Source organism: Natator depressus, chromosome 2 (assembly GCF_965152275.1).
Source record: "Natator depressus isolate rNatDep1 chromosome 2, rNatDep2.hap1, whole genome shotgun sequence".
Taxonomy (NCBI): Eukaryota; Metazoa; Chordata; order Testudines; family Cheloniidae; genus Natator; species Natator depressus.
In genome coordinates, this window is record NC_134235.1 from 251194805 (window position 1) to 251266893 (window position 72089).

At 44.0% G+C, this 72089-nt stretch overlaps 1 protein-coding gene across 1 annotated transcript; it reads right to left on the reverse strand.

The window, feature by feature from the left end:
- Positions 1-2543: 2543 nt before the first annotated feature.
- Positions 2544-22748, reverse strand: CSRNP1 (cysteine and serine rich nuclear protein 1). Its single transcript, XM_074946343.1, has 5 exons — positions 22500-22748; positions 13049-13247; positions 9966-10225; positions 8562-8858; positions 2544-6891 (listed from the first exon to the last, which is right to left on the reverse strand). Exons 2-5 carry the CDS (start codon positions 13221-13223, stop codon positions 5881-5883), a joined length of 1743 nt encoding a protein of 580 aa, XP_074802444.1. The 5' UTR covers positions 13224-13247; positions 22500-22748; the 3' UTR covers positions 2544-5880.
- Positions 22749-72089: the final 49341 nt, after the last annotated feature.

Here is a 72089-nt window from a genome sequence, read left to right on the forward strand (position 1 = left end):
CTAAGGTGCCACAAGAACTCCTTTTCTTTTTGCAAATACTATCTGGGGAGCTATCAGAGTCACAGTGCCTGATCTTCCTTATCACCCCTTGGGGAGCAGAGAGGTGGGTGGGAAAGCATGCAGGCTTTGGCCCATAGCCTAAAGGTACCATTAAGGCACCAAGGACATTTTCAAAGTCACCTCTCAGTTGCTGTCCGACTCCCTAGGTGCCTTAGGTTCTGCTGCTCAGCATTGACAAAGCCGCCTAAGCCCTGCCCTGCCCCTGCTGCTAATGAGCAGCTCAGAGCCCTCACGCAAGCTGATGTCCAGGGTATGTCTACATTGTAATCAAACACCCACGGCCTGGCTGTGTCAGCCTGCTCGGATTCAGGCTGTGGGGCTACAAAACTGAGGTGCAGATGTTCATGCTTGGGCTGGACCCTGAGCTCTGGCACCCCACAGGTGGGGGAGGGTCTCAGAGCTTGGGCTCCAGCTTGCACATCTACCCTGCAATTTGACAGCTCCACCCCCTGAGCCTGAATCAGCTGATATGGGCCAGCTGTGGGTGGGTGTGTGCGGTGCAGACATGTCCCCAAAGCAGGATTCCCAAATGACCTGGGAGGCGTGCCAAGCTCACCAGCAGAGTCTGATCCTGTAGGCATGCTCTGAGCGCACCCAATACCTGCCAGTCCCTGCAGCAGGTGGGACAGACACATGCCACCAATAGGGTGCAGGGGAGCACAGCACCCTGCACACAAGACAGCTGGGGGCACAGAGCAACGTAGGCCACATGTGCGCAAGAGACAGCGAGAGCCATCGTTCGGACGCTAGGGCACAGGCTGCCTGCCAGCAACCACTTTGGTGCCTACGCCCCTCCCCACTCCCGAGCCCGTTTCTGCAGCATTGCACTCCAAACGCATCTTGCTGGCTTCTGAAAAAATCCCTTCATTAGGCACCCACCTCCCCATGCACTGTAGGGGAGCCTGGGTACCTAACGCAGGGGTGTGAATTCCACTGGGCGGCAGGGCACCTGGGAGTTAGGTGTTGCACTGCTGAGTGGTGCAATGCCTAAGCACCTGGGGCCTTGAGAGCAGCCTATGAAGGACCCTGGGCTAGCACCTGCTCTGGAGCAGAAGCAAGGACATTTGCTTCTGGTAAACAGCTCTACGGAGGGGAGCCCCCATCGGTGGAATATAGGCTTGAGAGTGTCCATCAGGGACCATTCGTAAGAGAGAGGCATCTTCTGGGCCTTCCTCCTGAGCCTCTGCCTCCTAATGTTATTCTCGCTCTCGTTGCCTTGGGAGGTCTAAGAGTCACAGCTCGCGAAGGGGATCTAGGAGGAGCCACTCCTAGCGGGGCCTGGACCAGGGGGCCTACAATGGCAGGGCTAGAGCTAAAGGGATAGGATAGAGAAGGAGATGTCTAACAGGGATATCGGGGGTACTTCGGCATTCTGGAATGGATCTTAAGGAGGATCCCTAAAAGTCTGCTGGTGGTGATCAAGGGTGTGATCTGAGTTGCTCTCTCTGGGGGATCCCTGGGAGAAGGATGGGGATGGATGTCCGGAAGAGGGTACCTGCTAGATTCTGGAGAGAAAGTGTTGTGGGCAGAGGAGGAGGAGGAATAAGTCTGTTCTGGAGGTGATGCTGACAGACTCTCCTGCTGCTGAAAGTTTTAATTCTTTCTGGTGCCAGAGAAATTGGTGCAGGTGGCATTGGAACCAAGGCTGGTGTCCTGGTATGACTCCGGTACCCCTACAAAGCATGTGGGAGCTGGTGAGAAGTCTCTGCCAGCACTGGGCTTCAGTGCTGGAGTGGACTTAGTTCTGCTCACAGCAGGGTGACAAATAATTGGCCCTGCTAGCTTGCCCAGGCTGCTCAGGTCTCAGGGGAAGGGAGCTCTTCTGGTTTAGAAAAGTCAGAAGGCCCATGACTCAATTTCTTTGGTATCTACTGTTCAAAGGAAGAGGATCAGCACGAGTTTCTCTTAGAATAGTGCTAGCTCTGCCCTGCCTGAGTAACTTCAGTGGGAAGCTCCCAGCTGGTGCCAAATTTGCTGTGAAGGACCAAGTATGTCTGACTGACAGGGGTTGCAAGTCCCCTTCTTGATACCAGCAGTGAACCTTCACATTCCAGTCCCTTCTTACTACTACAGAACATTGTGGTTTACCCTGGAACGAATGTTTGGAGAGTTTCCAGAGTAGCCTTCATAAATGCCAATTAGCTCAAGCTAGTTAACACAATCAATTAGCTAGAGGTAAAAACTCTATCATGGACATACCCATAGGCCTTGTCTTCACTGGAAAAAACAAAGTGAGTTCTTAGTTAACACATGGTTTTAGCTAGTAGGTGGTAACACACACCAGATTAAGGCAAGGTAACTTGTAATTTTAACATGTGCTAGCAGGTCAAGGTAAACCTGGCTCCCGCCCGTCTTTTACATCAACCTACTCCATGTTAAAACTACAAACTTCCTGATCTCCACTAGGATTTTGCCTTGTGTTACCACATTTGCGAACATCAGTTAAGAATGCACCCTTTTTCCTAGTGAGGCTGTACCCGTATTGACACAAGGGTGTTATGAAGGCTAGTTAATATTTATACACTTCAAAGGACCTGCCATTATCTGCAAAGGTTTATCTAATTCTGGACTGTTTTAAGAAAGGTAAGAGACACTGTAGGCCTGGGATTGGCAGCTTTCGCTCACAAACCTTTTGACTGGAACGAGTTAACACATTTCAGCAAACACTTGTATTGAAATAGCCAGGAAAAAAGGCAGAGGCACGACCATATTCAAACAAAATTGTTTTATTGAGCATGTAAATGGAAATTTCTTCATATTGCTTTGATGAAATGACAGACAGCAGCTGTAGACAAATATGCTTTTTTTTTTTTTTAAACAAATGAAAATGGATAAGGTAAAAATAAAGCTTTTTTTACTTGTACCTTTAAGCAACATAATCACAATATATACACAAGGAAAGCTAAAATAAAGCTATGTTGAAACCAAAGCGTTTCAATCAATACATTAGATAATTACAGATTGTGTCAATAAATACCCAGTTTTTAAACTGTTTGATAGGCAACTTTTTACACAGATACGGAGAGGGGAAAAATATATATATTTACAGTACAGTGCCCTGAAGGAGGGGAAAAAAAGAACCACTCTCTCTCTCTTTTTTTTTTTTTTTGGCACCAACACAAATAAAATGAATAAATTATAGAAAAAAAATCCATGAAGGCAGGAATCTTTATCCCCATCATTCACTTCTAAAATGATAGATATGCAGAGAAACCTAGGAATGTTCTAAAACATAATCTTACATTAGTGCCAATAAATACAGAATGGTACCGGACACTTTTTGTCAGTATTTTTGATGCCGTTTGAAGAATAGAAACGACCACCAATTAGATAACTGAATGGGATTTTCAGAACAACAAAGAAAAATTCTTGAAATCCTCCATCTGCCAGTAGTTCACGTACAATGGCCCTCCTGCATGGCAGCCAAGTCCCATCCAGCAACTCTTGCTAGGTAAGACTTGTATGCAAAGTGTACCATTGCTCTGCACAGCACAGGGCAGGGTCCTCAGTCAGGGTTCCAGTGTGGAAGGAATGGTGGGGGCTCAGTCAGGGTAGCCGGGGCTCCGGGGCGAAGATGCAGGGTGTCCCACAGAGGCAAGTGGAGTCTGAAGAAGTTAAATCAGACAGCACCAATGGACTCCTGAGCACTGCAACCTGCAGCTATACTGAAACCCAGCTATGAGTCACAGCTGCAAAGGGTCACAGTTCAATTTGGTTTGTTATAATATGTCCCATTTAAAAGTTGACCAGCTCAGTACAAGAGAAGATCTACAACTGACAAAATAGCTCTCCTGGTATGTGAGAATTTCGTAATTGCCGATAGCTGTGAACAACTTGCCATGCCAATTAGAATACCAAATAATCATTTTATTAACGAGCAGGTACAAACCATTGTAATCTCTATAGTCTGCTATATTTATAGTTCAGCCTATGGAGCGTTTTGCCTCACCTTTTCATAAGGGTTTTTGTTTTAGCCTAAAATCAGTCAAACTGACACCATCTTTTCTTGCTTGGGAGTCTGCATATGCTGGCCTATTCAGCAAAGCAGACACCACGGGCTTACATTCAGAATACGGGGTTGCTATATGCACAGCTTTTGTTTAAAATAGCTGGAGCAGGACATTTAACTCAATGTACACCAGGCTTTAAAAAGAAAAATGTATTCCCTAGCCCCCCCTCTGGCTATTGCTCAAGTACAGGTGTCACTCTATCACGTACAAGAATTGAATCTTTTAAACCTATTTTTAAAGCTGGTAGATTTATACCATGATATTGGGATATACAAACTAGACCAACACACATTAGTACTGTTGGCATAGGCACTTAGTGTACTGCTAAAATACAGATTATGTCCAATTATACGTAATGGCCAGTGACCTGTTTTCAGACTGATTTAAACACACATGCCTAAGAAGGCCTCTAATACCCTTTAAAATGATACTATTTGATTTCTAATTTATTTCTTAAAAAGTTGTGCCAAGTTATTCAGCTTTAGTTTTTTATTTTAGGGTTTTCTAAAACATATAAAAGCAATAAATAATCCAATACCTTCATTTTCATCTAAATTTACTTGTATCAATTTATCTATAAAATGCATATAAATGGTCTGGCCCGCTGTGTTTCATAATCGTTAGACCCTTTACACTTCAGTGTCCTAAGGAGCACTTAAATCAGGAGCATGAGCAGTGTTGCTCTCATAAAGTTCTACCGGCTGGAAAGGTCCTCGTTACATCTGCTGCTGCTAATGGTTCCTCTGCATATTCAGGCACCATAATAGATCACTAAAGATCTCATGGCCAAATCCTTAGGAAATTAAATAAAATTATAAAATAATTTATGAAAAAAGTTTTTTTAAATATAGTTAGTTCATATTATTTCTTGAATAGTTTAGGGGGGTTGTTTTCCATAGCAGAATTATGGACCTCACACAACATTGTATAATCCCATCCATGAAAGGATTTTTAGCTACCAAGAGGATGTTTTTAATTATGAAAAAACCCCAACACCAACCCCCCCCTCCCCCCGCACAAACTTCACCTGGCTTAGGCTCTTTTAGAAATGTTATACAAAGACAGAAAAGGTATCTGACAATCTCTGAAGTTAACATCTTTCCGTCTCTTTTAAAAAACAGTGTTGTCGTCTTTAGGATCTGTGCTGCTAAAGACTTTATTGCACTTCCAGGTCATTAATAAACCACAGTGCTATTCATGTACTAAAAGGTAAAAAATAAATAAATACAGATATATTATGTAAAAAATATGATTGTACACATAATACATCTGAGGTATTACCAATTTAAATAAGGTTTCATACTAGTTCAAGCTTCGGTGGCTATTTAAATTCTGGAATTTGCAATAAATAGGTGAAAATGATTATGGATATAGTGTATGGATCTTTTCTGTAAACCTCTTCAGATTTAAACATAAGCACATGTCAGGCTCACTCTTATGCAAATCATTTTTCACAATAAATATGGATTCAAAAGTTGTTTTAAAAAGTTTCTGCAACACTGAATAGTTTCTAGAAGGGGCTGTTGTGTATGACTGGCAATGTTAACAAGGAGTATTTCTTAATAAGTCTTTTTGTACAAAACACAGGTAAATTCGTACTTGAAAGTCTTCTATTTTTTCCAAATTATGAAAGTTTATAAATTTTGCACAAACAGCAAGGGAACTGATTGTAGCTGCAGTATTTCAAAGTGTCCATGTTCTATAAAGACCAAAAATAATTTGTCTGCTTAGAAAGCTTTTTGTAGTATTTTCTCCTTCCAGTGAAAGTTTGCTTAGTACTTCAGTTTTAACTTCAGTTTTCCTTCTTTTTTTAAACTTTCACTGTTTCCATTAGCGATGACTTAATGGCATCTTCTAAAAGCTGATTGTCTGTGAAAGGGACTGGAGTTTCTGGGACAGATTCAGACAAGCCAATTAGAGACTCCAGGAAACAGGTGCTCTGGTCTCCTGCCTGGGGAAAGCCAGGAAAATTAGGCAATTGAAACTGCAATGCTGAAAAGTTATCAAGGTTCTCATATTCCTTTAACGAGTTATAAAGAGGTCCCAAGTTATAGTCGGAAAATGACTGAAAAAGATCCAAGGAGTCAGAGGAAAGGCTGAGATCTGTGTAGCTCTTTGAGCACTGCTCTGCAGAGGATGACATGCAGCACGAAAGCCCATCACAGTGTGTATCAGCAGTGTCGTCTAGAAAACAACCAGCGTCCTGATTGGCATTTTCATCCAGGCATTCGGAGATGTTTGACAAATGGCCAGAGTAGTTTCCAGTGCTGAGTTTTTCAGCAGTTGTACCACACTGGTCTTCAATGTTAGCACTAAAGAAGTCAGCAGGATGGAAACAGCTCAAGTTGTCTTGGCAATTATTACTGTTGTCTTCGATGTCAGAATCATTGAAATGGAGTATTCTTGCCAGACCATCGTCATCAATATCAGACTGAGACTTATCTGATGGGACACTCTCGTACTGTTCTTCCGAATCCTCGCTCTGAATGGATGAAATCGAAGAGTCTGTCATATCACTACTACAGCTATTCTCCCCAACTGTCTCCAGGTCCATGTTGAACTGAAATGCTGGAGTCAGTGGGACAGCTCTTTCCTCAAACACATTTTTCCCTGCCGAACAGCCAAATTGATGGAGTCTGTCCCGGAATGATGATTCGGGTTCTACATTCCTTTCACTGCTCTGCTGGTTCTTTTCCAGTTCCAATTTCATGATGGTGTGGATGAAGTGAGTTTGCACTCTAGCCTGGTTGAATTCTATTCTTCCTTCTGTATTTCCACAGCCATCTTTCGTGCAGCCACAAGGGAACGAAGTGTGATCCATCTGCCATGGAGCAAAGACGACAACAGTGTTAGACCTCTGAGATTCTACCTCTGCCTAGGTGCTGTTAGGCGCGGGACCCATAAACCCCTGCATAATGTGAAAGAAAGTGACTGCAAGCTCTGAAGAAACCCCAAACTTCAGTGATGCTGAGAAACCATCTTCATAACAGAGCATACCAGCTAGCGGGTAAAAACAAACACTCTTTAGAAGAAGGATGGATCTCGGTACAACTTAAGACCAAAGGAGCTGAAAAGGTCTAATGGGTAAAGCATATACCCTTTCAAAGGAAACGTGTGTGGAAAGTTTTGGACAAATAGTATAAATAGTGATATATTGATTATATCGTATGCACACGTAACAAGAGCTATCGTGATAGTCACTGGGGACTGCTCCCATGACCCAGGCTGGTAATAAGCAGAGTTTCTACTGTTTGAAGTAAAGGAGTAACTGCCATAACTGGCACCTGCGCTAGAGTCACCCTCTGAGGACCAGCTACTAGAGGGGGACGTGTAAAACGCTCTGGACAGTAGGTTGCACACACTTCACACACTTCCATCCCCACAGCCATGACATATAATGAATTAACATTTCAAAATCCATGGAATGCATCTTGCAGAACATATTTCAAGAGGCAAGCATCTACAAGGAAAACCTGAACACAAATTCCTAAACGGAATTACACCAAGAGGGTGATACAGGCCAACTCAGTCTGAAGTTACCTACAGGCAGAAACTTGAGGTTGGCATGCCAAACTCATCTCTTGGGGTGGGGGTGCTTAAAAATGGAGGAGGACTCTTTGAAGCTTGGGTGAAGCTATGCACGACATGACATGCTATAGACTGTCAGCCCGGCTTGTCATCACTTCAGCATTGGGATATGAACTAAGAAAAGCCAAGAAATCCAAAGGGACATGCTCAAGACCCAACATGAGACCTAGAAGCATTGTTTAAGTTTGTGGGCATGTGCCTCTGGTGTAGCCCTCTGCTCTACCTGCCTGCTCGGTTTTGGCAAGCCAGTGGAACATTAAATATGCATCAGTCCTGCTGTAAGTGATCAGTATGGGGGTACGGATTTCCACACGTGGTGGATTTGCAGAAACATGCAAAACAGAGGGGCACTGGGACATGGACATGACTGCAAAGAAATGCAGCACTCACTGGGCATCCCAAGGTGGGGGCTGTCCAGCAGAGATCATGGAACTTTATCTACACTGCTACCCTCATTTTATCTTGTGCTCTTGAGGAGTAAGAAGGGCCTAATTTTCTATGCTCTGAAATACAGATAAAATATATGTATACATATACCATTTTTAAGGCAGGAAGCCAGAGCTTAACCTGTCAATTTCAACAGTGTCCCTTTGACAGTTACAATTTTTTAAATGCAAGTTAGAATTAGCGCATTTTACAATCCGGCTTTGCTAGCAGGAGAATCTAGTCTAGCTAGTTTTGAGCAAGCGCAGTGTATAATCTTCCCCGTCTGCTTTTTTTTCTGCTTGCATCAAGACTGCAGACGCTGCCAAAAAGCCTGGCCATGTACATAGTTCCAATCTGTGCAAGGACCCTTCTGATATTAAGTTTCACCCTTGTCTCAGTCCCAGCCTCGCTCACATGTGTCCCGAATGGATGCAAGGCACAACGCACAGCCTGGGTGGCACAGTGAGCAGCACGTACCTGACATTTAATGCCTGCTAAGCTACAGCTGCAGGTCTCTGGATCGCAGAACTCCTGACAGTCACAGCCGCAGTCTTCACGGGACAGGCGGATGCTGTGCAGCTCCCGTTTCTCCTCTCTGTCGATCTTCTTCACCCCCATGGTTTTGAGCAGAGCACGTCTCTTTTTGGCAGGGTAGGGCTGTAGGAAGAAGCCGTCTTCCAGCTCCACATTGCTCACATCCACGTCATCGTCGGATATGTCCTCAGTAGTGAGCTGGCTGGCCTCCTCAGACTCCGCCGTGCCGTTCACGGTCAGCTGTGCCCAAAGAACAGAGGAAGACAGAGTCAGCGGACCACATACACTGAAGAACGCATCTCAACCTGCCAGCAGGTAGCTGTACCAGCAAACGCACACTTAGAACTAAGCCACAACAACAAATATCCTCCCCCCCCACCCCCGCATTACTGCACCTTGGCCTTTCCCAAATGGGTGTCTGCCATGTATCTTGGGTAGGGGTGAAGAGACGGCTGTGGGGAAGAATCAGAGAACAGTGACCTAAAACTGGTGACCATTAAGACCCAGAGGGGCAGAAGCTAAAGGGAGAGAAGGGGACAGGTCTAGTCCTGCTTCTGAAATGCAGCAGCTTCTTGGGTCATGAGGCAGACACCTGGTAAACTACTCAAGTGGGAAGAGGAACATTTTGGCCAAGGACACCGGGGCAAATCTTTACTCTTCTCAAGAGAGATATGAGACGGCCCCTCAGGAACAAGCAGACAGGAACAAGGTCTCCTCTAAACACTTGGTAAGTTATTAAATTCATGGAATTCAGTTTCTTCACCTTTGGAGAACAGAAAAGCTGAGCTGCTCATCTCTACATTTGAACACATACTTCTAGAGAATCTGGATATGTCAAAACTGATATTTAGACCTCTGAGATGCCCCGAATGGTAAAGCGGCCAGAAACTAATCATAAGCAAGGCTGTGACTTAGTCACGGAAGTCACCGATTCCATGACTTCCAAAGACTCCGTGATTTCAGCCAGCCCTGGCTGGGATCTGCAGGGTCAGACGAACCTACCACAACTCCTAGCCACCGCAAGTGAAAGGGGGGACCCCCGCTGCTCCTCGCAGCCCCAGAGACCACTGCACCTCTCCGCTTGAGGGGGGGGGAAGCAGGAAGGACCCCCAGAGCTCGGAGCCCCCAGCGGAGGGGGACCCTGGAGCTCCCAGCCCACCCGCAGCTGCTCAGGCTCTTCATTTCATGATGGGTATTTTTAGTAAAAGTCAGGGACAGGTCACGGCTTCCGTGAATTTTTCATTATTGCCCGTGACTTTTACTAAAAATATCCGTGACAAAACCTTAGCCTTAATCATAAGGACTTGCACCAGCTCATGACAAATGATGCCACATGTTACTACTCACCTTCCATTTCAATGCCTCCAGTTTCTCCTCTTTTAGCCGCTCCTTGAGTTTCTCCCGCCGAACGTTCTCCTGTTCCTTAGAAAAGTCTGCCAGTGTAAACTGCCTGGACGAACTGTGCTTGCTCATCATCCCCAGGGTACAGCCACCACGGCTAGGCACGCTGGTGAACCCCTGGCAGCGTGGAAAGTAAAACACAGTGACCTGGTCGAACTCCACATTGTTCTTCTTTAACCGCTTGGTTTTCTTCAGGATGGATGTAGCTAGAAAGGCAGAAATGAAAAAAGGCACATGACATACCTCTCCTATGAACAGATGTACGTTCATGTTAAACAGCTGCAAACCACTGTAAGACTTCCAGTTAGTCTACATAAATCAACCAGTTAGTATTAGGCCAGTATCTCAGCAGACAGATCCTCAAGTGCAGTGTGCAAACTCATTTCAAGGCAGGTGAAGGTGGTGCAAGAAATTATAGCCAATATTTTTCTGCTAGCAAGGAACATTGATCAGTCTTTCTAAGAAGAACCTGCCTATCTCCTCCTCACATGGATTTCCTCAAGGAAATTTACATTTACTTATTCTTCAAGTATAGCAGAGCATAACAAAATTGTGTGTGTGAGTGAGAGAGATTTTAAACACTTGGGTCCTCTCTATATGCTGTTAGCATCACAGCTTTTAGGGTACCTAGCGTTTATTCCTCAGATTCTTTTTTGCAGACCCCCAAATAGTATGCTTGTTGCAGCTTATATGGGAGAGCACACAATTACCAACAGCTGCTTTTATGGTACTTCCTTTTGCATCCACTGGGAGGAACTATGAATCTGTAGTTTATTCTCCGGAGACTAATTTGAGAGCAGCTGCAAAGATGTTAATCTTTGTACAGGTGATCCCAATATAAACATTGGCAACACTACACTGTGGTTTATCTGAAACTGCTATAACATGCTTTATGTATTGGGAAAGTTTAAAAATGTTATCTCTACAGAGATACCTAGTTTTACATTGTCTAGTGTGAATCTATATAACAGATCGGATTTACTAGTCTACAGGAATAATTCCAGAATCACTCTGTTGCCCTGCACCTATCAGGACATGTAAAATGGAAGGCAAAATTGTGGCAATATTGGTTTAAGGAACTACTTTTCCTGCAACAGGAACATGTTAGGAAGAAGAGGCAGCAAAAGACAAAATTAGCTTGTTTGCCCACATCTCTGCTAGATTCTCATAGAAGGTGGGGGAAGTCTTAGTCAGCACAAAGATAATCAAATTTTAGAGCCCAAACCATTGACAATTAATAAACAGACCTCACATGGCAGGTGGAAAGTCTCCAGTTACTGGGGGGGCCATGTCTTCCCAATGACAATGGCCTCCCATCTCACCCTCTCAGCTAAAACAGCAATTTAAAAACTTGCCTTGTCTGTATATGAAAAATTGCGCCAGATTTTATTCTACATCCCTCTAGCTATACTGGTACATGCCCTAGTGCAGACACACTTAAACTGGACTAACCCTTGTTTACACTGGTTTAGCTTAAATCAGTAGTTTACCAAACCCTACTGTGCTAGGAGAACTGTATACACACCGAGTAAGACAGTAAATGTCCTGAAGGAGCTTAGAATCTAACTCCACGAGACAGAAGAAGAATTATCATCATCCCTATTTTACAGATGGGAAACTGAGGCTGCAGTGACTTGATCTTGCAAAGGGAATCACTGGCAGACTGTTCTGAACTCAGATCTCTGGATCCCAAAGCTAGGTCTGAACCATCTCCTTCCTCTCCTGATTAGAGCTACTATGGATATGGAATTGTTATGACCAGCTATAAACTCAAAGGGTGTTTGCAGAGGTGGGGTGGGATCAAGTGCCCCTGAAGCTTAGAGAAATGCAGAACTGGAATTAGCTAGGCCCACTTTTAACAGTAAGCCTCATTTACCAGCATATAAACAAACATTTCTTAGTTTAGTCTAAAGGAGCATTGATGCAGCTATGTTAGCAGCTTCTACTACACGTATCAGCAAAGCTTTCGAGATCTCACACTGGTCATTGTCATCATTTTAATGACATCTTCTCACTGGGCACAGCATTTTTGTGTAGTCTTGGCTTAAGCATTTAAAAGTATTTACTCTTTACCAGAAAACCCCACCCGCAAAAAACAAAATATAAATATACTTTGCTTCCCCCCGCAAAAAAAATTGTATTCTCATTCCTGACACTTTTTAATCGGGCCAGAGCATACAGAAAGTCCATTGTTATTTCACAAAACCCAGAGGACAAAAAAGAATGAGACTCTTTATTATTACAAGACTTCTAATGCTTTTTCAGACCAGTGCATGTTTGTGTATGTCTGCTAAGTCGACCTTAACTGCAAGATATTTGCAGGGCTCTAGTATAATTTACTTGGTAAAGCTATTTCCCTTAGCTGAAGATTGTGCGCATTGTAATTTTTGGATGACAAGTGAGGGAAGAAGTTCTTATGTGTTTCCCCAAAGCAACCCAAACTGGTAGTAGCTGCTAGGAAAACAAAATAGCATTTGTCTGCACCAGCAACAGTGTCAGTGGCAAGTTATCTGGTTTGCTTACAAAACCGTTCTTTGAAATGGTTTGTATTAACTAATTAAGCCATTGGTTAATCACTTGTACCCTACTTTTTTTTTTTTTTTTAAATGGCCACCTATAACTAACATTTAGGCCCCTAGTTGCCCATTTAGATACCTGAAGGTAGCTTTAGGTACTTAACTTCAGGCTCCTATCTTTGCAAATTGGGGCCTCTATGCAAATTCATAGAGGCCCTAATTGTTATAAAATACTGGGATAAACAGTTGAAGAAAACTATCCTTAAAATGCAGGCTAAGTAAACGGACCATATTTATAAAATTACATGCACCAGACTTCATAGACTCATTCCATAGTTTACAATGAATAAATCAGTGTCTGCCAAGATTTTGGGAGTGACTGTAATAACTATCCACAGAGATGGTGCCATGTTTTAAAAATCCGTTTGCAGAGTGTTTGGACATACATGGGCTCCCCGAGAACACAGCCCCACCATCTAGATATAACAACATATACTGTCATAGGATACTTACGAGTGAAATTGGAGGGTAAGGCAGTGCCGGGCTTGCTGTCTCCTCGGGAGTTTTCCTCGTCTGTTTCCCAACCTGACGAGGCCGAAGAAGAGGAGAAAGGGGAGCAGGAGGAAGAGGAGCAGTAGGTGGCATCGTCCTCCAGTTCATCATACTTCCTTTTCAATACCCCACTCATGGTTATTCGGTGTTTTTCATAGAACTGAAAAATCAGGGAGAAAGGAAAAATAAAGCATGGGCAACAATGGATGTTCTTCACTAGGGGTGAAATTCGCTCCTGTACAGGGAGCCAACACAAATACCAAATACCACTTAAGCCTTATTTTGCGGGCTTCACTGGCATTTCAGTGGCTTCTGTGCCAGCTCTCTGCACGTGGCTAAGATTTACCCCTATGCACCTAAAGATCAGAGGGAGAGATGTTTAGGCCAGCTACCTATAAGTCACACATTTGCTACCTTCACATTTGCGGGGCTGTTCCCTCACAACCTTGATAGGCGGTGGAGCACACCATGATTTCAGTTACTACATCAACTAATTCCCATCCATGAAAGCTGTCCCCTGATTTCCACCATAATACAAATGGTTACTACTTAAACTGCTATAGTTTTTGAACACATCCAAGTCTCTCCCCTACTTTTGAGGTTCACATTTTTACCTAATTCACCCTACCTTCAAACCTTATTTATGACAACTCATCTGAATTTCCTTGCAGCATTCCACCCATATTAAGACTGTACAAAAAAGGTGGGTGTAAGTTACTGGACACACACACACAAAAAACAGATGTTCCACACATTCATTCCATCAACAGAAATGTTAATAAATTATAAGTACTACATTTTGTGCACTAAGTCTTTTATGTTAACTCCTTACCTAAATCACTTACTAGGAAGTTACAGCTCTAGCTTCTTGCTAATTACAAAAAGAAGCCAGTTTGTTGGGAACAATCCCTTGCCATGATTTACTTGCTTCAGTCCCCTGGGGGCTTATTAAATGAAGCACTGAAATATAAATATATCAAATGCAAGAAACAACCCTTCCTCTCAGTTTCTTTCAGATCCAGCCCATGTTCACTAAACCATGCGTTTATTTTGTATTATAGATCAGACAGAGTACCAATTAAAAGCCATCGAGCTAATTAAAAACAAAGTCGTTCTGTACTTGTCTGGATTTCTAAATGCTGTTCATTTCTTTTTCCAACGTTCAACCCACCAAACAACTTCACATTTAATCCTTTAGCATCTTTGGAATAAGAATTTCCTACAACAAAAAGACACTATACTTTTCATATAATATACCAGCTGAATCATATCACTCACTCTACAGCTCAGAATCCATTGAGTCAGAACACTCTTGGGGAGAATGCTGTTTGGACCAAAGACCTTTTCTCCCTGTAAAACCCTAGATACAACATACTGGATGGATGCCTCTCTATTTTAATAGAAATCACCACTGGTCTATTTAGGTTTGAAGCGGGTGAGCATGTAACCAGACATCATGACAAGATTATTACTGGAAGACTGACTCACTATGATTCAAACCAGTGCATTTATGTATTTATCAGCAATAAACATATGAGGCTACAAATCATGACAACCCAGAGATAGAGTTCAGAAACTTCCTTTGGCAAGGAAATAGGTGCAGTTTATGAGAATCACCCACCCTCTTACTGCGGGAGGGATGATACTGTGGCTCCAGTCTCTTGGCATGACACAAGTATGGCTGCTTCTTAGTAAGCAATTTTAGCAGCCAATGAAACTAAGAGGCTATTATCAGAAAGTGTCGCTGAATGATAAGAATGGAACTTGATCCAAAGTCCACACAGCCAAACACAGCTGACATGGGAAGCAAGACAAGCAGAAGGATGCTGCCCTCTCCCCTCCCCTTTTCCAGATGCCTTACAAAAAAAGGTCTACAATTAAAATAAAAAAAGTCACAGTTTAAGAACCATTAGAAAACATCTAGTAAACGAAGCCTGGCCACGGACCGAAGAGTTACTCAGCTGCTTATTACCAAGTTACACAGAACTTCTTGAACTGCACGGAATTCAGGGATCTCACAGGATTATTCCATTTAACATCCTTAATTCTAAAAATCCCAAAGGCATCCTTTAACGTGACACTAAAATCAGAACTCAAGGATGTGTCAGATATGTATTAAAAACAGGCCTGAAATCTTACAAAGCCCAGTGTTGTACTTGACTACCAGAAACTCTCTTCCCCAATCAAGGTTAGACTTTTCTATTAGCACAAATGTGTTCGTGACCATAATTGTATTACTACCTCTTTCCTTTGCATGGCTAGTCTGTTAATTCTTCTTTAAAAGCTCCTGCCAAGTGTGGGCACACAGCAAAAAATGCATATTTCAAAACCTTTTAATGATGGGATTTTAACATTTCAATAGCACTGCATAATAATACTTAGCGCATCTATATAGCTCTTTCGATCTTCAAAGCTCTATACAAACACTAATTAATTATGTTGACAAACAGCTTTCCATAAGACAATAGTCTCTAAAAGGTTAAAAATTGCTGGCTGTAATGGCCCTTTGGTTATAAGAAAGTTAATCATTTACTGCAGCATGGCTGTATTGGGGCTTCAAAGGCACTAGGCTATGCAACTTTCTAATCTGAACTTGGGCTCAATGAAGAGCATTTTTATGCACTATTTTCATACTAGTGAAAAAGTAACTGGTTCCCCAGCCTCTTTTTATACCCTTTGTTGACAGCTCGAACATGACAAGGAGACAGAACTAACATTGCAGGTGGTTTTGCCACAGTTGTTTTTTTGGCCTTAATCCAAAACAGATGGGGAGGTGGTGGATTTGGATATCTTCCATCAGTAACACCACATGTACTACCTGACACCTGGCTTAACCCCTTTGTTACTTTCCATTTAGCTCACCAATACGATTCAGCAAGAACTCCCAAGTGACCACAAGGAAGCTCAGCTGTTAGTATAAATTCTCACTGTACTATGTGCTTTCTCCCCCATTTTACAAAATGAACACGAACTCAGTAGTTTAAAAACAAAACAAAAAACCCCCCATCTTCTCAGTGTGGGGGTTGAAACAAGCTCTGTGCAGAAGTCTGAGGCTTTATTCAGCTCAGTTTTACTAGTCTGTTCCAATTATATAGTTGGAAAATTAGGAGTGACTGAGCTAGTTAGTACTCAACTACTCCTTACTTTATTGTTTGTTTGATTTCCCTCCTCCTATTTCGAGGGGTGGGGGGTGGGGGAAGGGGGAGTAATTTAAAGCAGACCCAGTTGCGTTAAGGAGTAATCACTCTTCACTCTCTCATGCCTCTAAGCTTGCGGACAGCTCATTTGTAAAGCATACTTGCATACATGTGTATGCAGCCTGACAGCTGCTCCTTCCGTCACAGTCACCTTCCACCCCAACATGCAGACTTTTGAGCTACAGCATTTGCAAGGGATCCCACATTTGAAACAAACAGGGATGAAAGTAACCCTCTCTTCCCTTGTGCCATCTGAGCTGGCCCCATGGCTACCGTGACAGATGTCAAGCAGCAAACACAGGAAACTTGTAGAACAGTCAAGGTTGCACTACAAAAAAGATAAATAATAGGGAAATAACACAGATCATGTCAAGCTCTCTTACAGCAAAGCCCTTCCCCCCCCTTGAACAATGTAAGCTACTGCTTTGGAAGAGTGTTACCTTTGACATTTGTGCTCACAGGCCACCTACACTGAAATCAGCCACAACCATCTTCCAACCCAGCCTAACCAACAGCCAAATTCTGACCTCAAATTCTGGCCTCTCCTCCATCTCCCTGATGGCTCAGTCACTAATTTGTGCCTCAAGAGAGATATTTGGCAGTTTGGTGGTATAGATAGGCTACCACTGGCATAAAAGAGAACCAAGACCACAACAGTTTCACTTGCAGGCAAAAAGGTGGCACCTTAGAAATACTGAAAGCAAAGGCAACAACAACAACATACCTGATTGCTAACAAATTACATTTGTTTTTACGTTGTTTAATTGGCCTGTACAGGCTCTTCTAAGATGACACTCGAAATTGGCTGGCCTAAAGGACTGTGTTGACAGTGGTCTCATTATGAAGTGGGAAAGTACCAACATGAAAATCAACACTGATCTTAGAAGCACAGAATAAGGCACATACACACTGGTCTGTTTATAAAGACACAGCAAATCATGTCACAGATAAACAGATGGTCTTAATGATTGTTGGACTGAAGCACAAAACCATGATCAAGCTAGGTTATAATTGAGGATTACCTAATGCAATAAAGCCCATTATAAAAGTGCTCACCATGCATAAGGTATTTTCCCCAAGAGTGGGAAGAAGGAAAAAACGTATCACTTCGCTTCATAAGAATGAAGTGAGCTAAACATTTAGGGGGAAAATAACCCACTACAGTATGACAAAGTTATTTCAAATATTTTATTGCACTGTCAGTGCATAAATAGAGATCATGCAAACATAGTTTTTGATTAATGGGAAAAGCTTTTACTGAAACTGCTCCCAAAGCATTTTTCCCTTTTCTGTTTTTGATTTTAAGATGGAACATTTCCCCAGGTAGAGTTTTCAAAACCTTTTCACGAAGTATACAGATAAGAGTGAAGCTGAACCCTCAGTGTCTAGTTGCACCCACCCAAAAAGAAAATCCGACAGAACAGAGTTAAACATTTGCGGTAAAGCCAATCACTCTTCCGTGAGAGCAGAATTCGGCCCAGTGATCTGAACACTGCCTTGAAACTCTGATGTCTCTTAGCCTGTTGAATGCTCAGCCAATAAAACCTGAATGCCAATTTATAGCCAGTGAGGATATTTTAATGGCAGTAATTCCACAATTAAAATGTCTATATAGGACATAAATATGGTTTTAAGAATAAGCCACCAAAACTACACAGCAGCTTGAAAAAGGTTCCTATTCTTGCACTCACAAAGTCTGCAAGTACCATATACAAGAGGAGTTTTTTCCCCACTTTTTTTTTATATAACCTGAAATAAAATAATCCCATCTCCCTTTTGGTTGCCAAAAAAGACATTCTGTTCTTGGCTAAGACTCCTTACTCATCTATTTTACTGAAAACAGCTTTTTGAACAAGTACATAATGCGATGGATCAAACCCGCAGGAATTCCACTAGCACCGCAACTCCCACTATCCTGGGAATACTTTCTAACAAATATTTAGCTCAGATGTGCATTTCTCTCTTCTTTTTTTTTTTTTTTTTTGAACATCAAACTTGGGGCAGAGGGGGGATGTCTAGTGGGGGAAGGGGAATTGAAACGGCTAAATCCTATTTCTGGCTCTCAGCAAGTCGCAGGGCAAAGCCCTAGTACACTGGAATGCAAGGAATTAATGTTTTAGCTATCCTACTCTTGGACTACATGTCAACAGTAAATATTTCAAGTAATTTAGATTTAAGAAGATTTGGCATTTATTTAGTCAACCAGAGGAAAAGCAACCAAAAACAATAGCGTTCCTTTAGTCTATTTATAACTAACCCCACAAGACATTATGTTTGTGTATGCAAGTTGCTGGTCGTTTTATTGCAGAATATAAACTATTCGCATTTTTCCTTCGTAGCTGTTATATGCAATTGTACAATTGAATGGTTGTAGGGTAATCAATAAAGTCAAACTACAGAAACTTCTTATATTAGATCCAGTTGCTGTAGGTTCTGCATTCACTAGTGCCAGGCTGGACATCCACATCCGTGCTTATAAAGAGCATCAGAAAGGACATCAGTCTGCAGTGACATTTTAAAGTTTGGTTTCATGGCTGAGGAGCCAATGCATGAAGGAATTCAAGATTTGTGCAAAAGTAATTTAAAGTGCAGCTCTACTCTGAAAAGCAACTTTGTAAAAGTGTTGTTATGGACTTAAATATTTGTTTTTCAGTAACTTTCAGATCAAATCTCTTCCATTTACAAGTAAAAAGATGCCAACTCTGCAAACAACCTGGAATCTGAAAGTCAAGGTGGGTTCTTTCTGGCTCATGGGTCAACAACAACAAAGAGTCTGCAACTGGAAATTAGTTAGCAATTCTGTTGATCCCAGAGTCAGATTAGAATCCAGCTCAGTCCCCCAGGGCTATGGTGGGTTTGCATGTCTGACAAGAGCAAATATTAGTTTAAAAACACCACCATGCATTTTAGTCAGGAAGGACACTGAATACACTCACTGAGCAAGTCTGGAGTAAGACTGCAATTTTTACAGTATCTCTTCAGACTAGGAGGCACTCATTTACATGCCTCTGTTGACTGCAGGTCAGATGACCTTGGTACTGTATCTAGCATTAACAAAAATTGGTGTAGAGCAGAACTTTTAATTTAACCATCTGAATATCAGATATCTAAAAACAGAGGTGCTTTCACTGAAGCTTCTAGATTACTTAACAATCAGTACTCTGCTGGCACTGATTCACTGAGCATCCATTCGTTTAACTATTTTAATTCTTTAGATATTTACTTGAGTGGTTTCCATAGCACTACTGTTACATGCTCTAGCCTGACAATATCACCTGGGTTGATGTAGGCATTTTGAGGAAGCTACCATAAAAAGAACCAGCCTAGAAAGGAAAGTGCAAGAAAAAAGGTAGTCTCCCTCCCAGTTTCCTGCTCAAGCATGGAATGTAAAGCAAGGGATAACCAGCATCATAGACAGTATTCCAAGAAACACAAGCCTTGCTTTCCAGTTTAAACTAGATCATTTTAACCCAGCTGGGTATGGTTTCATAACCTTACTCTGGGTAAAAATAGACTCTGCCTACCATGCAACAGCAAAAACTGAACTAGTCAGTGCCACAGAATAAAAGCATGAATCAGTTTATAGTGCAAGTTTATTCCTATGCCAAAATATTTTTCAGAGGAAGAATTTAAGAAGTGCTTAACACTTTTCAAAAAGCCAAGAATTAAAATTTGGGTCTGTGCTTTCCCCACCATGCCATTATTTCTTGTTGACAACTGGAAAGATAAACAAAAAACAGCAAAATACATAGGAGATTATCAGATTTGGCTGCTAAGAAATTAAGCTTCCAGGTCTACTTGACAGGGATCTTACTATAATAAATATGAAAATACAGTGTGCACTTTGTCTAGGAAAATCCTTTATTTGATTACCCCTTATGAATAATTCACAACAGGTTTCCATATTTGTCCTCCAGTAGGTACACACTGTACATTACTTTTTCTCCTGTGTGTGCACACTTTTCCTGCACTAAATTATTAAAAAGCTTGCCAGCAGCTGTATGCTCTATTAGAGTGAAACATACATCCACCAGATACTAAAACAAACCTCCCGACCTTGATGGCTTCACTTAAAATTGCTTAGCAAAAGCTCCAGTTGTAAAATGTTAGATGACTTGATAGTTCAATGCAACAAATAACTATACATTTACATTTGTAGATGGCTATAAACATTTTCTGCTGATTCCAACAATTTTTTTTAATTGGACGTTTTAGAAGGCCATCATTACTTTAGAAAAGAGTTTTCATGCATATCACACACACATTATACAGTCTAAAGAAAACCTGTTTGGTTTGAGAAAAAATACACACTCATGAAACTTTACCATTTTAATCCAGGTATAAACTTAAAGAAAAGTCAAATTGTTTACTTAATAAATTAAGACAAGAGCCACTGCTCTGGGAAGATGAAACTGATTTGCATACGGTTCACAGAAGAAGTCACAGGCTGTGGGGTAAAGCACCTTCCTGCCTGGTGCTTGGGCAGCAGGACAATGCAGCTGATCAATTTGTCTCTAAACCAGTAGGTGTTGCTGTGGCAATGGAAAAATACTGTCAGTTTTGCAAATTTGGGCGATATAACTATCAAGTGCCCCATTTCTTCAAATATCAACAGAAAATTCAAACTGCAGCCTTTAAACATGGAGAGTGTTCGGCTTTTTGTCTTGAGGAAAAGCTGAGTGTCACCACCAAAATAAAAAAGTTATTCTCTGCATTTACATTTGTAGCATGGAACCAGTTTTGATGCATGAGCAGCATTAATAAATCCTTAAGGAATGCCATATAATAAATACTCTGTCCCTTTTTCTCCTGAAGCTATTTCAGACAACACCTGGGCACCTAGAAAAGAACCTGATTTTAATCGTGAGTCACGGGCAGAAAACTACATCCAAAGGCATCTCCACTAGCATGCCTATTGGGAAGGGATCTTATACAGCAGGACAGAATGGAAAACCCTCGGTTTCGTTTCCTCAGTGGAGGAAACAATGTTAGTGTCTTCCCTGCACGCCTGGAACCACGGAAGGAAGAAGAAAAGCAGGCATCAAATTCCTTAAAAGCAAAAGAAATCCCCTGCCTTGTTAATTTGCCCAGAGGGAATGTGCATTCCCTTCAGAGGAGATAGCCCAGCATGGGGCCAGAGATCATTATCTCTTCGGGCTGGGGGACCCGGGCTCCTTAATTAACTTCTTTTGAACTGTTTTGGTGCATATCACTCCAGGACATGGGGAGGGGACGGGCCGGCTCTCAATGCACCCACTGCGAGCGAGACTCAGCAGCAAGAGTAACAACTTCGGCCAGCTAAACGTTACCGAGCGCGGCCCTGGACACCCCAGCGCCGAGTACCATCAGGGGCTCGGATTATTGGGCAGCCAGCGCGCTCCGCAGTCATGCACTGGGAGCCAGGACCGGGGGAGTCACCCCCCCCCCACGGCGCATCCCTCCCCCGGTAACGCCGGGCCCCGAGACCCCCCGACCCCGGCGAGGGACCCTAGCGGCGCCATCTCGCACGGCGCTCCCCACCCCTACTGGAAGGGGGCGCTAGCCCCCAAAGCGCATTTCCGCTCCCGCCCCCATGCCAGCCCCCGACACTGTCCTAGCCCCCCTCCCCTTTCCCATGAGAGATCCCGAGCCGTCACCGGGCGCCCCACTGAGCCGGCGTCTGCTTCACCCCCCCCCCCCTTCCCACTGCCCCCGCCGTGCGCCCAGCTCCTGGAGCGCCCCCACTCCGCTCTCGGGTGCCTGCCTGTTCCCTCTGGCTCCAGGCTAACTGCGCCCCCCCACCCCCTCCGGCCCGGGGCGCCTCGGCTGCGCCCCGCTCCCCGACCCCCTCCAGTCCGGGGCGCCTCGGCTGCACCCCGCTCCCCGACCCCCTCCAGTCCGGGGCGCCTCGGCTGCACCCCGCTCCCCGACCCCCTCCAGTCCGGGGCGCCTCCGCTGCGCCCCGCTCCCCGACCCCCTCCAGTCCGGGGCGCCTCGGCTGCGCCCCGCTCCCCCCGCGCCGCCCCCCTCTCGCTCTGGGCGCCCTCCTCTAGCTCCGGCGCCTCTGCTGCCCCCCTTTCCTCTCCCCAAGAACTGCAGCTGCGCTGGAGCCAGCCCGAGCCCCGCTCACTGCCCGAGCCCCGGAGACCTTCCCCCGCCCCAAAGTCACCCCGACCCCCCCAGCCGCCCCCTCCGGGGACCGGCACCGGCCGCCCGAGAGAGCCGGAGACACCTACCTGCGCCTGGGTTCCGGCGGGGGCGGCGAGCGATGGAGACGGAGGGGCGCCGAGCAGGCGCCAGCAGCCCCGGCGAATCGGCTCCGGGCTCCGCAGCTCGCAGGACGGAGCCTTCGCTCAGCCTCGCATCGTCTAGACGAGCGGCTGCGTCTGGAGCTGCGGCCGGACTGGCTGCGCCTGGCTCCGCTCTGCGCCTCCCTCCTCCGCCGGGCGCAGCAGCGCTGCCCTTTTTCGTCAGTGGAAAACTCCTGGGCGCTGACGCAGGCGGTGACAAGGGAGCCGGAGCCAGAGCCCTGCCTGCCTCCAGCCCACACTCTGCTTCCTGCCCCCTCCCTCGGCGCAGCCCGGGAGCGGCGCGAGTCCTGCCTCCCCTCCAGCCGAGAAATTACACGGAGCCGGGAGAGGGGAGCGAATGAGTCAGTGTCTGGCTGCTGGGAGGGAGAGGCCCCGACTCACATCAAGGGCTGCTGTGTCCTGAGGGAGAGCAGGGTACACACCTGACAACAATGGGGGCGGGGGGGGGCAGGACAGGGCGTCAGACGCGGGACTCCTGGGTTCTAGCTCAGATGCCCTTCGTGATTAACGGAGTGACCTTTGACGTCATGTCACCCAACAGAGCCTTGGTTTGCCCCTGTGTGCGGAATTAGATATCCAGATGCTCGGTTCCCTTCTCTATGGGTCCTTTGATCCCGGCCAGTTCATGTCGGCTCCGTGCCTCAGTTTCCCAGTCTGTCATGGGGAGGACAATTATACCTGCCCGGCTTTGTAATAAAGGGTTCCAAGAGCCATGTGGCTGAAAAATGGTAAGTGTTACATCAATGAGACCAGTATCTATCCCTGAGTGCTTTGAGCGTAGTGTGACCAGGGGTCCTGATTTTATAGGGACAGTCCCGATATTCAGGGCTTTTTCTTATATAGGCGCCTATTCCCCCCACCCAGTCCCGATTTTTCACACTTACTATCTGGTCACCCAATTTGGGCACCACAGGCAAAAGGTGCTATGTTGTATTTTAAAAACAATAGATGTACAATATCTATGAAAGGCAGCCACTTGAGGGGTGGAAAGCAGAGACAACTGGGAGATAAAAGGAAGGAGGACATCTTTAGCCAAGGATGCATAGGCAAGAGAAACAGCACTGCGTATAGAGAAGGCACTGGAATCTTTACTGTCCTGGTGGCACAACCAGGTTTTGAAGGCCTCTTCTGAAAACCCCCCACCCCATATGTAGTTCCCTTTATGAAGGGCTGAGTTAAAGCAGTCCAGAGTTGAGCCTTTGGTGCCAGGGAGATTAGGTATGTTCATTGCTTTGAAATACCACTGAGCTATAGGAAGGTTTGTTAAAGGATGACACATGGGGTTCACCGTATAATAAAGAAGGGGGGAGGTAGGCAGAGGGGTATCACCTTTTCTGTGAAGGTGCTCTCTGCTTGAGATGCATTATTTAGAGGATTCCTAAAGACCAGTGAACAAAGGGGATTGTTCCACTTCAAAGATAAATGACCCTGATAAAAATCATGTGGGCTGCAGTGGAAAGACATTTGCTTGTGCCAGACTACCTTTGTGGGGTAGCATTGAAGTGCTAGATGAGGGTATGAATGCAATTACCATAGATAACCTGAGAGTTTCGGGGGGCTTCAGATTTTTAATCATGAATTTCATGTTAATGCGTATTGCCAGATTGCCACTGCTATGAGTACTTGCTCTTGTTGGAGCCTTTCAGTTGGGTTCAATGGGGTAGAAACCTCCAACTAACATCTGTTTATCAACAGACCAGATATGAGGACTGGCTGGTCAAACTTGCCCTCCAGCATTGCTCAGCTTTGTCATTATGCCCAACACTTAACCCAGTGTGACAACTTCTGGGGTTAGAATAGTTCACTGCTCTGAGTAGACAGTGCCATGAAGGAAAATTGCTAGTTAGCACCAGGTCTGGTGTCCATTTACTGGGACACCCAATGGTAGTCTTGGCCTGTATCCAATCCAATTGAAACAGGATCAAGTACTCATAGCAGTCCTGGCTCTGCAGTCCCATGGTGGACCCCAGTACTATCAGGCAGAGGTCTCGCTGACATATCTTGGGATCCAAACTATGTGGTTCTTTGTGTCCCCTCCCCAGCCCAGGGGTTGCATCCCCGAAACTGTTGTTTCTGCCTTAATTCAACACTGTATCCACCTGTTACCTCTAAAGGAGATGGACAAGAGTCTCACTGGAGCACATCTTAATTTGATTATCCAGCTTTCTTGCATACAAGAATCATCTGTGAAATACTCAGTGTTGAGAAGCTGCCTTTGCTGTGAATGGGGAAGTTCACACCTCTCCCCAGAGCTATTGTTTCAGACGTAAACACATCAAGGCATTATGTATATGGTGCCTTTTGACTTTGAAGATTTTCTTTACAACCATATAGAGTGGAGAATTGCACTGAGGGAACTTCAAAGCAGTATAGCCTTCTAGACTAGATTGTTTTGAAAATTTTGTGCTTAATTCTTTTCAAAATGAAATCTTAATTTTGGAGCTAAAATGTCAGTCATTTGGGAAAAGTATCTGATCTGGCCTAGTCCATCCGAGGAAGTGAGCTGTAGCTCATGAAAGCCTGTGCTCTAATAAATTTGTTAGTCTCTAAGGTGCCACAAGTCCTCCTGTTCTTTTTGCAACCATTTCAATTCACAGTCAATTAAAGAGCCAAGAGGTGTGACTGACACTCTTCCGCTCCTGTCCCAGATCAGATTTAGAAGTTAATATTTCTGCATTCTGTTACCTTGAGCCGCACAGCTCAGCACATCCATTGGATCCAGGACGTCCAGTATCCTGATTCCAGCTCTGCACACTATGTAATCTTGGGCAAATAATTAAGGTAAACGTTTTAAAAAATGTCCACTAATTTTGGATGCCTACCCTGACATTCTTGATTTTTCAGAACTGCTGTGAACCTGCAGTTCCATTGACTTTGAAAATCGGGTTGAGGACCCGAACGTGGAGGCACCCAAAGTCAAAGTCTACTTCAGAAAACGTAGACCTTGCTTCCTGTTCCTCAGTTCTCTCCATGCCCTGAGCCCCTGTCTGTAAAATAAAGATGACAGTTACCTACCTCACAGGAATCTAGTGAGGGTTAGTGTATAGCACTGTGAGAGCGCAAATGTCATACAGGCAATATTTATACATTCTGAGGCCAGAAGGGACTGTTCTGATCATCTAGTCCAGTGGTTCTCAAACTGTGGGTCAGGACCCTGTTTTAATTGGGTCACCAGGGCTGGCGTTTAGACTTGCTGGGGTTTGGGGCCAAAGCCTGAGCCCTGCTGCCCGCAGCCGATGCTGAAGCCCGAGCTGCGCCACTCAGAGCCGAAGCCCAAAGGCTTCAGCCTGGGAGAGTGGGGCTCAGGCTTCGGCTTTGTCCAGCAAGACTCAGGTTAAAGGCCCCCAGCCTGGGGCTGAAGCCCTTGGGCTTTCATCCGCCCCCCTCCCACCCCGCCCAGAGTGGCGCAGTTTGGGCTTGGGCTTGGGCTCAAACTTTGGCCCCCCACTCCTGCGGTCATGTAGCAATTTTTGTTGTCAGAAGGGGGTCGCGGTGCAATGAAGTTTGAGAACACCTAATCTAGTCTGACCTCCTGCATAACACAGGCCAGAGAACTTCCCCAAAGTAATTCCTAGAGCAGATCTTTTAGAAAAACCACCCAATCTTGGTTTAAAAATTGTCAGTGATGGAGAATCAACCACAGCCCTTGGTAAACGGTTCCAATGGTTAATTACTCTCACCATTATAAATGTACGCCTTGTCTCCAGTCTGAATTTGTCTAGTTTCCACTTCCAGCCATTGGATCATGTTATACCTTTCTCTCCTAGAGAGCACATTATTAAATATTTGTTCCTCCTGTAGGTACTTATAGACCTTATAGACTTAATAACCTCTCTGCCCCTACTCAAGATTCCCATTTATGCACCTCAGGATCACATTAGTTCTTTTGGCCACAGCATCATACTGGGAGCTTGTGTTTAGCTGATTAACCACCACGACCCCCAAATGTTTGCTGCTTCCCAGGATAGAGCCCCCCATCCTGTATATATGGCCTACTGTGTTTGTCCCAGATGTATACATTTACATTCAGCCATATTAAAGTGCATATTGTTTGCTTGCACCCAGTCTACCACATGATGGGTGAGGTTATATATTTTAGTGCACTGGATGAGATATACCACATGTTGTGATGGGCCTGGGTAGGACCCATAGATTTTGAAATATGTGTAATGGAGGAGTGGGGGGAGGGGGGAAATTGACCATCATAGCAGTGGAGTTATGGCTGCAGGTTGCATCGGGTTATTCTGGCAGGGTCTGATGCTGCTTTGAGTTGGTGTGTCCTGGTCTGTGGGGAGCTTGCATCTGATGATGAGCTTCACAAACTTGGAGGGTTGTTTGAAGGCCAGAAGAGGGAATTTGGGAAAGATTTCTTTCAGGATGTGGTTCCCGTCAAGCATGGGTTGTAATTATTGGCTGTAACTCCGTAGGGGTTCCAGGGTGGCGTGGCAGGTGACAACTAGGGGTTCACCAAATAACCGCCTTCACCTAACAAGGACACCCCACCAGAGAAGTAGCTCACACATGGAATGGGCCACCCTAATTCCCTGAGAGAACCAGCTTCAGTACAGAAAAAAACAAACCACTGACCGCACACCCCAGTTGTCATTTTGAATGGTTTCTTGCACTATGTATTTACAATCTGTTCCACTACAGATGTTGCTGTGACAAGTACTTTTCCCAGACCTGAAGAGGAGCTCTGTATCAGCTTGAAAGCTTGTCTTTTTTACCAACAGAAGTTGGTCCAATAAAATACACCCTTCCAACCCTTTGTCTTTCTCATATAGACAATATGTATTTATATAGCTAAACTGATAGTATGCAAATTACTGTTCATTCTGATCAGTAATGTACGTGAGTCTTCCTGAATATGACGGCTTACAGCACTTGATCTTCAAAGGAACGATTTCCTTGAGGTTTCATTTACCATGTTTGGACACAGCTGGGATTAATATTTCCTCACAGGAAATCGTCATGAATGCAGGCTTTCCTGTGCAGGGCTTGGGTCGAGGGGTAGTGAGGCTGGGTTGTACACAGGTTCCTCACTTCCTCCCACTTTGAGACCCACCCCAGACCTCTGGCCGCCTCCCTATCTACTCTGCAGCTTCTGAGGCTCTGATGATACCATGTGCAGAGGGAGGTTTCCCCTACATCAGTGTCTGTGGCTTTGAGTTACTGGGCCCATGCTGTGTCCATTCAAATCTCAGCACTCAAAGGGGAGCCTCAACGCTTAGGAGAATTTAATGTAGTGACACCAGGACAAGTAAAGTTGCAGGTATACTGAGAAGACGTGTTCATGAAATTAAAGCTACAGGGCCTAATTTATCATTGCAGCCAGACTGAGTTTGGCACTGGGTTTGGGGTGGGAGGAAGGGACACCCTGGCTTCAGGCAAAATTAGAACTGCCTCAGGAGCTGTTATTTAATTCTGCAACCAGAAGATTGCAGTCCAACAACAGCCGGAGAACAGTAGCTCTCCACAGCAACCCTCCCTTCCTCCCAGGATTCAACATTCTTACCATGCTGACTATGCTGAGGGTTACTGGGAGAGTTGGCCCAAAGCTAGCTATGCTGGCTGTATGCCATGCTTGTATTCTTCTAATGCCAGGGGGATGCCCTGTTGACCAGTTATGGCAAATTGAAGGGACTTGGTAGAAAGTGGTAATCACAGATCTGGCTCAGCGGAGAAGGGTGCCAAAATAAGGAAACTAAGTTAGGGGAGATAACGGGTGTGAATGATTTGGGTCCAGACGCACAGTTCCAAGTTGCTACTATTCATATTCCTGCAGACTCCATTCTAATCAATGCAGAGCAATCTGTTTTTCAAAATATAAAAGTTCACTAAGTACTTTCAGAATTAACAAGTTAGGAGAATTTGGTTCTACTTTGTAACATTTTTATGTGCATAGCACTAAACCAGATTTTAAATGTTAAAAGCCCTTATCAGCCTTTTTTATCTCCTTTTCTCTTATCGCCCATGTGCTACTGGATGGTGTAGTTACTGATTTCCAAATGAAGATACAGGAGAAAAAGAAACCCTTGGTCAATCACATGTTTGGCAAAGGTGCCAGCTGCCACCCCTGCTCAAACCAGTCACTTTTCAAGTTCAGACAAAACGAGTACTTAGCCTTGGTAATGCACTGTGTAACCTGGACAAATTGTGCTGGTTTTGCCCATGAGTTTTCTGTGCCTGTACCCCTTCCTCCCCTACCACATCTGAAACAAAAGTAGAACAGAGCCTCAAGTTGTGTCTTTCCTTGTAAAACTTATGTTTAAATAATTGATCAATAAGCTATGTGTAGCTTGCATTCTAGTGCAGTCTGTTACACTGTTTTATTCAACCAAGATGTTCATGGGGAGTGGGTCCTGAAGTTGCCAGAGTGGTGGGAGAAATGTGTGCAAACAAGGCCACGTCTACCCGACAGAGTTCGGTTGACATAAGTGATATATCCGTTTGCAGTGTTGTTGTAGCCTGTTGGTCCCAGCATGTGACAGAGACAAGTTAGATGACGTAACATATTTTATTGGACCATGTGTACAGCTGGCGGCTTTCTGTATATTCCCTCAGATACGTGCACACCTGGCTGCTTGTGTTGGTGCAGTGTGTATTCCCCATGAGTGGTTGCGTTGATGGAAACTGGTGTACCACAGATAGGTATCCCAATGAGCCCCTTGCTGCTGTCTGGCTCAGTCAGTACCTTATGGGACATCTTTGTGAAATACAGCAATTCACCCTGGGATTTCTGGGAACTAGGGATCAGTTCCCCTCAATGCCGTTTTCTCCATCCCACAATGCTTTTCCCATCCTGTATTTTTTGTGCTGGTTTTAAAACTCCCACAGTCCTGTGAACCGCTTTTCGGCCTCTGCCATTGCTCTGGCAGCTGTGTGGACCCTGCAGAGCTCAGCACGATTCTAATGACCATTGCTAACATGGGAAGTATGATTCTCCTGTATTTGCAGAACTTGGACTGCTCAGGGAGGCCTTAAAAGACATTTTAACCATCAGCCACAGTAGTGTTATGTGCTGCTTTTATGAACTAGTGAATCTTCATGTATATGGAGCTTAATTATGGATGGGGTATGACTCCCATTATGAATTCTGTAATGCAGCAGTTATGCTTGGTGTAAACTACTGTAATAAACTAATTCTGAGTTTCCAAAAATAGAACTTTATTGTAAGCAAAGAAAGAGGAAATAAAGCTAAAGAACAAATATACACGTTAAAACTATTTTAGCAGCACTGTAAAAGGGTGAGCCGTACTGTAAAAACACAAGTAAACAATAAATGCTTATGTTTATGTTTTAAAAATCATGCCAGTGTTTCAGACCTGGTACAAAACACGTTGTTCATTGTGGTTGCTCCTGTGGTTTTTGCAGGTCTGTGTATGTATAGCTACAGTTCTCCTTGCTTTTCCCCACTGCATGGAGTGGTTGGGGTAGGGGGTTTGCACCATGCTGCCCCCTGCTATGTGTAGGGAGCAGTGACCGTGGAGTTTTTCATGGCTTGGACAGGCTGCTGTGCCTCTGTGTAGGTGGGTCAATAAATGTGCCTTAGCACTGAGATTGTTGCCTGAGTGAACCCAGGATGTCCTGATGAACTGCCCGATGTGCCTTTCAGTCCTCTCTTGTAGCAACCACTCTGTCCATTTTCAGTCCTTCTCCCTGGTCACGGTCAGATAGCCCCTCCAAGCCCTGTGTTCCCAGTCAGTGGCTGTAAAAGCCTGGAGGACAGCGCAGAAAAAACATATCCTCCCTAGTCTGCTTCTTTCTCCTCTTGACTGGGGGCAAATGTTCAGCAGGCATGGAGGGGGCACCTCTCCGGGCCACCACACCAGGTTGCTGATTAAAACAGACAGATCCACCATTAGATTTACAGTCACAACGGAAAGGGAAGGCAAAGCCTCAGAGCCCCCTTACATTATTCCCATGAACACCTGTCATAAGAAATATTAAATGTCACTTTAGTTTTGAAGTCCTTGTTACAGCACTGCTCTGCAGCTCAAACCATGGTGGGTCTGGCCTAGCCTGGGGGGGAGGAGGTGGGGTGTTCTGTGGCATAGAAAGTTTAGACACTTGGGCACCAATGGGCACAAGTATTGGGAAAGTGGAGTGAATACAGCCAGCATATTCCCAGGTAGTGGTTATCTGTCTGAGATCTCACTCCTGAGAGTGACAGACGGAGGCACAGAGAACCCAGCTGGGACTGGCATCCCAAAGCCATATGCTGCTAGCCTGTTTACTGCAATGGTGCCGGTGGAACTCATTGCGGAGTGGCATGGGAAAGTCTCCTGTTGCAGGGGAAGAAACCAGGCTGCCATCCCTAGAAATGTTTGGGAGGGGAGTGCAGAGTATCTCCAGGAAAGTTTTATCGGGATCACTCAATAACGTATCCCTATTCAGATAAACAAAGCACAGTGCATGGCGCCCCGCCTTGCCCAACAAGCCAAAGAATGGAAGAGCGGATGCAGCCTCTACCTACTTCTTCTACGTCTATCTGAGTAGCGATCACTGGTCTGATGTGGACTGTGTAATGTGGCCTGCCATGCTCTTTTTTAAATGGATTTTCTAATGTTTTATGAGTGATGTGAGCATTGAAAAGCCAATGCCTTTGTTCTGTAAAGCAGATGGGATGGGTGTCATCTTTAAATGGGGAAAAAGAAGCCCCCCCCAACCCCGGTTGCATACTGCAGGGGTCTTCATCTCAGACTCCCGCGAAGTGTCCACATTCGAATGTGGGGTGCTTGTGGGGTCCACACCAAGTATGACATGCCGGTTGTTGTAGAAGAGGAAGGTCATGGGTGAAGGGCAGCCTGCCGAAGCTCCTTCGCTTGGATGCAGCACTGCTGCTCATCCCTGGCGTTCCCCAGTTTCAGCATCCCCTGTGCAATCTGCACGTGATGTCTGTGTTCCTTGGACTGCTCCTTAGCTGGGCTCAGACCGTCTCTTCTCCTTACAGCCCAGGGAGATCCAAGACTTCTTGCCTGCTCCAGGCAGGGGGTGTGTCTAGTAGCTCTCTGTGAGTGGACCTGACATGGTTGGATGCTAACAACAAAGATGGGCTTGCCAAGGTGGGCAATCGGGAACAGGCATTTCAAAAAGACATTGGGAATTTTAAAAGGGGAGGGTGGCCCTTCCCTTCTCTGTAACCCTGGGCAGTGGAGAGCAGCCATTGTTACAGGGACAGGGGCATTGTGGGACAGCTTCTGGAGGACTGTTAAGGTTGACACAGGTCATGCAGCATCTACACTTGTACTGCAGTGATCTAAGTAGGTCAAACATGGCTCTGTGTTGTTCAGGGAGGTGGTATTATTGTATTGCTGTAACAGGGTGCTTATGTTGACAGGAGCAGACACACATACAACCTAACTTTGTAGTGCAGACCAGGCCTAAGGTTACACCATGAAACTGACACATTAGAGGACCTGATTCTCCTCCTTACTTATTTTACACCCATGTAACTCCAGCAGTTTCAGTGGAGTGACTTCTGATTTAAAATGGCACGAGAAGACAATCAGATCCATAGAGTTTACATTGCATACATGGGATTCTATTACTTTGATCATTATTTATCCATTCATTAAAGCACGTGCCAACCTCTCACCTTCTTTCATATATGCTGTTCCATTGGTCTTTAGGGGTATATACTGCATCAAGCTAGTGCAATGTTCTCCTGCATATAACCACACTGGTAAAACAGGAGAGGGTGGTCTGTTTGCCGGGGTGTGTAGGTATAATTTTTCTGCACTTCACAAACACACCAAATGTGCAATGTGGGCAAGGTTTAGAAAGTTTTGCTTTAAAATCAAGACACACAAGATGAACTGTGAAAGTGTCAGATAGTTCATTAAACTGCGCATTGGTAGTTGGCTAGTGGCAAGAAAAAAAGAGTAAGGATCAACAAAATGTCACACCACCACCTGCATTCGAGTCAGGCATCCGGGTCCTTAATTAATCGGACCAAAAGCTAACCTCAGTGTCAATAGAAATCCTAACACCAGAAATCAGAGATGGAAAAGATCTGTTTGCGCACTATATATTTAGTGTATTGTCTATTTCAGCATTTCAGTGTTTCGACCGATGGATCTGCCACCATATCTCTTTCAAGGTGCTTGCTCTCATGCTAATTAAATCTGTCCCTTTCGAAGAGAGCTACCAATGGCCATGCTTTAGAAGTTGTTCTTTTCACTGAACTGTTCCGCCTCTCCACATAAAGGTGTTCCAAAAAGCTGGTAGAACATTGTTAGTACCAGCAGGGCCAACTAACAGTAGATTGAACTCCAGCCGTCGCCAAAGGTAGCGACAATAAACGATCTATAATCAGACACCTAGAGCACTTACAATTTGTCATGCTCCTGGATTCTTAGCAGGCCCTGAAGAAAGTGGAAGCCACAATGTGGCTTCTTCATTAACAGGGTGGTTGAAATATGGTAGTTTTTCAGCATTAAAACCTGTCTCCTGCTCCAGGTTTGTAATTGGTGTTGTTGGCAGCGAGCCAGGCACTGCGAGCAGTTCTGTCTCAAAAGGACAAAACCTCCATTACTTTATGCTCTCTAATTCTCACAAGGTATGCTGGTGTCTATCAATAGAGTCGCCATGAGGTAATAGAAATTACAAGCCTCCCCAGACTTATTTGTCTGAAAGCATTTCTTGTAAAAATAATTATGCGAGTCTCCAGAACTGTGATATATGAAAATAGCAGAAGAGAATTTTCACAAATTAAAATGCAACATAAGGTTCTTTATCATAAGGTGAGAGAGAGCAAGAGAGAGAGAGAAGTTTCCATTCTACTGCATGGTAGTAGCTTATGCAAAAAAAAAAAAAAAAAGCAAACCTGCTACCTCTTTCCCTCTGCAGCAGAACTGGTATAGAGACCTGATGCCCAAGTGAGGGTATGATTAAGCAGAGATGGTCTTATGGTGAAGGTAATGGCTTGGGATGTAAAAGAACTGGGTCCAATTCCTCCCTTTGCCACAGATTCCCTGTGTAATCTGAGGCAAGTCACTGTCTGTTTCTGGGCCTCAGTTCAGGGGCCTGTGAAATGGGGATAATGCTGTCTGCCTTGTCTATTTAGGTTGCAGGCACTTCAGCTCAGGGCCTTTAGCGTTGTCCTCTGCACTAACTAGCACTGGCTTAGTTAACTTGCGGCAAACCTCTGTGTGGTCAGAGTGATTTACTGCGGTTTAATTTAAACCTGTTCCCAATCAATTTAAGCTAAACTGAAATAAAGGATTTAACTAAATTGCTTTAAGTTAAACCAGTGCAACTGTTTCCTGTACAGAAGGTCTTACTCAGGCTGGGTGCTGGGGATCAGATGTCTCCATAGCTGAACAGTTGTCATGACACTTGGCTTGTAGCAAGAGAGCAGCATTTTTATTATAATTATTATAACCCGATTGCATTAATCCATGGCAAAATGTGCAGTAAAAGCCCTGGTTCTGTGTCACTCACAGATCAAGCATCTTGTGGTGTATATCACTGCAGAGTGCCACACACCACAGCTTAACTCAGAGCTACTCAATGTTAGTGTATCTAAGCGCTTGCAGATAAAACCTACTTAAACAAGGAAAGCAAATAAAACGGCAGCAAATCTCCATTTGGAGATTGGTTTTAACTGTGTGCCGATTATCTTAACTCTATTCTTCTGCTGCTCACATGGTGCCTGCCCAGTGTCATTCAGTTTCAGCATCATATGCTGACAGTGCAGAGGCTTTGCTTCAATCAGAGCTCTTAGCAAGGATAAGGGAAAGGCCAGAGCATGGAATGAGGTACAGGAAGTTAATTATTATTTATACATATGGGCTACATTCACATCAGGATTTAGGGAGCCTAGCTGCCCCTTTAGGCACCTAAGTCCCAGACTTGGGGATTCACAAAGCCCCTGCTCAGCTGCCACTGAACGCCGTAGATAGCTAAACTCGCTCGGCGCCCGGAATTTTTCAGTAGAAGGTCCTGAGGCACCTATGTTTCTGCTACGGAGTGGGCTCACCACAGCCTTACGCCAGGCATCCGGATGCCTGAGCCCCAGAGTGATTCATGAAGTGGGGAAAGGTGGGAGACCCAGGGTTCAGGCCCCCTGCTCCAATGACTTTTTTTATTAATAAGCCACGGGGGAACAGCTTCAAGAGAAGAGAGTGAGGGGGCCCCACCTCCGACTACACCCGTAGCCCATAGTAGGTAGGGCACGGCGCTGAGAGGTGGCAGATCCCAGTTCAACTCCTTTCTCGCACTCAGGTGGAGGGGCAGGGGGTTTTAAACCCACATTCCCCCTCCCCCCGCCGTTCTTTTGTGTAAGCTCCTCTGTAGGGGCCTGATCCAGCAGGTGAGCTCTGAGCTTGCTTACCCGATTGGACTCTGCTTGGGTTGCCAACCCTCCAAGATTGTCCTGGAGTCTCCAGGAATTAAAGATTAATCTTTAATGAAAGATTATGTCATGTGAGGAAATCTTCAGGAATTTGTCCAACCAAAGTTGGCTCCCTAGGCCCCGCCCGTGAGTGAGGTGGAGGACTACCTGCCTTTGCCCGGCTTGTGAATTGCTCTGGGGCTTAGGCATCTGGACGCCTGGCCTGGGGTTGCTGAGCGCATACTCAGAGGCCAGACCATTGGCACCTAGGGAACTTTTACTGCAAAAATTTAGGAGCCGAGCACGTTTAGGCACCTACAGGGATTAGGGGTAGCTGAACAGGGGCTTTGTGAATCCCAGTGGGGCCTGATTTTGGCATTTAGGTATCTGAAGAGGCAGTTAGACTCCTTTTGTGAGTCTAGCCCAGAGAGGCTGTGACTTGCCCAAGGTGGATCAGGAAGCTGAACCAAGGTGTCCCAAGTGCTAGGCTAGTGCTCTAACCACTGGACCATACTTCTTCTCTGCTGTCCGATGACTCTTATGGAGCTGTGCCTCTGTCCACCAGGTCTGAATTTTAACCATCCTAACCTGGTGCTTGCCTTGGAAAGAAGGAGCAACCTGCATTTGCACCAGGGTTGCTGATGTTGCAAGGCGTGACTGAAATGCTCTTGGAATTTTTGAGAGGAGGGGAGCTCTCTGAAGAGGGCTCCTAGTGAGCTATTTCAATTTGAAGGTAAGGTACATACCAGACTCTTTTCATTTCTCTAGGTCATTCCCCAGTGCTTGTACACACAACACTTTTCCGGGACTACCAGTAAAACAAAGGGCTCAACTCTGTCTCGAGATCAGCCTCTGAGTGGCTCTCTCAAAAGTGGGATGCACACAGAGAAACTAGCACTCCAGGAATCTGTGCTAAATTAGCAATCTCCCGGTAATTTCAAAAAATTAGCAGAATCCACCAAAACATGTAGGTCATCACTATTTGAGAAGACAGCTCTGCAAAAAGAGGGAGGCTGAGCCTAAAGGTGAGCACAATGCACCAGTTCCCAGGCTACCATCTGAAACTAGGAGCTAGTTGCATAAGCCAGTTGCAGGACCTTCTACTGCCAAATCCAGTATTGCTAGACTAACCAGTGATTCTCGTGACTCAGCCTAGCCTGCTCCCAACTCAAGGATACAACTGCGAATGCTAGAATCCATACTACTTTGCACTTAAATTATATCCATAGATCAATGTGCTTCATAGAGACAGCAGGCACTGGGAAAGTCAATGACTTGTCCGTGGTCACACAATGAGTTAGTGCAGTGAGGCAGATCTCCTAGCTCCATACTCCATCTAGACTACGGGAGTCCATGGGTGTTAAAAGTGCTGGATTGGGAGCACTCGGAAGAGCTGGGTTCTATTCACAGTTCTGCCATCGACATCTTGCGTGTGCCCCTCAACTCCCTGCCTGTAAAATGGGGACAAAGTTACTTCTTTTCACCCTGCTTTTGTCTTGTCTATTTGGGTCGTTAGCTCTCTGGGGCAGGGATGGAACCTTCCTTTCAGTTTGTACAGAATGTGACCTGGATCTCTGCGGGGTTTTCAGGTGCCACTGCAGTATGCCCAAAAATGATACAGCCCTCAGGACAATGAGATTGCAACACTGACACTCTTGGTACGGATGTTCTGGATAATCTGATTTGCATATTTTATTGATGTAAGAACACAAAATAGAAATTGCGTCTAGGAAATGTGAGCAGGTGTTGCATCATTCTGTGGCATGTGACATGCTTTCCAGTGGCAGTCTACAGCCAAAATGCTAGCAGTGACGTGCCTTATTACATGGTTGGAGCCCTGCCATGAAATGTAGCACTGCCCTACTGTAAAACAATGCTATGCAAGTATAATCTCACCAAGGAAGTGGATTGCTGGGCTATTTAAAAATTGAATAATTGCCATTCTGTGGTGTCTGCCATGTAGGGATCTCAAAGCATGTTATATATTATTTGTACTACAGGAGCAGCTATAGGACCAGCCAGGATCAAGCTGCATGGTACCAGGCCTGACACATGCGCATAGTGTGGGAGTTCTTGGCCCAAAGACTTTCCATCTAAATACACCAGCCCAGCAGCACAAAGGCTGGAAGGGGAAATTAGCGACACAGCAAGGAGAAATGACTTGCCTGTGGGTCACTCAGCATGTCAGTGGCAGAGGCAGGAACAGAAACCGGGTGTGATGATTTGGGGTTCTTAATGTGACGATTTGGGGTTTTGGCTGTATCACTTCTGATTTGTGGATGATTTTATGAAATTGTACATTAGAAAATTACTGTTTCCCCCATTAACAGGGTTGTGTCATGTCTCGGCCAGACCAGAGACAATGATGAGTGATCAGTGCTCAACAATTATCTATTCAAAGTGAAACACCCTGAGGCAATGGGTTTACTCAAGACACTTCCCCCTTGTGTTTGAAGGTGTGCGGTTGAGAGGAATGCAAAGTTACTCTAGAAGGAGAAGCAGGTGACCCCAGCAGGAGTCTCTAAAGGTCCTCACAGAGTGGAACTGGGGGGAAGACCCATTTTGCACCAGATTAGCCTGGTGAGAAGGGGGCAGCGGACCCTGCCTCACAGATCACAAAGAATCCCCCAAGGGAAGGGTGAGCTAGTGAGGGACATTGCATTTGGGATAGTCTATTGCTTTGTATGATCTGTACACTCCTGTGCTGTATCTGTTAAGTAAAGAACATTAAAGCTAGACTGTGCAAAGTGTGTGTGTGTGTTCAGAGCTGCTGCATTGTGCCCCTGACAAAGTTAAGTTGTAACCAGCGGCTGCGTACCTATGGGGTGGAGTTCTGAGGAGGTGATGAGTTTAAGTACTGGGGAGTCTGAAGGGTCAGTGCTGCTACGAGGCTGGACAACAAGTTCCAACACTCGCAGGAGGGTGGTAGCTAGAAGGGCTGAGCCCTGAGTGTGTACCAAGAGACCCTGAGCATGGGGCAATGGCTGGACTCCATCCAGCTTCCAGGAGCTTGAAAATCCCCATAGATCCAGAATGGCAGATGCTTGGATTCTCCTCACAGCAGTTCTAGTGGGTGGCCAGGAAGCGGCGCTTGCTAGGATCTGTGATCCCAGGTCTCCTGAATTGCTGTTCACTGGACCACAGCACTTCCCCAGCATTAGTGTATTAAAGGAAGCACCACAACATCCCCAGAAGGTACATCTGTTTTACAGACCAGAAAATTGATGTGCCAAGGATTTGTGACTTGTTCAAAGTGACACGACAAATTTATTGTCGAGGAAGGAATAGAACCCAGGTCTTCTGATTCCCAGTCTTCTCTCTTGCCTATGTCTTTCTCCAAATAAAGTAACGTAGAAATAAGATGAGAAGTGTATACATATATACCGTGCTCAGCTTCTTTGTGGTCATTCAAGGAGAAAGAGGCATGTCCGAGTACATGACTAGAATCACAAACTCTTGAGTCTAATCTAAGGCCAGCTCTGACTCATTCCCTGACAGGCCCAACGCCGTCTGCCTCTGTTTCCCAAGCTATAAAATGGGATGCTAATACTTACCTCCAGGGATTTGTGGGGATTAGGTTGTTTGCAAAGCAGTTTAAAAAGATGAAAAGCACCATAGAGAAGTGCTAAATGCTGCTATTGCGTATGGTGCATACACTGTTTGGACACCGCAGTGTCAGTTTCCTCACATGCTGATAGTCACAGTTACTATGATTTGTGTTGTGTGGTATAGAAGTGACTAAGAAGCCAGCTCTCGATTGGCCATACTGAATGAGGCAAATGCTAGATACAAAACGGCATAGCCCATATATAGGCAAAGGGTATCGGAAGTGCAGATACGGAAACCCGCCTAACCACAGCCAAATCCACTCCCACCTCTCCCATGAGAGAAGCAAGCAGCAAGAGTTTCCAGCTCTCTCTTGTAGCACAGACACTGCAGAACTTCCTCCTGGCGGGAACAGAGCCAACCGCTACGCTCAGAACCTTTCATACAGCAAAGTCTGAGGGCACCGGGAAGGGAGAACGGGAAAATGGGACTTTTGTCTGACAAATGATTAGCCAGTCTATGGTAGTTGTCAGTATTAAGGATGCAATACAGTACATGCATGGTAGTGGCTGACATCTGTGGGTGTGAAAGACCTGTGTAAGGAAATGACTGACCACAAGATAAACACTTAAGGCTACCCACTTAACTAGCGGCAGAAAGGGAGGGAAGGAGAATGAGTGTTTCTTAACAAGCAGCACAACCCTGCCTTCCTTACTCAGGACAAAACACTCACTGAAGTCACAGATGAATAAGCCCAGCATGACCAGGCCCAAGTTAAGCGTTACTGTGCAGATGGGTGCAGTGTTGCCAGTCCCAAATATTCAAAAATCACAAGCCAGGCCCACCCTCAAAATCATGCAGTTGGTTGAAAAACCAAGAGATTAAAGCAAATCTATCAATCTAGGTTCTTTTAAATTTCCCTCTGGGTTTGGCATCTTTTAAGGGTTCACAGTTTCAAGCTTTTCCCTTCAGCCATCAGGGCGACACACTTACTTTTTGATTTTAAATAAAAACCACAGATTTTTAGGTAATCATTTGACTCCAGGAGCTGAGGCTTTAAGAAAAAAAAAATCTGTGACACTTGCAATGTAATCGTGTCTGCCCATGTCATCAGTGCACACATGGAAACTGGAACTAAACTATGGCTTTATCACACCAATAGTTTATGTACATTTCATGCCTTCACTCATCCTTTGATTCCATAAGAAAACCATTAATATTTGTATGTAACCTTGCGTGGTTGATTAGCTCATCTTCCCACGTGTTTATGACCAAATCAGAAACCTACAGAAATGGAATCCCAGTTGTGTTTTAGAGATCTAAAGCTAAATTACAGTGTAATATGCAAGTTATTTCACTAGCTGACTGTATTTATAAACACTTTCCCTAGCTAGGATCCTCTCTCTTGGTGGTTATGAAGTTTTCAGTTGTATCCCTTAGTTATCAGAACATTTGTTATCCTTCTCTAATGGGAAGTTTGAAGGAGCAGTGAGATAGGACTATACCAATGAATTTTATTTTGTCCAACTCTGTAAAAAGTAGCACTATTTATTTTACCAGTGAAATGAAGACCCTGCTTGTAGCCTATGTCATACTCTCACACAGTGTTGTAGCATCATAGCTATAATAACTCAACATAAAAATGCTGCAGGGGAGAAACAGTTCTTAGAGTCGCGTGGTATGATTTACTAACAGATGTATTAAAATCTTAAAAACTAAAAGTTCATTTTACGCAGTTGTGCTTTTGCTGCTGTCTAATGCTGTAAAAGCTCATCAAATGAGTCATTTGCACTCACTTTCTATAACACCCTTTTACTATAAACTTGAGTGTGTGTTTGCTTCATAATATCCATGGACCCTTAATTCCATGCAGCAATCAAATTCTGAGGCTTTTTGCTATAGTAGCTTAAGTATTTCAGTGTGGTTACACGGCATGTTCAGGACCTTACATGCTTATAAACAAGCGAACCAGTTGCTTTAAGTAAGCATCCAGTAGTTCTCCTGCTTCACTGTTTATGAAGAGGGTTTTAGTATACTTATTAGGGCTTTGTTATATCTTAACCACATTGCAGAGTATTTAGCGTATTTAAAGTATTGGACAAACTACTGTTTTATAGGGATAGGATCAAGCAGTGAACTGCATTGACCTTCATTGTTTGTCACGATCAATGTGCACCAAAGAACACATCTCGGAAAAGACTATCAGGGCTACGAATGGTGTAAATATTTTATATATGTATAGCATTTAAATAGGACTTCAGGCCTTAGCATTCTTCCACTCGGCCATCTCTAAGGGAAAGGGATCACTGATTCCAAAGTCTCACACTAATCGAGAGGAGCAACCACACCAAAAGCATTGAGGGGGCTCTATGAGCAAAGACGCAGCAATCCCGTAGCTGCGCTCAGGGGAAATCAATGAGATAGTAGTAAAGGTCTGTGCTTATGCTCCAGCCTTTCACACCTCACCTCCTCCACTCCAAGTGACATTCCCCCAAATCCTTCCAGTCAGAGAGCCGCACCATTGCTTTCCTTAGCCCCTACACATTCGACCCTTCACCCTTAAAGGCCCATTTGTGCAGCAAGTGTTCTCTGACTGCTGAGGGCTGAATGCATCTTCCTGCAGTGTTGAGTGATGCTCTTAACCCAGCCAGAGGGACTGCTAATGGGCAAAGCGAGGACTCTCCCATTTGTCCAAAGTATGTGCACACTAGACAGTCATGAGGCCATCTTTGTGGCAGTTTGCCCAAGGCTCAGGAGTGGAATATTGCTCTGAATTAGAGCTGTGTGAATAACAGATTGTAATTTCCAGTTCAATTGCTGAACCGAAAAAGCAAAATCAGGTTGGGTCGAACAAAACATTTTGTTCAACACCAAACTAAATGCTTTGTTTAGTTTTGGGGTTTTTTTTAAACCTTCAAAATTAAAATGGAATATTGGACTGGCACTCAGGGGTGTGACAAATCCACCCCCCTGAGCAGTGTAGTTATACCACCTTAACCACCTATGTAAACAGTGCTATGTTGGCGGGAGAGCTTCTCCCGCCAACATAGCTCCTGCCTTTTGGGGAAGTGGACTAACTAAGCCGACGTCGGTGTGAGCGTCTTCATTAAAGTGCTACAGTGGTGCAGCTGAGCCGACGCAGCAGAAGTGTAGACTTGCCCTTAGGCCTTGTCTACACTACGGGGGTAAGTCAACCTAAGTTACGCAACTCCAGCTACGTGAATAACGTAGCTGGAGTCGACATAGCTTAGGTTGACTTACTGCAGTGGCTACACCGGGCTGGGTTGACGGGAGACACTCTCCCATCGACTTACCTTATGCTTCTCATGCTGGTGGAGTACTGGAGTCAACAGGAGAGCGATCAGTGGTCGATTTAGCGAGTCTTTACTAGACCCGCTAAATCGACCCCCGTTAAGTGTAGACATGCACTGAGTCTCACCATCTGTTTAAAATGGGAATAACAAAGCAGCACTCTGTAAAGCACTTTGAGATCTGATGGAAACTGCTATAGAAGAGGTAGGTGTTGTCACTGCTCCTTCTTTGTGGGTGAGGTTTTGAGAATGTGGGTGGAGTACTGAAAGTGTGCCCCACGGACCTCTGGGCTTTACAGTTTTTCATACATAAAGTGTCTGATACTAAAGCCTGGAACATGCACTAGTGTAACTAAAGGTGTGATTTAAACTGATTCAGTTAAACTTGTGCACCTTGTGTGTGAACATTCTTATAATGGAATAAATCTGATTTGTAAACCTGTTTAAGGCATTTGCTCCTGTTTAAATTGGATTGTAAGATGATTTAAAGTAACACAGTGCAGCTTATGTGCAGATAAGCCCTGGGTGTGATGATGCTTTGTCATCACAATAACCTTTGCATTTTCACGTGTTATAATTTCATGATCTGGACCTAAGGGGTTGCCTATGGAGACACACTAGGTCTGGGGCAACAATGGGATTATAATGGAAACAGTTGCAACCTTGACAAAGGAGCGACTATCACTACTCCTTAATTAGATCGTACCAGTGATTAACCTCAGCATACAAAATAGCTAAGTGAAGAAAGCCAAGTCCCTCGAGCACTAAAAAAAAAAATAGCAGAATATCAGAAAGAATCATCAGTGAGTCTTTGTTACAATTAAAATGATTTAATCATGTTTTCCATTTAATCACAAAAAAGTAACATTAAAGATGATTCTGTTTAGATTCAAGTATTTTATATTTCCAACCCTGTCACACCTGCATGTTCCTTGATAGCTGTGTGAAATAAACAGCTCTTTGTTATAACCCTACTGTTATAACTAGTCCACTTCATCTTTATAGATTAATAGGTTATAATCCTCTTGTAGTGAAATCATAAGCATTCCTGCAACTAACAGATTCAGATTTCGCAAGCAGGGGGATTATGACTGCGTAGTCTGAGCAAGGAGAATGAGATGGACTGTCAGGACAAGAGCACTTGTTAAGAAAATCATTGTGAAGCATTTAGGGGAAAAAACACCACCACAAACACATTAAAAACGGACTTTCGCGATCCAACTTTGCAGAAGCCTCAAATGAAATGTCATCATAATCAACTGTTTCATTTTTGGTTTTGACCAATAGAAAATACAGCCCAGTTGGCTGCAGCTACTATACTAGGTACAAGAAGTATACGTACATTGTAAAGCATATGGTTGTCGGTATTAAAGGTTTTGCTAACAGTTACCCCAATTTTCTCCTGTACTTAGAATAGAAAAAGGAACTAAGAGTCGCTGGCTAATCTGGCGATTTTAACGGCAAACACTGCGTATGCTATCTATATGGCTACGATTTAGTCATGGGTATTTTTAGTAAATGTCATGGACAGGTCATGGGCAGTAAACAAAAATTCACGGCCTGTGACCTCTCCATGACTTATACCATAAATATCCTTGACTAAATCTTAGTGGGGAGGCACTGCTGGGGGGAGCCCCAGGGGCTGCTGCTGGGAGGGAGTCCCTGGGGGCCCACTGCTGGAGGTGGGGCTGCCAGCCAGTGGTACCAGCTGCTTGGGGCTGCCGAGCGGCAGCTGCTCCAGCCGCCCCTGAGGACACCTCCCTGCTGCTGCTCCGGCCACCCTGAGACCGCTGCTGGGGGCCACCCCCTCACCGCTGCTCCAGCCGCCCTGGGACAGCTGCCAGGGGTGGCTGAGCAGTGGCTGCTCCAGCCACCCCCAGGACTGCTGCTCTGGCGGTCCATGGGGCCAGCCGCATCAGCCGCAGCAGTCAGTGCGCCTGGCCCCAGGGCCGCTCCAGCAGTGGCCAGTGTAGCTATCCCCGGGGACACTTGAGCAGCTGACCCTGGAGCCAGCTGCTTGGGTGGCCCTGGGATCAGCCACACTGGCTGCTGCAGAAGGCGCGGAAGTCACGTCCCCAGCGATCTAGGATCCAGTTTGATGGGATTGAGAGGCTGCCCGCAGTGACTCAAGAGCCTGAGTACCAATCTCAGGGCAGAGGGTTAGGAAACAGGGCATGAACCCTAAACTGGTTGTGAGTCGCATTTCTCTGTTATCATGGTATGTTCTGCTAGGGGCAAGACGTGACCCTGGATTTCCACTGGAATGCACTATTTTGTAAGTTAAGTCTGGCAGGTTGAAAAATACCTGCCTGTGGTATTTCAAGAGGGCCAACATCTCCTGCTTTTGGGTTCGGTCCAAACCCTCGCAAATCCAAGAGCTCTCTAGAAGAGATTGTTCCTTACTCTCCCTGACCAAAGCAATTAAAGGGGCAGTAATTGTTCTCTCTTCAGCACAACCAAATTCACCAGGATCTGACAAGATTTCCCTAGGGGGAAACCTCCTTTGCTAAGAAATGGTAATTAGGGCAATAGCCAAAGTTTCAGCTTCTATATTAGATAGAGCAGTGGCTTCAGGGTACCTAGTGGAGGAATCCACCACAACCAGTAGATACTACTTTCCATTTCTGGAAGATCTGGGTAGGGGTCTCACAATGTCTATAAAAGAAAAGGAGTACTTGTGGCACCTTAGAGACAAACCAATTTATTTGAGCATAAGCTTTCGTGAGCTACAGCTCACTTCATCGGATGCATTCAGTGGAAAATACAGTGGGGAGATTTATATACACAGAGAACATGAAACAATGGGTGTTACCATACACACTGTAACCAGAGTGATCACTTAAGGTGAGCTATTACCAGCAGGAGAGTGCGGGGGCCGGGGGGGGATGGGGGGGAGAGAGAAAACCTTTTGTAGTGATAATCAAGGTGGGCCATTTCCAGCAGTTGACAAGAACGTCAGGAAATGGCCCACCTTGATTATCACTACAAAAGGTTTTCTCCCCCCCCCACTCTCCCCCCTCCCCCCCCACCCGCTCTCCTGCTGGTATTAGCTCATCTTAAGTGATCACTCTCCTTACAGTGTGTAAATTGGTTAGTCTCTAAGGTGCCACAAGTCCTCCTTTTCTTTTTGCGAATACAGACTAACTCGGCTGCTACTCTGAAACCTGTCACAAATGTCTATAGACACTCGGGCAAACACCACCTTAATGATGGGCAACACCTGCAGAGCTGCCTTGCACGGTCCCTTTAACCTCTTATGCTTCTGACATAAGACACGACTCGTATAGTAATTTTTTATTGTCTCAAACATGAGGCCAATAAAATCCTGTTTGAGTCTTTCACGGGTTCACTCCACTCCTGCATGTCCGGCGAAGGGACAATCATGAGCAACCTGCAGAAACTCTGTCTTGTGCTTATCAGGCATTGCATCTTTGCATTAAGGAGCAGTTTCTGGCAAAGCAATGGAATCTCCAACCTCTTCCTCTTGGGAAAAACTGTTACTTTCAGCTGACAAAGAACTGAGTGTTTTTCCCTCCACCTTGCAGCCCTTCCTGCTGCCCACAGATAAGCCAGGCCTGGCAGGGCTATAGTCTTTATGGCTGTGAGTTAGGTTATTAACCTGCTTAGACTTGGCTAAAATATTGTTACCAATTCAAACATCAGCGGGAAGTAAATTCCTGCTGCCCCCAACAATATCTCCTTTAACATTCTCACACTCAAGATAGACCTTTGCCAAAGGTACAATTACAGGGGATTTGGCCAAAGCTAATGTATTTAAGCTTTTACCAGAAGGACTGTCTCCCTTCCATACCAAACTTTCCTTGACTAAAATGACACAGGGATGCTGTGTCCCTCCAGACCTTACAAACAATGCCATTTACCTTAGCATTTTTAATAAATTCTTCACTCTGAAGACTCAGTCCTAATATAGGTCATTAGGATTTCCCCCTGCTCTACCACTGGGTCTGGGCAATGGTAGTGGCACTCACTATGGGAAGTGGGGGTGTGGATTGTAGGGTTACCTTACATTTTGGGTAATTTGGTTTTATATAGCCAGGAGCCCCACAGGGATGGCAGATTACATGCCTTCCTTTTTGGTAGGGGGCTTTAAAACCTGGACTCCCTTGGGTTTTTTTTATCCAAGTTGGGGTTAGGTTTATATCCAATCTCCTCTTCTCTCTTAACCTGGATGACATGGGGATTTACCATTCTGCTGGGATTTGCTCCCCCTATGGACCCTTGATTCAAAATATTCATCTGCAATTTCTGCAGCCTCTAAAACTGTGGAAGGTGTTTTGTCATAGATGGCTGCCTTTACCACATCTGTAACTAGTCATAACTATCCGATCAAACAATCACTTTCAGCCCTCCCACCTCCATTACCCATTATCTCATAGACGTACACATTTTATGTACATATTCAACAGGGGCGACTTTGTCAAACATTCTGAGGTTCTTATACTTCAGTCGACAGGCCTCAGGGGTGATCTTCAATCTTGTCAATACATTTTCTTTAAATTCCTTGTACACCTTAACATCACCCTCCTCCATATCATTAAAAACTTGTCTCACTTTCCCAGTTAATCTGCTCACCAGGGTAGTCAGCTGCTTATCCTCTGGAATATTGTGCATCCCACATAGTCTCTCAAAGGTGGACAGGAACTCCACTATACAGTCAGTCTCTATAAATTGGCAACTTTCTCCCTTGTATAGCATGTGTGTGTGTGTGTGTGGGGGGGGTACTCACCGGATGGGGATGCCCCTTTTGCTGCTCCACTATTCTGAGCTACATTGCCCATGCTTCCACCAGCTTCCTGTGTGCCCTCTCCTCAACGTCTTCATTGGCTTTGACTGTGGCTATTTGGTCCATGTGTCTTGGGGGGCTCTCTCCTCGGCTGCTTTGATCTCTCTGATCTGCAGTTCTGCTGTCAGTCTCTTCCTTGGCTCTCAGGCGCTGCAGTCAGGCCAGTTCCCTTGGGATGGTCGCCTCGACGGGGTCTGGGACAGGAGGGTTCTCACCCTCTGGATTGGACTCCATCTCATCTTCTTTTGCACCCAATCAAAATGATGAGCAAAGCTCTCTACTCCTGACCTGGGGTTTTCATTTTAAAGGATATTCCCCACTGCAAACATAAACTTTCGAGGTCTTTTCTCTCCAGACCATCGTATGACTGTGATTCACGCATTATGTCTATTCTTTAGCCTTTAAAATTCTCAATGGTAAGTTTGAATTTTAACAGCGCTGGAGTTGTGATCTATAAGCTAACTGGACCTGTGGCATGTGAATCCTTCCATGAGGATGCCAGCGTAACACTGCCGGCAGTGACTCAAGAGCGTGAGGACCTTGCCATGAGCCGGACCCTGGTCTGCCAGCATCACAGGGACTATTCTGATAACTAAGCTCTGTGCCCCAGCTCCTCAAAGCTATGTAGGCACCTACCTCCCATTAATGTCATCATCTTGTGGTTGGGACGCTGGACTGGGTTTGAGGAGACCTGGGTTCAAGTTTTGGCTCAGCCCCCAGACAACTCGGGTGGCCCTGGGCAAGGGATTTAATCTTAGTTCCTCATGTGTGAACTGGGGACGGTAATACTTCATCTTCTCTATTTTGATTGTAAGATCATCCAAGCAGGGAACTGTCTCTTATTATGGGTCTGTACAGCACTTAGCACAATGGACTCCCAATCTTGGCAGGGGCACGTAGGTGCTATGGTGATACTATATTTGGAAGGCAACACATAACACACAGGTTGTTTTGCCCATATTTGTAACGTAATCACATTGATGTCAATTTCAGAGCATGCATTAAGGTATTTCAATACCAGTGACACTGAGCATCTTACACATGCTCAGAAATCAGATCCACCGATCAAACCACCTCCACCATCCCTCTACTTAGCCTTCTACTGCTCAATTTTTTTAAAAAAAGGTATATTTCCTCTGTTATGCAGTTCCTTAAACTAGGTTTCTCACATCTGTAAAATTCACCACATCTTTTCTGGGATTTCTCTGTCAGCAGGATGTTATGAATCCCAGATGTTAAAATATGGATCTGCTCATAGCTCGTGGATTACAATGGCACACTCATAAAAAGGCACCTTTTTTATTTAAGGAAGTGACAGGTTGGGTTTTTTTGCTACAGTGCATTGAGTTGACTTTGCCCATTTCAGTGTGAGTTAATTAGCATGGTTTTAGGATTGTTGTAAATTAGCTCACAGTCTGCAACGAAATGTCAAGTCTGAGGGCTGAGCAGAGGTTCTACCCATCTGAACAGCAAATGTCACTGCTAAGAGCCTGGGAGTGGGTTGGGGGAGGACAGGCGTGGGTGGAACTAAGCCTCAGGAGTTAGTTCACTGGCAAAGCAGGTGATTGAGCAGGTGAGAAGTTCTGGACACCCAGGAAACTTGGAACCAGAGGTGTTCAGTATCTATTGCTGCCCCTGAGGAAATGGTCTGGTCAATAAAAAACAGCTTCTCATAGCTGGTGACCATTACCCAAACACGGTGTTGGACACGCTGCAGGGGCTCTTCAGCCAGAAGGTGGAAATGTTTGTGAAAACCAGTTATAAAGCATTCATCCTATTAACACACGTTGTCGTCCCCTGCACCTCATCCTGCCCCTTATCTACCAGGTCACTAAAATAACGCAGTCTGGTAAGTGAGCAGGAAGGTTTTATTTCCCCATGTAGGGCCAACGCTCCTTCCTGCACAGATGCTTTAGGGAACGGGAGGGTGGGAAGGTTCCTTCAGCCTGAAGAGCATTATTATTATTTAGATTACAGTAACACCTAGATGTCCCAGCTGAGATCAGGGCCCTATTGTGCTAAGTGCCATTCACACATGCTATGAGAGACAGTCACTACCCCAAATACCTTACAATCTAAATAGACCAGACAGGCAAAGGGTAGATGAGCGGAATTATGAATGGTCCCATTTTGCAGATAAGGCATAGACAGATTAAGTGACCTGTTTAAGGTCACAGAAGAAAATTATGTCAGAGCATGGAAACCTGAGTTCAGTTCCTGTGTCCCAGCCCACTCAAGGCACTCTCTGGCTGCTATTGCCGGACCCTCTTTAGATGTTGCTTCCCCTTCAATAAAGGCTGGTGGAATTACAAACATGGAGGCGCCATTGGCGCTCATGGATCTCCTCTTCCATAGCACTTTAGCTGAGTTACCATCTGCCTGTGGCATTTTGCAGAGGGAGTGGGATTTGCCCTTCAGACTTTAGGTTTTATGAGGCAGGTTTCTGCACCTCCTTTCCAAAAACACTATTCAAGGGTAAGCAGCAGTTCTCCAGCTGAAAAGTTCTGTTTTTAAATGGAAAAAGCATTCTTAGCAACTATAAGGGGTTGTGATTAGGCCCTGTGCTTTGTGGTATGGGAAACCTGAATCCCATTTCCACAGATAAGGCTTACCTCTGAATGAGCTGGTGTCACAAAAGCCAGGAAATTCAAAGTTAAGGTTGACACTACACTTATCTCGCGCAGCACTGTGAAAAGGAACACAAAGAGTGTGACTGGCAAGAAACAGCCTGCGTGTGGAATTTCCTGGCTGTTGGTAGGCAATCATCAAAGGGCCAGATCCTCAGTGTAAATCTGTGTAGTGCCTTTGTGTTTCAAGAGGAAAAATCTTTGGTGGGTGTTTCTGAGGCATTTACTAGCTTGTAAATATTTCTTGGCATATCAATTTGTGTTTTGAGATTTTTTAAACCCTCATCATTCTAATATTTGCCATCTCACCGGGGAATTGCAATACTCTAATCTGAATATAAAACACACACAACGTTTGCCACTCACTTGTGTTACTGTAACAAAACTTGTTAAATGCTTTACCTAACTACAATATCTTGTATTTGTCCAAACCACATACCTATCTATTACAAGGTCTTTCTGATACAGCTCTAGACAGACTTCAGGTCATGAGATCCTGACCTTGGTGTGTTTTTACTCCTTTCCTTTCATGAATTAACTTCTGAACTATTGACTCTCCCTTGAATGGATAGCAGAATTCAGCCACATTTTGCATGCATGCTTTTACATCCTGTATCTCACCCATTGTGAACCCCAAGGACGAGTAAATACTTCAACCTCAGCCATAAAACTGACAAGTTGCAAAATGAACAAAATGACTTTAGTAACTTACAAGAGAGATAACATCAAGTCTGTAATGAGCTGGAACTGAATGTCAGCTGTCCCTTCTCTCTGCTTGATGTAGGTGGAATAGTGGGGGCAGATTACCCCTTTCCATCTAGATTGCTTCATTTCCCTCTAAACTGAGTCCTGTTAAGACTTGCCTTCATTTTTTCTGTTTGGATTATGATGGAATTTGTAAGTATTGACAACCCCAAGCATTTGGAAGTCCTGAGTCAGGTCCCAAAAAAATCATAAGATTGGCTTAGAAAAATAAATAAACTTCAGGGTTTTTCTTCTTTTTTTGCCTTCTGGTTTTTGAACCTTTAGAGTTACACTCCAGTCACATTTTCTCCACAATCATGAATGCTAGAAACAATTTTTGAAAAAGTGAAAGCTGAAATTCTCACAGATGCATAAGATTCCAGGAGCGGGGGCTTTCAGAAAAATACGAAGTATCACAAGACTCACCATACAATCACCAGAGATGGTGCCACTGTTGAGACACTGAGGCATTATAAGGATTCTCTTTAGAATCTATAGGACCAGATCCTCAGCTGGTATCAATCAGGATCAATGAAATTCAGTAAACACAAGTCCAAAGTACTACAAGGAGGAAGGAAAAATCAAATACAGAAATACAAAACGGGGAATACCTGGTGACGCAGCAGTACTGCAGAAAAGGGTCTGGCGGGAACTGAATATGACCCTCCCCTCTGATGCAGTTGCCAAAACGACTAATATCATTCTGGGGTATATTAGCAGGAGTTTCATATATGGTAAGCTCTCAGATTTGCCTTCTATACAATGGGGACAATACTACTTCCCTACCTCAGAGAGGTTTTAGAAGGAGAGTTCATTACTGTTTGTGAAGTGCGCAGCTGCTGTGGTGATGGGGGCCAAGAAGTACCTACATAGCTACCTGGAAAATGAAGTGTTTAGCTACACATCAGTTTCCACATGGCCCCCAATGCCTGGAATCCTCCCTTGCCTAAGTAATGTCATGTGATACGCCCATCCCCTCCTCCAAATCCCTCTTTAAAACAGAGGTCTTCCACAAGGTCTGTTAACTCTTATCCCCCTCCACCTTTGGTGTTATGATAGGGGAGCAAAAAAGAAACAAACAAAATGGGGTCCCATAAAACATGCACTGGCCATCACCACTCACTCAAACACTCACCTTCGCTGCATCCCATCCCCCAGTCCTCTCCTACTCATCATCTGCTTGAGACCGGGCCCTTGTCTGTTGCCTTTGTGGCGTCCCTAGCAATCTTTGGATGCTATGTAAGGGCCAGGTTTCAGTAGTGCTTTGCTCTACATGTAGCCCCACTGAAACCAGCTGGAATCCTTGAAGACTAAGATACAGCTTTGGGTGAGCAGGGATAGCAAAATCTGGCTCTCTGTAGTCATTCCAATGAACTTTTTTGCACTTAATTCCCTGCAAAAAGGATCTAGACAAGAGAGAAAGGTTCATGGACACACATGAGCGAAGACATGATGTACATTGAGCCCTGATTATCATGTAACCAGACAATTTCGAAGTCCTCTAGTTATTACTAAACTGCTATTGATTAGTCTGAGTATCTACTATGAACATCTTACCATACAGAGGGAGAGTGTGCTGTAAAACTCCTCCTGAGCGGGTTAGCAGTTGCACATGTACAATAGAAGCCTTTCAGACACATCTAGAGCATAAAGCATTTCCTAGATTCCAAAGGCAGATCAAAGAATCCTCCCCGCGTAAAAGGATGGCTCTACAGTACGGGACACCGCAGGACTTCCGTAATCCTCCTACAAGGTGCTTATCAAGACTTGATTTGAAGGTTTCATCTGGCTTTGATTCCATCACCTGCCTTGGAAGCACGTCCTGATGCTCACTTGCTAAAGCTCTTCCAACCAGTTAATCTAAACTTGCCTCCATTCTGCTGAAATCCACTGCCTCAGCTTTCACACAAAGCAGTTCCTCCTTTTCTCGTTTGCAGGCTACTACGGTCTAATCACACCCAGAATGTCCCTCTCTTCAAACTATAGCTGCTGAGTTAGAGTCAGCCCTGGCCCTGGGGTACTGGGCTCTTCATGACTACTGCATAGATTCCATCCAAATCCTGCCTGGCGAGTAAGTGACACAGTGGCTGCTATTCAAAACCTGGCTAGTGTCCTAGGTGAAGTGACTTGGAGAGCTCTCCACAACGGCTTGTATGTAGCACCCTTGCTGTCAGCCTCAGCGGAGAGGGGCCACACCCTAGCTGGGAATGGAGAACTAACCTCGCTCCTAAAGTTGGCCCTTCCAGGTCCAGGCTGGATCCCAGCACTGGCACTGCCCATGCCAGACCAGTGCAGTGGTGACTGAAGTCTTATTTAGCCACAGCACTGTCATGAACACCAGTCACTCCACTTACCGATTTTTTAAAGTTAGCTTGCTCGTCCAGTGACTCCTGTCTCCCGGTTGGATTGTTTGTGTGCTTTGGGGGTGGATTGTTGTAGAAATCTTGTGCCAGGCCCTCAGCTGGTATAAGTTGGTGTAACACCATTGATTTTGGTAGAGCTAGACCTATTTACACCAGCTGAGGATCTAGCCCATCATCTATTTGGGTGTGACAATATCTCCTTCTTGAGCTGCAACAACGAGGCCGAATTGCCAGCATGTGCTCATGCATGTCCGCTGGAAGAGGGAGTCCAGAGCCATCATTCTGCAGACTAAAGTTCAGTGTGTAGCTAGTACAATTTTTAGGAATGGAGTTTTTAAATAGTTGAGGAAAGGGGATGAAACACTGGCCATCATGTGCCAGCAATGCCCCTCTGCCATGTATGTTGGCCAAACCGGACTGTCTCTACGCAAAAGAATAAATGGACACAAATCTGACATCAGGAATTATAACATCCAAAAACCAGTAGTAGAACACTTCAGTCTCCCTGGTCACTCAATACCAGACCTAAAAGTGGCAATTCTTCAACAAAAAAACTTCAAAAACAGACTCCAACGTGAAACTGCAGAACTGGAATTAATTTGCAAACTGGACACTATCAAATAAGGCCTGAATAAAAACTGGGAGTGGTTGGGTCATTACAAAACCTAATTTCCCCCATACTAAGCTCCCCCTACTGTTACTCACACCTTCTTGTCAACTGTTTGAAATGGGCCACTCTTATTACCACTACAAAAGTGATTTTTCCTCCCTTGGTATTCTACTGTTAATTGAATTGTCTCGTTAGGCTGACCTCCCACTTGATATGGCAACTCCTGTCTTTTCATGTGCTGTGTATTTATACCTGCTACTGTATTTTCCTCTCCATGCATCTGATGAAGTGGGTTCTAGCCCACGAAAGCTTATGCCCAAATAAATGTGTTAGTCTCTAAGGTGCCACAAGGACTCCTTGGTTTTTTTTTGTGATAGCTTTACGCTATGCTATAAACTGAAGGCTTATATACTAACATATAGACACCTGCTAGCCCACCTATATGTTAGTATATAAGCCTTCAGTGTAGCTTATGCTACTCTGTGGAGTTCGTGCTTTCAGGAATCAGAGCAAAATGTGCTGGATCAGACTATGGGTGGATCCCAGTAGCATAACATGGAGTGAGGCAAGGGGGAGATCTCCAAAGGCAAAAGGGGAAGTCAGGTACCCAAATCCCAGTGGTTTTCATTTGTGCTTTTGAAAATCTCCCCTCTACACAGTATTTTTACCTGCCAAGGAAAATTGGCACAGATTTCTCCATTTGAAAAGAGTCTTGTCAAACTGGTTTATTCCAAAAGAAAAAAAGGGGCCAAATTTTGTTCTCATTTATACCACTATAGCAGCAGGATCTGGATCCAGGAGATTTTCAGATAGCATTTGTAGATAAATGTTTTTGTGCTCTATTGGAAGATTGTCGTTTCCTGGTTCTTATTAAAGTGACATGCCCCATAAAAGGCTTTTTCGTTTTCAGATAATTTGCAAGAAATTATATATACTATTTTAAAATGCTGTTTATCACAGCCTCTCCCTGCCCCCAACACAGAACTTAATTGGCTAAATGTAATAAGGGTCTTTGGTGGATTTCTTTATGGGGTTTTTACTTTGATTTCTATCCCATATCCACTTCCAATTCCCAGTTACTGCTTCAGACATTAACCACACACGAAGCGAAGTGGAAGAACAAAGATTTGTAAGTTGTTAAGAAACCGAACTGTGGACTAAATAGCTATGAGAATAAAGTAAGCAACCAGATTTAAGAAACACCTTTACAGATAACAAGCTACAGGAAGAATAGGACAATTCAGTTATAAATCACTTTGCTTATTGCCTTTACTAGAGTTCTATATTATGAGATCCCAGCCTCTGGTTAGGATTAGAGATCTGGTAGGAGTCATAGCCTTTGCCTCCTAGTACTCTGTAGGTTAGGGCAACTGGTTATTCTGCCTTTAGATCCAGATAGTCATCCATCAGCCCAAAAGCCTCTGCCACCCACCTTCACCCCAGGGAAACTCTAGGCCCAGACTGGCTTTACCAGTTGAGAATGCCAAACAAGAGACACATTCTTTGAAGAGAGACCATGTGGGCCAACAAAGAGGCCACCTCACTTCTATTTTCAGCTCTGCAACTGATTCACTGAATGGCTTTGAGCAAATTTTCCTACTTGGGTGTCTAACTTTAGCCACACAAACATTAATATTTTGACTTTTAACTCTCTGTGCCTCACCCTGCACATACAAGATGACCACAATGGAGCTACTCTGCAGTAGTAGATTCAAAAGCCAGAAGGAACCACTGAGATACTCAGATGAGAAGTTCAGCTGAGGACAGTCATCTCAGGATTGAAACCTATGAATTATAAAGAACGATTAGTCAGAATTGTCCTGCATAGCTTGCAAAGAAAGAAAGAAACCAGAGGCTAACAGGGTCCTAAAGGGAAAAGATTGGATCGAGATCAAAAAGCGGTCTGAGAACATAATTAATTCTAAAACAAGAAATAAGGAGTCAAGTGGAGCAGATGACCAAGTCTGATTAGGATTTTTAAATCCATTAGGCTAGCTAGAATATGGAATGAACTGCCAGTGTCTAGTGGTCAGAATATAGGACCCAACCTAAATATTTCAGCATTCCTGATCCAGTCTTATCTTCACTTTAATCTTTACAATGAGCAGCTCCAGACGATGGCACTCCTGGGACTCATGCCATACAGCATCATCCAGTTGTTCCTGGAAGGAATGACAAAAAGCAAAGTGGCGGAAGTGCTCACTGGTGGAAGAGGGTAAAGACTGGTAGGCAAAATAGCTGACACACCTGTGAACCTTCAGGTTTCAGAGTAGCAGCCTTGTTAGTCTGTATCCGCAAAAAAACCAGGAGTACTTGTGGCACCTTAGAGACTAACAAATTTGTTAGTCTCTAAGGTGCCACAAGTACTCCTGGTTTTTTTGTGAACCTTCAGATATCCTAAGGGAGATAACCTTACCAGTATTAGTAAAGATATAATGGATTTCTAAGTTAAAGGTGCTTACTCTGGTCTCTGCCCATTTATCCCCATTCTAGTAGACAGCACATATTGTTTTGTAGCCTTTCATATCTTCAAAGTGCAGTAAAAATACTAAGTTCCTAGATTCATAGATTCTAAGGCCAGAATGTGATAATCAAGTGTGACCTGCATAACACAGACCACAGGAGTTCCCTGAATCAATTCCTGTTTGAACTAGAGCACATCTTTTAGAAAAACATCCAGCCTTGATTTAAAAATTTGTTAGTGATGGAGAATCCACCACCACCCTGGGTAAATTGTTCCAATGGTCATTTACCCTCACTGTTAAAAAAAAAAAGTGCTTTATTTCTAGTCTGAATTTATCTAGCTTCAACTTCCAGCCATTGGATCTTGTTATATCCTTGTTTGCTAGACCGAAGACCCCTCTATTATGAAATTTGTGTTCCCCATGTAGGTACTTACAAACTGTAATCAAGTCACCCCATAACCTTCTCTTTGCTAAGCTAAATCAATTGAGCTCCTTGAGTCTCTCATGTATTTTCGAATCCTTTAATCGTTGACTTTGGACCCTCTCCAATTTATCAGCATCCGTCTTGAATTAGGGACGCCAGAATTGGAAACAGTAGTCCAGCAGCAGTCACATCAGTGCCAAATATAGAGGTACTCAGTTTTTTTACCAGTCCCCTAATCTATATCATTTTCAAACTTTATCAGTGATGATTTGATGTTTGCTTCCAAGTCATTGATAAAAATATTAAACAGCAGAGGGCCAAGAACTAATCCCTGTGGGACCCCACGAGAAACACACCTGCTTAATAACGATTCCCCCTTTTCAATTATATTGAGACCTATCAGTTAGCCAATTTTTAATCCACTGAATGTGTGCTTTGTTGATTTTTTGTCCTTCTAGTCTCTTAATCAAAATGTCTTCTGGTACCTAGTCAAATGCTTTACAGAAGTCTAAGTGTATTACATCAGCACTGTTACCAACCAAACCTGTAATCTCATCAAAAAAGATATCAAATTAGTTTGACAAAATCTATTTTCCATAAACCCATGATGAATGTTGTTTGGCATTAATTGTATTACCCTCCTTTAAGTCTTTATAAATTGAGTCCCATATCAACCATTCCATTATTTTGCCCCGGATCTATGTCAGGCTGACAGGTTGTCCTTACTCTTTTTAAATATTGGCACAACATTAGCTTTCTTCTAGTCCTCTGGAACTGTCCCAGTGTTCCAAGATTTATTAAAAACTTAGCATTAACAGTTCAGAGAGCTCCTTGGCTAGTTTTTAAAGCTCTAAGATTAAAGTTATCTGGACCTGCTCATTTAAAAATGTCTGACTTTAATAACTGCTGTTTAACATCCTCCTTCGTTACTGTTGGAATAGAAAGTATTTCATCATCATCATCTGATATGACTGCATCACCTGGCTTCTTCACAAATACAGAACAGAAATATTTATTTAACTTTTCTGGATTATTATTGAAAATTCTACCATTTCCATCTACTAATGGATCATTACCATTGTTAGGAGGGTTTTTTAAAGTATTTTAGGAACAAAAGGAATCCTATCTTCCTTTTGCTTGCTGTTTAGATGACTTTTTTTTGGTCCTTTTGCTTCCCTTATCAATTTTCTACAGTTCCTATATATCACTTCCCCTCTAAGCCAGGTTGTTTGTTTTTTTTACCAGTCTGCCTGTCTTTCTTGATTGTGGTGTTTTGGACATCTAGTTTAAATGTTCTTGAAGATCTCCCAATTATCATTCACATTTTTCTGTTTAAATTCTCTCCCACCATAATTGTTTTCAGCTTTGTGAAATTGGCCCTTTTAAATCACCAAGTATGTATCATTCTTGTTTGGTAATTGGATATATTACTGGTAAATGAAAGGGTAGCCAGAGGTGTTTTTTGAAGACAAGAGAACAGGGCTGTAGGTGCTGTAAAAGCCATGATCTCATATGGAGGAGCTATAGTAAAGCCTCTCTGAACAGCAGCCAGCCAGGGGTACACTACCTGCAGCTGCTCTCTCTCTCAGCTTGTGGGGAGAGTTTTTGCTCAGAGGCCATTGACTTGGAGATGACTTTCAGATTCTGATGAGGAACTTCAGGACGAGGCCAGGACAACTATGGGACAAGGGCTAAAGAGTCTGGGTGTGTTGGCTTGGTTCTGGGGATGGGAATGAAAGAAGGAAGGAAAAATGCCACACACTGAGAAGTAGCATAAGAGGGAAACCTTCCTTAAGAAGAGTTTAGGGGTGCCTTTCACTTAAGCTTCTCTCAGAAGGATGTGAGTTTTCTAGTTACAGTGTCCTGAGGCAACCAGATGCCTTGCTCAGAACCTTAACTTAGGACTTTAAGCATTCATCAAACTTCTATTAAAGCCAGTTCAAAGAGTACCTCCAACTCTTCAGCTTCTCCAATGGTATTTTCAATAGCGTTCTCTACATGGAAATTGGGCCCCTGTCAGAGCAAATTCCATAGAGGTGCAGTGACCTTTAGGATGACCTCAAGATAAACTCTCTCTACCACAGAGCACAAGTGATTATCCTATCAATGTTGTCTCATAATCCTCCTGGCAGAAGACAACCTCTGGCACAAATGTAGGTACTAAATCCTTTAAAAGCTCTATAAAAAAGGACTAGCAATAAGTAAACAACTTTGCTTTTACCAAGCCACCCTAGATGCAGAGAAAAGCAGTATTCTAGAACTTGATAGCAAGAGGAAGGATTTGCTTGTGACAGAGGCACTGGAGTGGGATCCAGGAGATCTGGGTTTAGTTCCCAGCTGTTCCACAGACTCTCTGTGTGACTTTGAACAAGTCACTTCATCTCTTTGGGCCTCAGTTCCCATTTATAAAATGCGGATAATAATACTTCCTTTTCCCCAGTCTTAGCTGTTTAGATTGTAAGCTCTTTGGGGCAGGAACTGTCTCTTACCATGTGTGGGTACAGTGCTTTGTACAATAAGGCCCTACTTTTGATTGGGTCCTCTAGCTGCTAGCTACTGCAATACAAATAAATAAGATGGATTGTGAACCTTTGCTTTGAATAGGTCACCACTCTCATTGGATCACTTTGCTGGAGGCCTATTGTGCTTCTGAACTTCTTGTCCTTGCCTTCAAGGATCTGCGTCATTCAAACTCATTTTATGTTTCCAACTTTCCACGCCATTTCCAACGCTGTCAATGGCACCTTTCTCCTAATGACCCTCCTTTCCTCTCATGAACATTCTCCATTCCTTCGTATGCCCCTTGCTCTTGGAATGCCTTCCCCAAGCATATTGGCCAAGTGACCTCTGTCACCTCAGACAAATCCTTCTTAAACACGTCTGCCATCTCACCCATGAGAAGGGATCTCATTGTCACTTTCGGCCTCTCCCCTTCCCACCCCTTTCACCTGTTTATGACCCTCACATTTGTCATGTTGAATCAAAATTTTACAGTTGTCATTGTCCAGAACTAGCTCTCATTAATTTCAGTCACAGTTGGATCAGGCCCTAGGTCTGTGTTTGTTTCATTTTGGGGCAGGCAAGTAAACTCTGCTTCATTTTTGCCAAATATTATGCCTTGAACAGATTTGAGCGTCAAGATTTGATGTAACATGTGGAGATACCCTCATTCCACGGTACCCCCTCATAGAAGTATGCTCTATACTAGGCTGTTATGACACAAGTCATGTCTTGTTCAGAGGGGTCAGCAAACTTTGCAGGCCAACCTCAAACCACTTTGTGATTGCTCACTATGGACTAATAGTTCCTGTGTTATTAAGGCAGTGATATCTTGACCTGTACGTTGTACATTTGTAAAGGTTTGGCTTGAGGAACCTTCCTCTGGCTTTTTCTCTTCCAATTTTTCTTTTCCAGCCACACACAGACAATGTTTGAATTTGCAGAGCTTTCTAGTCTTGCTATAGATCTGATTCCAATACCTGTGTCAAAATAAGCCAGGGAGCTTGAAGCTACTTTTTCATCTGGCATCACTTTCCCTCCTAAGCTGTGCTCACAAGTAGAGACAGTGCATCTGAGGTAAAGATGTTACCTCAAACATCCTTTCTATAAATAGGCCTGGCTGACTTTCTGAGGTGGTTCGTACTGCTGTCAGAGCATGGCTAAAAGACTAATTCCAGCATGTGCCTGATGTAGAGATCACTGCAACCACCCCAAACAAAGATAAATTCATTTTTCTAGGGCTCTCAGTGCGATTAAAACTGTGATTAATCACACTTAACTCAAGCGATTCATTCAAAAGAAATTAACTCGATTAAAAAAATTAATCGCGATTAATCACAGTTTTAATCGCACTGTTAAACAATAATAAATACCAACTTATATTTATTATAAATATTTGTGGATGTTTCTTGACAAATTTTCAAATGTATTGACTTCAATTACAACACAGAATACAAAGTGTACAGTGCTCACTTGATATTATTTTTTATTACAAATATTTGCACTGTAAAAAAGAATTCACCTCATTCAATTCATCTCATACAAGTACTGTAGTGCAATCTCTTTATCATGAAAGTGCAACTTCCAAATGTAGAATCATTTTTTGTACATAACTGCACTCAAAAACAAAACAATGTAAAACTTTCGAGCTTACAAGTCCCCACTCTGTCCTACTTCTTGTTCAGCCAGTCACTCAGACAAACAAGTTTGTTTACATTTACGGGAGATAATGCTGCCCATTTCTTATTTACAATGTCACCTAACAGTGAGAACCGGTGTTCGCATGGCACTGTTGTAACCAGTATTGGAAGGTATTTACGTGCTAGATATGCTAAAAAATTCATCTGCCCCTTCATGCTTCAACTTGTAGATTGCACTCTCTTTTATCTTTTTTACAGTGCAAATAATTGTAATAAAAAATAATAATATAAAGTGAGCACTGTACACTTTGTATTCTGTGTTGCAATTGAAATCTATATATTTGAAAAGGTAGAAAAAATCCAAAAATATTTATAATAAATTTAAATTGGTATTCTATTATTGTTTAAAAGTACGATTAAAACAGCAATGAATCACAATTCATTTTTTTAATCTTGCGATTAATCACGATTAATTTTTTTAATCATTTGACAACCCTTCATTTTTTGCAACACGTTTTCCTGCTTTCAAACACTGCAAATGTTGATACCTCCTAGTTTTATTAGGCAGAGTGGAAGAATCCTGTTTCTCAAATTGGTGTAAGTATGTCCCGGTGCTACGCATGTGCTTCCATGCTTACCTGTACTGAAAAACCACCCCGGGCCATCTCTGATTAAAAAAAAAGAAAAGAAAAGGGTATAACACACCCACTTCAAAACTAAATGAAATTAAGACCCCTGAATATCTGCAGGAAATACTCGGTGTCACAGAAGAACAGGAAGTATACACATAATGAAAGTGAATTAAAATACATAATGAAAGTGATTTTAAACAAGACCTAGTTAGCAGGACTTGATACAAGAGAATGAAATTCTGTGGGTAAAGAGATTACAAAGGGATTTATGAAATATTCCTAAACTGCCAATTTTCTCATCCTAGTTTATTATAACTGAACCAAATGGACATTTATAGTAATAATAATATTTAGCTCTTCTTGCACTTTTCATCGGAGGATCTCACAGTGCTTTTCAAAGGAGATATCATTATACCCATTGTACAGAAGGGGAAACTGACGCACAAAGCGGTTGCGTGAAATGATAAGTGACGTGACATTGCCCAATATCACACAGCAAGTCAGTGGCAAAGCTTGGAACAGATCTCAGATCTTCTGACCCGCAGACCAGTACCCTATCCATTAGACATGAGGTACCTAAACATGAAGTGAGTCTGAAATAGGCACTCTTTGGGGCTAAGCCAGTCCAGTCCATGCTGGGCTTCCTTTGATTCTCTCAGCTTCCAATAGCACAGGGCTGTATATTTGGGGTCATACATGACTAACCCCGTAAATAACTTTCCCTGTGAGTTCTGAAAGAGTGACTATGAAGCCTGATTAATTCATTTATGGTTGACCAACCACTCACTCTGTCCCAGTGTCTCTGGGAAATACCGGGAACCCACAAGGCAGCTGGTGATCATGGGTCTGGAAACAGCAAGGCAGATGGCACGTTGAAGGTGGTGGGAGAGGACAGTCCCACCTGCAAGCCTTGCTTTGGTAGGCATAAGTGATCTGTGGGTGGCCCGGTAGTTATATTCATTTATAAATTATGCCCCACAAAATCCTAAACAGGCCTGATTATTACCTTAGTGCACAGATGTAGACTCTGTGTCCACTGACATCTGAACCTCTTTGGTGGCTCTGTGCTTCACCTCACAGCTACTAAAGGTCCTTACTGTCTGCATTTTCTACAGCCTCTCTGGGTCTCTGAGCTTCTCAGTTACCCTTCTGAGCCTTGCTATGCTCAATTCCCTTTGTGCTTCTCCAGACTGTTGCCTTTGGCTCATCTAGGCCCCTTTCAGCAACCCAGAGCCCTTTGTAATCTGCCAAATCGCCCACTATCCACCTGCAGTAGTGCGCCTTCTCCTTTCTTATCTCTCCATAGCTTCACTTACCTGCGATTTCCTGCAGGACTCATGACAAATATTACCAGAGAAGTCTCTCCACATGCCACACCACCACCACTAAGGACTGTTTATCCAGCAGTCGAGAGACAGAACTATTGATTAAAGTGCTAACAGCACAAGGCTGGATTTTAGCCCCCTCTACACCTAGGGTGACCAGATAGCAAGTGTGAAAAATTGGGACGGGGTGGGGGATAATAGGTGCCTATATAAGAAAAAGCTCCAAATATTGGGACTGTCCCTGTAAAATCGGGACATCTGGTCACCCTATCTACACCAAAAGCCATTCATATACAGTAGCAGTTGATTCAGCATTAGCTTTGCTGGACCTCAAACATGGGCAAAGACTGTATTCAAGCCCTTTAAAAGATAAGGCACACAAAAAGCTCTCAGTCATTTTAGGAAGGTGACGGTATTAGAGACAAAAAACAAACAAACAAACAACCCACATCACCGAGACACCACTGAAATGATCCAGCTAATGCCATCTTTGTGACTTGACCTGGCATGTTCTGATGTGCCCGTTTCCCCCTCCCTGCTGTGGCTGGATTGGTCCCTCATACTAGCCACATTACATGACAGGGAAACCTCAGCTCATGTCTGAGTGTATAAGGTTGGTTTCCTTAATACTGCATGCATTTCCCAGTGACAATGACAGGCTTCCTCGATTTCCTAGCTCTGATGGAGTTTTGTTTTGGAGGTTTTATACAGCCCAGAACTCAGCTAGACCAGGGGGCAGAGCTCTAATCTCAGAGGTACGGCAACTATCCTTGGTGAAAGAACACTAAGCAATTCTTTCAAGTGAATAAGCAAAGCGGAAGAAGTCATTTGCCACTTGTCTGGCACTCAGGCAGGCATCGTTAGCTAACAGTTTTCACTAGAGATCTGTGCACATTAATGGGACAATGTTAGGTTAAAAGTAATTACAAATCTGCCACGTTTAATAATCTGCAGTGATTATAACATGCATACGGGGATTTTTAAAGTTCACTTGACTTTTTCACAATTTATGCTGTTTGCTGACTCTTTGCCTGTCACCTCACTGTACAGTTTCACTTTTGGAGTCTCATGCACTAGGATCCAGTGTTTGGATTGCTAACACTGGAGGAAACTGCTTATTTAAAGGATTTGTGGGAAGATTTCTATTGGTCTTAGGTACTGCATATGCTTTCTTCTCCTCCCAATATGGAACATTTCAATTCAAGTCTACCTTTAACACTACAACTTCAGGAGTGGAAATTTTCCCAGGACAGTAAGTGCTGCAGCAAAGGACCATTTATCAGAGGCTCAGTCTATGCTATGGACTAGGGGTGTGAGTGCTCCTGCTCATGTAGACATACTCCTGCTAACTCTCAGTAAGCTAGTGTGAGTATAAAGAGCAGTGCAGCTATGGAAGCACAGCTGAGCCCTTCTGAGTACAACCCTGCCTGAAATTGGTGAGTAATACTTGGCATGGCTCAGCAATGCCTCTGCTACCTCTATCCATGCCGCTGTGGCTATGCTGCTATTTATACTTGCTCTAGCTTGCTGAGAGCTAGCACAAGCATGCGTGCACAAGCCGGGCAATCACACCATTTGCTGGTAGTGTAGACACAGGACAAGTCTACACTATATACTTCAGTATCTCACTTAAGCCTGGTCTACATTATGGGGTTGGGCAAGCTAAGTCGGTCTAAGTTATGGAACTTCAGCTACGCAAATAGCGTAGCTAAAATCTACATACTTAGAGCTATCTACCACGGTGTCTTCACTGCGGTAGGTCGACTGCTGATGCTCGCCCGTCGACTCTGCCTACGCCTCTCACTCCAGTGGAGTACCGGAGTCGACGGGAGAGTGCTCGGCTGTCGATTTATCGCATCTTCACTAGACGTGATAAATTGACTCCCACTGGATCGATCGCTCCGGAGGTAAGTGTAGACATGACCTCAGGGTTGTGAAAAATCCACCCCCTGAGTGATGTAGTTATACCAGCCGTAACCCGCCATGTTGCCAGTGCTAGGTCGGTGGGAGAGCTTCTCCTGCTGACATAGCTATCGCCTCTCATGGAGGTGGCGTTATTAAGCCAACGGGAGAGCTCTCTTCCGTCTGCTGAGAGCATCTTCACCAGATGCGCTAGAGCAGCACAGCTGAATTTTATAGTGTAGAGCTGCCCGTAGCCAAAGATGGAATGTCAGCACTTCAAAGCAATGGACCGGGCATATGAGGCAGCACATGGACAGATCTGCTCATGCACTAGTGTGATCGAGCAATGTGATATGTGCCAGCAATGCCCCTCTGCCATGTACATTGGCCAAACTGGACAGTCTCTACGCAAAAGAATAAATGGACACAAATCTGACATCAGGAATTATAACATTCAAAAACCAGTAGGAGAACACTTCAATCTCTCTGGTCACTCAATAAGAGACTTAAAAGTGGCAATTCTTCAACAGCAAAAAACTTCAAAAACAGACTCCAATGAGAAACTGCAGAACAGGAATTAATTTGCAAACTGGACACCATCAACTTAAGCCTGAATAAAGACTGGGAATGGATGGGTCATTACAAAAACTAATTTTCCCCTACTGTTACTCACACCTTCTTGTCAACTGTTTGAAATGGGCCACCCTCATTACCACTACAAAAGTGATTTTTCCTCTCTTGGTATTCTACTGTTAATTGAATTGTCTCGTTAGCACTGACCCCCCCCCCACTTGGTAAGGCAACTCCCATCTTTTCATGTACTGTGTATATATACCTGCTACTGTATTTTCCGCTCCATGCATCTGATGAAGTGGGTTTTAGCCCACAAAAGCTTATGCCCAAATAAATGAGTTAGTCTCTATGGTGTCACAAGGACTCCTCGTTGTTTTTGCTGATACAGACTAACATGGCTACCACTCTGAAACCGAGCACTCAAGCAGTTACTCCTACATAGGAGTCACCTGCCCCGCTAACATATCCCAGCTCCAGCGTCTCTCCTTGCTTCTTAAAATCTCTCAAACAAAAGGGTTTTAAAATATAATTTACTGTTTCATTTGTAGACGTATTTCTAAATCGGTTCAATATGTCCTGAACCACTAAGCTAAAGTATTTGACTCGCTTCCAAATTGAAGTGTTCATAAAAAAAAGAAAAAGAAAAAATGCAAAAGAAAAGTGCTTTGCTAGTTTAAATCATTCAGTCCTGCACAATGATTTAAAACCAGTGGAGCACTTCAAGTGTTCATAAGCACTTAGATTTGGAAGTGATCTGAGGCTTGGACACGTGCATTTGTAGAATAATTTACCATTATTATTAGAGAGTTTGAATAGTGCTTGAGTTCTTTTCTTCCCTGTTTCCCTTTTAATAATCACTTTAGATCAGCTATGATCAGTGAAGCAGGTTTCAAGCATATGTACACGCAAAGTTATTATTTTAAAGTGTGCCAGGGCCTGCCCATATCTTGAAAGATCTGAGATTTTTCCAAATTCAGTACCCCTTCAGCTCATTTGACTGGTAACTAATTACCAGAGTTACCCCCAATTCAGTTTACAATATGTGGCACCAGAAGGAATGTGCAACAAGAGCAGATGATCCAGTATTGGATGGGACCTATTATAATTATTTATTATTTGTATTGTGGTAATGCGTCACAGCTCCAGGCATAGACCGAGAACCTATTGTGCTAGGCACTGTACCTAACAGAACTGGAAAGGAGAGATGAGCAAATATTGTACCATTTTTATTAATCCAAGGCCAAATTCTTACACTGACTTTTAGGGTATGTCTACACGTTGAGCTAGAGGTGTAAATTCCAGCACAAGGAGACATACCCGCACTAGCTTTGATCGAGCTAGTGCGCTAAAAATAGAGGAGGAGTACTTGTGGCACCTTAGAGACTAACCAATTTATTTGAGCATGAGCTTTCGTGAGCTACAGCTTATGCTCAAATAAATTGGTTAGTCTCTAAGGTGCCACAAGTACTCCTTTTCTTTTTGCGAATACAGACTAACACGGCTGTTACTCTGAAACCTAAATATAGAGGGTAGCCACGGCATTGCAAGAGAACGGAGGGGCTAGTTGCCCTGAGCATGTACTTAAGAGTCCTGGATGGGTGTGTACTTGGGGTAGCTAGTCCCTCCTACCACTTGCACCACCACTGCTACCCTACATTTAGTGCGCTAGCTCAATCAGAGCTAGTGTGGGTATGTCTTCTTTGAGCTGGAATTTACACCATTCCCTGGTGCTCCAGGGAAAGTTTCTACTATCAAAAACTACGCAATGTTGCCTATGTTTCCAGTGACCAAATTCTTGCATGAAACTAGTAGAGTTTGTGATTTCTATGGTGCAGTCTGCCTCCCTTTATGCAGACACCCACAACTCTACTATCGGCACCATGGTGCTTGAATTAGGAAGGTTGGCAGAAGTTTGAACTTTAGAGAGGGTCCCTAAATTCTTCCATGTGGAAAATCAGAACAATCTGCTGGCAAAGAGGTCAAATTGGAGGCAAGAAGAAAGATAATCCCTCCCGCTCCCTCCTCCCAGCCAGCCAGCCAATGGTCTACAAAGACTTGTCAGACTCCAAGGCTCCCGCAACCTGCTTCATGACATCATGAGCTGGCTTGTAAAAAAAGGGAGAGAGAGAGGAGGAAGGGAGGGAGGGAGGGAGTTTTCTCTTGAAAACAAATCAGGGAAGTGTGATGCACGCTCCCTCTGTCTCCAGGAACTCAGTGTCACTGAGCAGAGAGCGCTGAAGTAACAGTGCTGAAACAGAAAGGCTCCTAATGACATGGCAGGGAGGCTGCTTCTCGGAACGTGCAGTTCCAGCGCAAGCTTCAGAGTGTCCCACAGGCCCAGCGCAGGCACAGAAGCATGAAACAGAGCTGGAAGAACGCCTACCAGTACACGGCAACAAGCCCAGCGGCGTCCCTACACTGTGTTCCAAAGAGATGGTTTAGTCTGAGAGCCAACTAATGCAAGAGGAGAATGTTAGAGCACCCCTCTGTGTCCCCAAAATGTCCAGAACTTAAAAGGAAATGTAGCATTCAGGAGTGTTAGCATTTATACTGCACTTTTATCTTTAGCATTTATCACCGGCGTCTCTGTGGGTATGTCCACACTTGGAGCTGGGGGCATGACCCCCGGATGAAGGAGCCATACTCTTGCTACCTCACTGAAAATGGAACGTAGCAGCCTGTGCGGCAGGACAAGCTAGCTGCTCCCAAGTACATGCCAGTCAGAGACCCTGCCTATACTGTCAATACAGAGACCAGGTGGGTGAGGTAATATCTTCTATTGGACCAACTTCTCTGGGTGAGAGACAAGCTTTCGAGCTTACCCAGAGCTCTTCTTCTGGGAAACTAGCTCAGAGTGTCCCAGGTAAATAGAAGGTGGAACAGATTGTTTAGCATAAGTGCTTAGCACGTATTTCAAGGGACCATTCATGACAAATTTGGAGTTAATTTCCCAGACCTGAAGAAGAGTTCTGTGTAGCTCAAAAACTTCTCTCTCTCTCTCCCCAACAGAAGTTGGTCCATTAAAAGATATTACCTCACCCACCTTGTCTCTCTTAATATCTAGCAGCTACCTCTGGGGTGGAATCAGCCAGCTATAGCTATACCATTATATGGAATGAAATGGAATATGGACTATACTATATTCATCTGAAACTGCGCAGCGAATCTGATGCACAAAGTAATTGGCTGACTATGGCCATGACATGGTGGGGTTAATATCTGAACTATTACTTAATCACCACAGCATCATTTAATTATAATAATCACATTTGTTTTATTTGAAGAATATAAATCAGCTTATGTTCAAATAAATTTGTTAGTCTCTAAGGTGCCACAAGTCCTCCTTTTCTCTTTCTAAAGTTCATTTTCATTTTCTATCACAACCCCACCTCTCTCTCCCTGAATTTCTAATGGCCTGGAAGGTGAAAGTAATTCAAATTATTAAGATTTTATTTTTATGAAACCATAGCTCATCAGGTTCTCAATATTGTCAAAAAAGAAGGTGAGATTCCTTAAACCCTTCATTCTTTACAGCAACCAGATGATCATCAATGTTTTGAGGTGCCTGACAGGGCCTCTTTGTCTGAAATAGCTGCCTTAAATGACCAACTTGAACCAGCTATATACCATATTTAACATAGCTTCTGTGCTTATCCTTGGAAAACTTGCCTTCTGGGATTTCCTACCTGCCTCTCTCAAAAGACCCTGCATCAAGCAGAGCTGTCATTACCTCTGACAGAAAGCTGGATAAAGCTCCAACCTTCTCCTAGGGTTCCTGGAAGAGGTCACACAAGATCTGCCGTGCTCCTTTCCATGGGCCTGTGTGTGTATGTTGCCTCAGTGGTCTCAGCCCAAAGGAGCAAGAGAGTGAGCTAGGAACCTGCACTATGTAAAGCTGGCCCAATCATTGTTTAACTATTGACACGACCCGAGGAGTCTCCCTTCTTCTTTTTAACCTTTCCATTAACGTAATGCAGATAGGCAAAGTGGTTCGGCTGAAATAAGAACTCGCCAGAGTCTTTGACTTTCCATTAAATCAAATCCCAGGTTTAATTTTGAGCTACTTTTCCCATCGTTTCTCATACTCAAGCACCTCTGCACTTCCGCGCAAAGATACCAAGATACCACCAAGAAGGCTGCTGTTCATGGAAATTCCCAGCTTAAAGACAGGTTTCAGAGTGGCAGCTGTGTTAGTCTGTATCCGCAAAAAGAACAAGGAGTACTTGTGGCACCTTAGAGACTGACAAATTTATTCGAGCATAAGCTTTTGTGAGCTACATTTCGTGAGGGTCATTACAAAAACTAATTTCCCCCTACTGTTACTCACACCTTCTTGTCAACTGTTTGAAATGGGCCACCTTCATTACCACTACAAAAGTGATTTTTCCTCCCTTGGTATTCTACTGTTAATTAAATTGTCTCGTTAGCACTGACCCTCCCCCAGGGTAAGGCAACTCCCATCTTTTCATGTACTGTGTATATATACCTGCTACTGTATTTTCCACTGCATGCATCTGATGCAGTGAGCTGTAGCTCACGAAAGCTTATGCTCAAATAAATTGGTTAGTCTCTAAGGTGCCACAAGTACTCCTTTTCTTTTTCCAGCTTAAAGAGTGATTGAGAAACATGCAAACTTGTCATTGCAAAACAAACCTTTTCAGTGTCCCTGTTCATGGCTCTCAGTTCAGATTAATCTGATCCCTTAGCCTTTATGAAAGCATAACACCCACTAATTTCAGGGGGACCTTTGCAAGGGTCAGGGCCTTAGCTGCTTTATTCATTTATTTTTTCCCCCCTCCACAATGTTTACTTCACCTGTCATAGAATATCAGGGTTGGAAGGGACGTCAGGAGGTCATCTAGTCCAATCCCCTGCTCAAAGCAGGGGAAAATCCCCAACTAAATCTTCCCAGCCAGGACTTTGTCAAGCCTGACCTTAAAAGCCTCTAAGGAAGGAGATTCCACCACCTCCCTAGGTAACCCATTCCAGTGCTTCACCACCCTCCCCTAATGAAAAAGTTTTTCCTAATATCCAACTAAACCTCCTCCACTGCAACTTGAGACTATTACTCCTTGTTCTGTCATCTAGTACCACTGAGAACAGCCTAGATCCATCCTCTTTGGAACCCCCTTTCAGGTAGTTGAAAGCAGCTATCAAGCAGCTACCTCATTCTTCTCTTCTGCAGTCTAAATAATCCCAGTTCCCTCAGTCTCTCCTCATAAGTCATGTGCTCCAGTCCCCTAATCATTTTTGTGCCCTCCGCTGGACTCTTTCCAATTTTTCCAAATCCTTCTTGAAGTGTGGGGCCCAAAACTGGACACAGTACTCCAGACGAGGCCTCACCAATGCCGAATAGAGGGGAATGATCACATCCCTCGATCTGCTGGCAATGCTCCTACTTATACAGCCCAAAAATGTAGTTAGCCTTCTTGGCAACAAGGGCACACTGAAAACAGGAGCTGAAAGGTTTTCAACAAGTGGATTGAATGTTGGTTGTTTTAGCTAGAACTAGTCAGAAATGGGAAGAAAAAATCTCTAAGGGTTTTTTGGGGGGCAGGAGGGGGAGGAAGAAGAAATTTCAAATTCATTTTTGTTTTGAAAATGGATCAATATAAAAAAACTGGTTATGAAAACCTGGTTTTCTATAAATAAGAAATTTCTATAAAGTTTAACAAAAGCTTTGATAAAAATTGTGTATCCCAGAAAGTAGAGAATTTCAGTAGGGTCCACAATATTTTGTGAAACTTTTCAGTTTAGGAAACAGGTAATTTTTTTACCCAAAAGACTGTTTGTTTGACACCAAGTTTACCTTCTATTGCAATGTCATTGTATAGCTTGAGTTAAAGCTATATTCCCTAAACCACAACAGAGATCTCTGTGGTCTTTGTAACATCTATATCCTGTCCCCAGTGATGAAACACTGGCATAACAAAGTGCCCCCCCCCCCGCCTTCTCTATTGATAGCCGCATGTGGAAAGAAAGTACCTGACGAGACATTTGTTTACAAGGCACTATCCTGTAAAACCAAATTTTCCTGAGAAAACAAAACAAAATCTTGCTTGTTGCTCTTTTTCTTCATAAAACCACATCGTTTTAAGTTTCCCAGCTGATGAGTCATGCTCTGTGGCCTCCATCAATTTTTGTGCATCACATCCTGTCTCTCGTACTGAGAATTCAGCATGAAGACTCATGACCCAGTGCATAAGCTAAAGAATTTGAAGAGGTGTTTAACACAGAAATTGTCATTTCCAAGAAAAGAATACTCTATCAAGGTTCTTCTGTGACCCGCCCTTGCTTCACCATAGTACCAGAACACCCCCAAAGGCAGGGAAATGCTATTATCCCCATTTTACAGATGGAGAAGTGGGGCACAGATCTGCAAAGGTATTCAGGCTCCTAAAGTCCTTTGAAATCTGAGCCAGAGAGACTGAGGGTATGTTTACATACCACGGCACAGCTACAGTGCTGCCTTGCTGGGAAATGCTGCCTACCTCGACGGAAGTGAGTTTTCTGCCTGTAGTTAATTCACCTCTCCGAGAGGTGGTAGCTATATCAATGGAAGAATTCTCCCATTGGCCTAGTCACATCTACACCAGGAGTTAAGTCAACTTAACTTCAGCACTCAGGATGTGAAATTTTTCACAGCCCTGAGCAATATAGCCAGGTCAAGCTAATTTTTAAGTGTAGACCAGGCCTAAGTGATTGTCATCTTCATAACAGCCCTTAACATATTTAAAGACTGTGTTCAGGTCTTCCCTCACTCTTCTTTTCTCAAGACCCAACTTGCCCAGTTTTTTTTTAACGCTTCTGCATAGGCCATGTTTTCTAAACCTTTGATCATTTTTGTTGCTCTCCTCTGGACTCCAATTTATCCACATCTTTCCTGAAGTATGATAACAAGAAATGGACACGGAACTCTAGCTGAGGTCTCACCAGTGCTGAGTACAGCAAGACAATTATCTACCATTTCTTACATCCGAAGTTAATACACCTCAGAATAACACTGACCTTTTCGAAACTTGCATCACATTGTTGACTCCTTCAATTTGTGATCCATTATAACCCCTGGATCTTTTTCAGCAATACTGCTGCCTAGCCGGTCATTCCCCATTTGGTAGTTGTACATTTGATTTTTCATTCGTAAATGAAGTACTTTACATTTGTCTTTATTGAATTTTATCTTGTTGATTTCAGACCAATTCTCTAATTTGGCAAAGTAATTTTGAATTCTAATCCTGTCCTCCAAAGTGCTTGTAACCCGTCCCATCGCGGTGTCATCCACACATTTTATAAGCATACTCTCCACTCCATTATCCAATGCATTAATGAAAATATTCAATAGTACCAGACTCAGGACAGACCCCTGCGGGACACCACTAAACATGCCCTCCCAGTTTGACAGCGATCCATTCAACCAGTTGTACACCCATCTTATAGTAATTTCATCTAGACCACATTTCCCTAGTTTGCTTATGAGAATGTCATGTGGGATTGTGTCAAAAGCCTTACTAAAACCCAGATATATCACATCTACTGCTTCACCACTAACCACTAGGCCAGTAGCCCTGTCAAAGAAGGAAATCAGGTTGGCTTGGCATGATTTGTTCTTGACAAATCCATGCTGGCTATTCCTTACAACGTTATTACCCTCTAGGTGCTTAAAAATTGATAGTTTAATAATTTGTTCCAGTATCTTTCCAGGTATCAAAATTA

Bases quoted from the DNA above. Each gene is read 5' to 3' on its own strand.
- CSRNP1 (XM_074946343.1), bottom strand. From the start codon at position 13,223: ATGAGTGGGGTATTGAAAAGGAAGTATGATGAACTGGAGGACGATGCC. The intron at 10,226-13,048 runs GTAAGTATCCTA...CTGCCTTTCTAG, and splicing joins CTTACCCTCCAATTTCACTC to CTACATCCATCCTGAAGAAA. The intron at 6,892-8,561 runs GTACGTGCTGCT...GCTCCATGGCAG, and splicing joins TAGCAGGCATTAAATGTCAG to ATGGATCACACTTCGTTCCC.